Source organism: Lygodium microphyllum, chromosome 15, assembly GCF_053477565.2.
Source record: "Lygodium microphyllum isolate KBCC chromosome 15, Lygodium_microphyllum_v1.1.10, whole genome shotgun sequence".
Classification (NCBI taxonomy): domain Eukaryota; kingdom Viridiplantae; phylum Streptophyta; class Polypodiopsida; order Schizaeales; family Lygodiaceae; genus Lygodium; species Lygodium microphyllum.
Window position 1 is genome coordinate 95,181,195 of NC_141149.1, and position 72,089 is coordinate 95,253,283.

Consider the following 72,089-nt stretch of genomic DNA (forward strand, 5'->3'; position numbering starts at 1 on the left):
AAAGTCTCAAAGGAGTTGATCGATAATGGTGAAATCTCAAAAGAGCACGAGTTCATCAAACGATTAATAACATCCTACTGCAAGCCCCAAAGGCATGCTTCAACCATTGAGATTGAGGAGCTTACTCTCCTTGTTCCTACAAAAATGGGGTAACCTACGTCTCCAATGGGAGAAGCGAGGTTACAAAATAATGACTAATGCTGAGTAGCGACACTCCATCAAGACAACTGAGTATGACCCGACTTACGTATCACCAACCTTGTTTAGGTTTTTGGCCACCACTCCCTCCAAACACCTAGACGACCAGGTCTTGGCTCATCCTTACATTGATCATATCCTTACAAAAGAAGAGCTACATGTGGCTAGCCGCATCAACTCGAGTGACTTTCTAACCAATATCTTGACTTACATTACCCTAGTATGCATTAGCCCTTGTAATCTCGATCGTCATGCCTAATTGGAGTACAACCCTAATTTCTATAATTGGACGATGCCCAAGTAAATAGCACCCTACAATGATCAAATGTCTTGCCTCTCCCATGTCCAATCATAGGAGGATTCTTCTCATTCCCAAGGGGAGAGGGAGTAAACATGAAGAAAGGTGAAATCAAGGAGAAGTGTCATAAGATCTTGGAAATGATTAGAACTGGTCAAGGGAAATTTCTTTTTATTGCTTAAAGCATGTTCCTCTTGCCATAAAAATCATGATCAATTCATGTTTATTTCCCAACAAGAAAATGTCTTAGGAATACTAATGGTGAACCATGATATATGATAGGAACCTGAAATGGCAGGGCAAGATGAAGGCAGTAAGCTTCCATTCACAGAGGAAGAGCAAACTAAGTATGGCTTGACAGTAGAAACAAGAGGCTACAGTCAGTTCACATTCAAGCATGGCATGAACCTAGAGAACGTCATCATGGAAGAGCCACCCATAAAACAACTCGTGGACCAATGCAGCCTCTTGTGCAGAAGTACATAGAAAAAGTTGGGTAGGCGGTCAACTACAAAAAATGCGCAGAATTTCTGAGGATCTTCAATGCTGAAAGAAACTATGGCATGGTGAAAATTAGGAAAGTGAAAGAAGCCCACTAAGTAGAGGTTGAATTGAGCCATGAGGTGGTGGAGAAGGCCCTAGGCTTAACTAGCAAGACCGAGCGATGCCCAAAAAGGGACGTGTACAGCATGCTAGGGATGAACAAGGCTGTCGTACCCACAATGGATGGGGTAAGTTTAGCGGATATTCCAAATCCTGAGATCAAGCTGCAAGCAAAGATGGTTCATACTCTCTTCTCTAGTTAAAGGTACAATGCTCTTATGAATTGAATTGGGGTGCTCTTGTTGGAGAGCATCGCAACAGGATCCCTAGATGAAATAGATTGGAACAACTTCATGCACAAAATTATTGAAAGCTTAGCAAAATCTTTGACCACTAGTAGAATGGTAGCAAGAGGAGAATCATTGACCTCCACAGCAAGATTAATTTGAAAGAAGTCCTCCTCTAAAGCATCCACCATCAGGTTCTGTGGAATCCTAACGGTCATCATCCAAGAGGCCTTGAAGTACATAGAGGAAGGTTGAGAGGGAGTAGGGGAAACCCTTGATCAACTGCCTCACCATGAACAAGTGTAGTCAAGTGAAAGGACTATAAGTGATAACGAGGAGCAGGAGATGCAATTCGGCCAAAGAGACCCAAAGGCATAGACGAAGGGAACCCCATCAAAGCTGAAGAAGGAGGCAAAAGAAATGATGACAAGGGAGGAATGGTCTAAGTTGAGGAAGGCCCAAAAAGAGTCTAAGAGGGCCAAAGATGAGAGAAAGAGAAGAGCCTAGAGAGAGGAAAAAGAGCTGAAAATAAAGAAAGATGAAGACATGGTGGAGGCCATGCACATGTCTATAGAGGAGGCCTATGGTTCTAGAGGAATGGCCACCTTGAGCCCACAGCACGAAGGCAAATCAAGTGGCAGCACTGAAGTAGCCCCAATCGTTGTGGGCAAGGCCAAGGCCCCGTTGCACCCCCTCCCTTTGACTCTCATGCCTCAAACTACCACCATCACCTCCACCACATCGAAGCCAGCATCTTCTATGGATACCACAGTTCATGTCCATGATGCAATTCCTGGTCACAAAAGTATGCGAGATGACACTAGGGATAGGAGCCAAAAGGTTGTTAGTGGTGAACAGGGACCCAAAGTAGCAAAAGGTGGAAGCATCCACCATAGCACTGTCAACGATTCCCCAGGCCACGGACTATGATGCCTATGTGGCTGAACTCCTAGCCCAACTAGAGAGGGCCAAGGAAGAGAAGAAGGCCGCTGCTATGGAGCTGGAGGCCAAAAGAGAGGTTGCAATAGCCCTACAACTAGAGATGACACAACAAGCCTTTGAGCATCAGAAATAAATTCGGAACTTGAAAGAGCAACTCAATGCCCAAGAAAAGAAGGCTCAAGAAAATGAAGATCGCCTAAGACAAAGATTAGAGGATGAAGCCCAAGACTTGGTGGCGGAGCACTAGAGCCACAAGTGGCTCATCCAGCAATATGCTGAGCTCCAGCAGCAAATGGCATAGGTGGAAGCTATGCATGCAGAACTACAGGGAAGCGCGTAAGAAGGAGACTAGGCACCAAAAGAACAACACCAAGAATAGGAGGACGCCCTAGTATTCCAGCTGTGGATGGCAAGGGAAGAGCAAGGAAGGCTGGAGAGATAAATAGAAGCCATGTCATAAATAAGGGATGAGGCCATCGACAAAGCCACAGGAAGCCTACAAGATGACCTAAAGAACACCTGAGAGGAGGTGGAGGCACTAATGGCCATGGCCATGACCAAAAGGAAGCTACACCGGGCAGGGCTTGAAAGTTGTGCACAAACTATTAAATATCTATCAGAACAGATCGTGGAAGTCTATCAATAGTACTCTGTGGTGGTCGAGCAAGGTGTTGAGATATCGAGCTCTACTCGTGATATGCCAGGGTAACCGTTGTGCATTTATGTCACCGACTTGTCAGTTGCAGATGCGGTTGGTACACCGCCCATGAATAATAGCTAGATGACAGCTATCCTTATCTACTCTAGTTCATGGCTCAGTTAGTATGCCACCTTAGTTAGTTGAGTTTGGTTTGAGACCCATATATAGGGTTCTTCTATTTCTATGTACTTGAGTTCTTTTGGCTTACACAACTAAGAAGAGGAAAACTATTTTCAGCCTCCACCTTTGTGTGTATTCCCCCATTGTGCAAGCAAGAAAGCTACAAGTGAGAATCCTTCCTTCTCTCCCACAATCTTGACATGGTATCAGAGCCTTGTTCATGGTAAGGAGCTCAAGAAAGCAAACCAAGTTTGCGGTGTTCTGGTAAGAGGATCAATGTTGCTTTCATTTCTCTATTTTGGGAGCAAGTCTCTGCAGGTAGCACAGCCAGAAAGTGCAAGAGTGCATTGTCTCAAATTGAGAGGCCCTTTGCAGTGTAGCAAGAGGGCAGTATATGCTGCGGGAAAGGCCTTTAGCCCTTGGTATCTCTATTTTTTTAATGAGGAAATTTTGGGGCCTGTTTTGGAGGCGGACGTTTTCTGCACGCACTCAGGAAAAGGCCCTATTTTATGCTATGCGACCACTATTCTACAGATTGGTGAAAAGTTACCGTAGAAATTGCATTGTATGCCTATGCACAGAGACATTGGGAGGTACAAAATCATCCTTGTTGCCTGTTGATGAAAAATCATCACTAAGAAGTGGCTGTGTGGTCAAATACCACTTTCGTCAGTTTTGCATATTTGCCCTTGTGAGGCTGAAGCTGTGTTTTTTTGCAATGACAGAATTCTTTGCAATGTTCTGTAATGGCGTCTGATTCTCTTTCACAGATTGTCACTAAAAAGCTTGACAAGAACAACTTCCAAGCATGGAAGTTTAGAATGACGAATTTTCTTATGGGAAAAGGATATTGGGAATTCGTTGCAAGAAATGAAGAAGAACCAGTTCTTCCTGATGTTCCCAATCAATAGCAAATGCAGGCATTTAAAGGATGGCATGAGAGAGCCAGAAAAGTTATGTACCAGCTATCTATCAGTATTTCAGACTCTATGATTGTGCATATTCAGTATGCAAGTATGCCAAAGGAGGCATGGGATACTTTGTCAAAAATGTATAGCACAAATATGCAAGCCAGGAAAATGCAGCTCAAACAAAAGTTGCACAATGTGCAAAGAGAAAGTATGAGTATCAATGACTATCACATGAAGGTGAAGAATATCGTAGATGCACTTGCTTCCATTGGGTCCCCAATGGAAGATGATGATTTAGTTTTCGTGACCTTGAATGGTCTAGGAAAGGATTATGCACAGTTCCGAACATCCATTTCCGTCCATGAAAGATTTCCTGATTTTGAGGAGTTGATTGCTCTTCTAATTTCTGAGGAGCAGAGAAATGGTGGTGCATCTTCTTCAGGAGGAACTTCAAAAGAAACTGTCTTCTACTCAAATGCTAGAAGAGGTAGAGGCAGAGGTAGAGGAGACCAATCTGGAGGTCGTGGTAGAAATCAGAATATGCAGCAAACTCAAGAAAACCAGTCCTATGGAGGAGGACGTGGTAACTCTAGAGGCAGGGGGAGCCAAAGAGGTTGTGGTGGATGGCAAAGAGGCCAAAATGCAAATAGCAATGTTGAATGCTACTACTGTGGTAAAATGGGTCATATGGCTAAAGACTGCTATAAAAAGCAGAATGACATCATGAATGGAAAATTGCAACAAGGGAATTATGCATCTTCTAGTAGACAAGGTGATGACAGAAATGAGCATTTGTTTATGGTGCAGCACATGAACAATCCTGTGACAAGTGCAGAAGAAAGCAACGATGTATGGTATGTTGACTTAGGTTCATCAAACCACATGACATGTCATGCAGAATGGATGGAGGATGCAAGGAAAATGGAAAAACCAGGATTTGTGGAGACTGGTGATGATACTACACATCCTATTGTGCAGATTGGAAAAATTCCTTTGTCTATGCAGGATGGGAAAAAGAAATACCTATCAGATGTATTTCATGTCCCGAATATCACCAAGAACCTGGTTTCTGTAGGTCAAATGGTTGAGTAGGGCTTGCACATTAGGATTAATCCTCATGGATGCTTTGTTGAGGATATGAAAAATAAAGGTCGCTTGATAGCAAAAGGAAAGAAGAAGGGCAGAATGTTTACGTTGGATGCAGACATGTCTGAATTGAGTGCAGCAATGTTTGCATATGGGACCGGTGTAGTTGCAGATATTGATATCTGGCATAAACGCATTGGTCATGTTAATGTACAGCGACTTAAATCAATGCAGACCCAAAATATTGTTGCAGGATTGCCTAAATTCAAGGTTGCAGAAATGCATAAGGTATGTGAAGCCTGTCAGTTTGGAAAACAGGCAAGGAAACTAGTTCCTAGACATGTTCAAGAGAGTAAGAAGTCATTGGAATTAATCCACTCTGATGTGTGGACTACTAAAGCTGCATCTCTTGGAGGCTTTCATTATTTTATCACTTTTATTGATGACTATAGCAGAAAAGTTTGGGTATATTTTATGAAAAAGAAAAGTAAAGTTTTTGGGCATTTCAAAACTCTTAAAGCTATGGTTGAAAAAGAAACAGGCCTGCAAATAAAATGCCTAAGGTCAGATGGAGGGGGAGAGTACCTCTCAAATGAGTTTACAAGGTTCTTGCAGGAGCATGGCATAAAGCAGCAATATTCCTGCAGTCATACCCCACAACAAAATGGAATTGCAGAAAGGAAAAACATGCACATTGGAGAGGTATCTCGTGCCATGCTCAACGAAAAAGACTTGCCAGATTTTTACTAGGCTGAAGCAGTTGCTACAGCAGTCTATATAATGAACAGGACTCCTACTGCAACAATACATGGGATGACTCCAGAGGAGAGGTATACTGGTAGGAAACCAGATATTTCTCATTTGAAGATTTTTGGTTGCATTGCCTATGTTCATGTGCTAGATGAGGTGAGATCCAAGTTGGATCCAAAAGCTGAGAAGTGCATCTTTATTGGTTACTCTCTGCAGCAAAAAGGGTATAGATGCTATAACCCTTCTACTCGTAAGTTTACAGTGAGTAGAGATGTTGTTTTTTATGAGATGAGTAGCTGGTATAAACTAGTAAATGTGATTGATAATGTAGATGCACAAAATGGTAATGCTGCACAGAATTCACGGCAGCAGTCACAAGATATTAGTGGACCTGGAGTGTCCTCTAGCAGTGGTTCACATTCTTTGCCATGGACAAGCAGATTGAGATCAGGAGAATCTTCTCGAAGCAATGCAGATAGTGGTATACAGGTATCACGAAAAGGAAAAGAGAAGGTAGATCAGCCCATGTTTGATGTGAATGCAGGTCACTTTTATGTGGATGGTGAATCTAGTGGCTCAAAACAGAGCATTGATGATGAGTTGGGTATTCCTTCTGTTGTTACACCTAGAGTCAGGAAGACCAGGGCAATTCCTAGAGTCAATGACCTTATGGATAAACTGCAAGGTTCCGCCATATTTAGTAAAATAGACCTTAAATATGGTTATCATCAGGTGAGAGTAGATAAGTCTGACATGTTCAAGACTGCATTTAGGACACAATTTGGTCATTATGAATTTTTAGTGATGCCTTTCGGATTGACTAATGCACCTGCTACATTTAGTAGAATGATGAACCGTATATTTTTGAAATATCAGCATTGTGTTATTGTCTTCTTTGATGATATTTTGGTGTTTAGTCAAAATGAGAAAGAACATTATGAACATTTGTCATTGGTTTTCCAGTTATTGAAAGATAATCAACTGTATGCCAATCCGGAAAGGAGTGAGTTCTTTAAAACAGAAATTGAATATTTAGGTCATATTATATCATCTGATGGTATTAAGGTTGACCCTAAGAAAATAGATGCAATATTGAATTGGCCTATACCTAAAAATGTGCATGAGTTACGATCATTCCTAGGTCTTGCTAGTTTCTATAGGAAGTTTGTGCGTAATTTTTCATTACTTGCTTTGCCTTTGACTAAACTTTTGAAGAAAGGTATTGTTTATCATTGGTCCGATAATCAACCATTTTCTTTGTAAAAATGTCATTACCGTGTATTTTTTTATTATTTCAGGTTTTGAAACTTGTTGTGGATTTGTAAATCAGGCCCCATTTGATGCTCAGTCCACCTCCACATTTCCATCTTCAATCTACCTTCGGTTTAGAAGCAATCCGGTACCACGTCGGGACGAGCATTCATCAACCAGGCTTCATTCTTCTTCACACGCAGGAACTGCCCCTTGCAAGAGAGAAAGGGAGGAGAGAGAAAGGCTAAAAAATGAGATTTTTGAATCCTCCATTAAAATGGACAAGCTTGCAGCCGTCTTGTTCCTCTCCCTGCCCTAATTGAGAATCTCTCTCTCTCTCCAAATGGATTTGAATCGGAGAGCCAACGAGCAAAAAATGAGGAGGCGCATTGGCACTTCCCTCTGTTCAACAGTTTTTGCATTAGTTTCAAGGCTTTTATTAAGCCTAAGGTTTAAAACATTAAAATAACCGATTCATCTTTTTGTATTCACACTGTCCCACAAGTGGATTTTTCAATTTTGAAGGCCCAAATGAACTCCGATTTGCAATCTGATTGGACAGGAGGCTTCATGGCATCGAACTCCATCAACTTGGTCTCTCCCACACACTTTATGGCTTCCCAATCTAGTAGCTGTTTTATAACACTAAGCCTTGCGAGGATTAAATGGAGGGTCAAACAACCTCTGATTGACGAACCGAAACTTGTGTTGGATTCCTGATGTCGAAATGCAGCTAGGAAAACTCTAGCTCGGCCATCTGCGAGCATTTGAAATTTCATAAAAATTGGCTCTTTAACACCTCTCGAACACTTTCTGACTCCAAAAAGAGCTTCAACAGATCCAAATCGGGTCCTAAAATCTAGCTCTCATTGGTGACTGTAGGATAGCGCGACTCAACCCATCGAATCCCATGAACGAATTTGCACATAAACACAACCACAAAGAGCATCAAGCTAATACAAAATAGATACACAACAAAATACATCACATCTCTCACCCTACCCCCTTGTCAAAACCAAGGCATGAAATCCATGAGGAGTAGTCCTAGCATAATTTGACAGAAATTCAAAAGCTAGTCACTAACCAACTGTGCCAACACAACCAAGCTAACAAGAACCATCAAAGAGGTCATCCTCAGTGGTGGTTTAAACTACCTACAGAACTAAGGACAACTTAACTAGGAGCTCCTACTAGGTCAGGACTCCTATAGCCGGATCAACAAATATTATCTTTTAGCACATTGGGTCTTTAGCCTCTTATTTTCCATACTCGGGCGTGTAAAAAGGAGGGAGCTGAGCGTAATGACCCAAGGAGAGTAAGGCATCAGTCTTAGGTCCTATCTCGGTACCCAAGAACCTACCAAGCCCACGCAAGGTGACAATCATTTTCTAACACTCACTTTTATTTTCACTCCAACCTTCTTTTATTCTTATTTTTCTGCTAGAAGCCACCCCTAGGAAGACAAGGCATCGGCCTCGAGTCTTGTCTCGTCCCCACACACCTACTAGGCCTTCGCAAGGTGATAAACAATAGCTCAAAGATTTTTCTTTCTTTCCATTTCTATTTTTATAGGGGTTAAAACCCCTTTTTACACACCTCCGTATATTTGTATATTTTCTTTCAGATATTTAGGATTTTTTCTCTTTCCATCATTATTTTAGTAGGCTTCTCTAACTGCCTCACAGCTAACAGGAACTCCCAGAATGGCCGCCTAGTAGGTCAACAAAACAAGGTCATGAAAATTCCCATCTAAAACAGGTCTTATAATGCTTGACGATGCCTTGCAGGAGGAAATGACTACTCACAACTCCCCCAGACATACAAAGCCTAATCCTGGGACTTCATGCCTTGATTTTCGATCCCCACCAAACAAAAGAAAGTAACCCTTACACACACATATATCATTAATCGCTTAAGGAAAAGAACTCGAAAAGGGTACAAAACCACCTGGAATGGCCACAAGAAGCTCCTTCACAGCAAAGGCTCCCTCCATCGATTTCAGTAACCTATATGATGCAATCACTACAACAAAAACCCATTAACTGTACCTACACCAAATAAACAAATGGCCCTCTTGGCCTAAAGAAATAGCACATTTCACTGCAAACTAGCTGGCCCTCTTGGCCTAAAATGGATAGTTCATTGTAATCCATGCAATATATAATGTCCTTGGCATATAGAGCATATCCTATCAAACTAATTAGGATATCAAGGATAGCATAAAATAGGAGGATTAGCCTCATGCTACTCATGCGAGTCAGCTAAAAGCTTGATCTATGCTCTTTGTAGATCCACTAGCCCAAGCCTTTCTACTGATATCTCAATAATAATGGCCATCTCTTCTTGGGTACTATAAGCTGAATGAATGACATCATTAGGTTGATATATCTCATCCCCTTGGTCGTCATTCAAACGGATCGCTTGTCCCAACTTTCCATAACTCCTCCTAAAGAGAGAATCATGGATTTATGATCATTCAACTCTTCTCTAATTGGACCATTACATATGTCAATGATACGATCCAAATTATATAGAGATTCAAGCCTAGACCCATCACATAGATGCATCTTAGGGCGGTGGACCCTATTGTCAAATGTCACATTATGGCCTTAAGTTGCATCCTCTTGGGAATCCATCAAAGCATGTCCACATGCAATTCATGGCCCTGCATCTGACACACCAATAGTATTTTTAGGGATTTTGGGCCTCCAAACCCATCTCATATTCCTTTTCATATTCTTAGACTGCCTCATCTACCCACATTGGTCTAATGGACTCATTGTGGATTTATCACCATTACCAAATGGCCTCACAGCCTTATGGCTTCTATTTAGTACAGGTGGACCTTTGGCATGTCGCATCTTCTCTACACAAGATGTCTTTACTTGCCTTTTTCCACTCTACAATAACTGCTTAGCCATAGGAACCATGCTTTTACTAAAAGGAATAGCATCTACTCAAAAGCATGATTCATCTATAAATTGGAAAGGTCTCTCAATAGCCTTACTAGGAGCACAACTAGAACCACTCATAGAACACTCATCTAAGCTTATAGACCTAATGGTTCTATCAATTCCACCGTCACAATTACCTCTCATGGAAGTGTTGCAAGCCTTTACGGGACTTACTGGGCTTGGAATCTTTGTATCCCTAGGGGGTATATTATCCCTACTATTTCCATTTTCTGCTTGGAGATTTTGGCTACCAAGGTTCCTCTCATAGGCTGCCTTGGTATCAACAAGTGAGCTGTCTCCTTGTAGAAATGGTTGGAAGCTAGGATGCACTTGTACTGAGCAAGGAAATTTCCAAAAGTTTTCCGAACATCTTTGAATATGTCCCCCATAATCAATGGCATGCATCTTTGCTTCCCTTAAGGACTTAGGATTCCGCAGTCCCACTTGGATTTGCATGTTAATCTCTAAGCCACTCAAAAAGATCTCACATAGCACATCACCTAGCAATGCAGTAGCTCTTCTTGGCCAAAGCCTTAGAATATCATCAAAGGCTCTAGCATATTCTTTAACAGAAGGATAGGACTCTTGCCTAATCTGTATCAGCTGCCCTAAAACTTGGGTCATAGGCACCTTCTTCTCATATTCATCTAAAAATTGATCACTTAACTCCTCAAAGGATTTAATAGATCCCCTTGGAAGGCTCCAGTACCATTTTCTAGCCTCTCCCTTTAGGGTACTTGAGAATATGAGCAATCCGATGAATATCATTGAACCCACTTGCAAGGTAAGTTAGGTCGTATTCTCATAAATGCACCATCGGATCCTCATTAACTAGCCCATGAAACATTGGGAGATCCCTATGAGGAGGGCATTTAGTCCTTTCCTTCGAGATCAACACTGGGCCATTAAAATTGTCATAATCAAGACCTAACCCTAGTGTCTTAGGGTCTCCAACCTCTTCCATTTCCACCTTTACTGGTGTAGGGAGGTTAATATTATCCTTAATTTCCCTTTCTACCAACTCATAAAGTGGTCTAGGGAGACCTATAGTCATTCTAATCCTTTCTTAAAGGATCTTCCATATCTTTCCCCTTCCTAGGTAGTTCCATGATGGCTTTATCTAGGAGCTTCTGCCCCTCATCAAAAGCAAACTTATCCTTAGCACTTAGAACTTGGGGATCGTGTCTTTTAAGCAATGGTTTTCCCTTTACATCTAGGGCTTCTAACATCCTTGTGATACTTAAAATTTTGGCACGATGCCCCACCACATGGGATGTTTTAGCCATAACTGCACCCCATTGTCGAGTTTTTTCCATGGCACTACAGCTTTAGCATAATCACTTCTTAATGCCATGACCGCCATAGCTTCCAATATACTTATTCCATGCCCTCTAGGTTGATGGATGGTTATACATTATTTCTCTTGGGTAGAGACCACACCAAGGCAAACCTCGGCCCATGCCATTGCATTAGAGGATGGGGTGACCACTAACTGGTTACTCTTCTCATCACCTAAATTATATTATGTAGAGGACTCATGCTCTACATAACTAACTAAGTCCATCAGTAAGTTTTGTATAGGGAAAGCCAAGGTTCTCCATAGCCAAGTCAATCTCCTTGACTTTGATAGGCCCTTCTATGGGTTCATTCGCTTGTCCTTGCCTCTTGGCACCTAGCAATATCACTACTCTATCATCCTTCTTGAATTTTGTGAATCACTTTGGTAGATCTTGCAGTTTTTTCTACTCCTCAGCTTTTGACTCCCTAGATTGTCTCTTTCTCTCTTCCCTTGACTATCGATGATTAGGTGGGCTGGTAGGTCCCCCTTAGTGCATTTGGCCTCAAGTGGTTGAGGTATTTTAGGATCCCTATCTGAGATCACTTCTGACTTAGAATGAACTCTCCATCTTCTCTAGAAGAGGGAGTCTCTCTTGGTGGTCATCACAACTCTGAAGGTGATTCCATTCTAAATAGTAATGTGGCACTTGGTTGGGTGATCCCTGCTCGTTAGTGATCAATTGCCCCTAAGTGTTCCAACCACATGCGATCACACTCCGTTCACATGATTTCTCTCTCAATCTTAAAGGTATTTCCCTTCCACGGTTCAAAATCTACTCATATTTTCTCAATTACGTGTCCATTCAGTGTTATACTCTATTGTGTCAATCTCTTCTTCACTCTCTTCACTAAGGGAATGGTAGTATCTTCATAGTAGTCATCCAAATTGTCCTCTTCTAACTCTGCTCATCATCACCTAGGTTTCTATGATCCTCTTTTTTCCCATCAGTGACTAAGGCCCAATTGTACATTAGGTTCAAATTATGTACCTTGGTCCACTTCCACTTAGTTTTGTCCATGAGATCCTGGAGGGTATAAGGTTAACAGCTGGGTTGCCACCTAGCTTGTCCATAAGTACTCTAAGATCCTATGGAGCTCTAGCTTGTTGTTTAGGACATGGAATGTGACAAGGGTGGGCAGGCTACAAGACCTTCTGGCCATCATGCATAATGGTACTAAGGACTTATTCATGGGCTCATTGACTATCTTAATAACTTTTTTATATTCCTCATTGTTTGAGAATGGCAGATCGATGGTAGCTAGCACATGCATCGAGTCATCTCGCTCATCCTCAAGGCTAGGGATATATTTAGTTAGTCATCTATAAGATTTCCTAACTTGGGTGTCACCCTTCAGCATAATGGAGATGGCATTCAGGTTGACTAGTGTTATCTTCCAGGTGTCCATCTCCACTCTCATTGCTTCCATTTGGTTGCTTGGGAAGATCAAATAATTTCCCCTATCTTTTATAACTCAATAAGTCTACTGAAAATTGGACTCTTACAATCTTCAATGGCCAATTCTTAACCCTCTGAATGGCCTAACTTTCATCCCATTGGCTAATGTGACATTGAACCTAGCTTTCTCGACAAGCCAACTAAGTACATTGACTCTAGCTCATGTGTCCACAATCACAATCCCTTTCCTCGTAGTTTCTCCTAGTGCTAAGACTAGCAAGACTGCATGCATCTCTATCCCTTTCTAGAAAGCATTAACATGTAAGGTCTTAGGCATTGAATGGAATGTCAAGCTAGGTATTTGTGTCATAGCATCATGGTCATGTAAGTGAGCTGCCCCTTTCTCAATTGGTCCTTCCACCTACTGCTTCAACTCTTGCCACAATGTTGGGAGCTGCCTCACCAGGTCTCCTAAGTCCAAAGTCACAAGGGTCGTCACTAGTGTTGTGAGAAGGTTGTCAACTACTTGCTTCCCTCCTAATTCTATGCTTCTTCTTGGCCAATGGCCATGGCTAAGCTTTGTCTATGCGGTACTGCTCGAGGTGCAAATGTGTCTCTTGATTTCAGTTACGTAGGTGAAACTAGTGTGCTCACACTACAGAGCTCATCGATTCCACCTTCTAGGATGGGCTCAACATCCTTCAAGTGCTCTTGGGCTTCTCTCACCCACTCCTTGACCTTATCTATGGCTTCAAGTTGGTGCTTTGGGTTGTGGTACTCCCTAACCTTGGCACTCCCCTTTTTCACAGTCTTCAGAGTAGGGGATGCTTTTGCCTCTGTATTTTTGACTTTTTCCCCCTATGTTTAGTGTCATGGCACTCTCTGCATCTTAATTGTGACCTTCGCTTCAATTCTCTTCCTTCTTTTCCTACTATGACTCTTTTTTCCTATTGAGACTGCATCTAGGTTACTAGGCCCTGGCAGTGATACGCCAGCCCGCTTTGTCTATGCTCAAGTCATAGCATGCAAGAGATAGCCGTAGCCTCTCCATTGAGCGTTTTAACTCCAAACATCCCCAGTGGTATTGATGGCATGATCATCAATCTAGAGGGTGGATTTTGTCTAGAGAAATTGGCAAATAGGTGGGTAATTTCACACTCTAGACATCTAAGGTTTGCCTTCTCTTGATTGGCTTACTCCCTCTCAAGGAAGTGCACAAAAATATGCCTTGGGGTGACCACAAGTCCACCACCATGCAATTGGCTCTTGGGTTTGCCCTCCTAGGCTTCTACCCCTATCTCTGCCTAACGCCATCACCAGCATTAGTCGATAGTCCATGAGAATAGAACTACCCTCTTCGTCATACAAGAGTAAGGGTTTGCATATGCTTCCTCATCATTCGGCTCCTCCACATAGTGGACTAGGCATCGCTCGGTGGGTGGGCTACAAAAGGTCTAGGTGGCCTAAGTATGCCTATGGGATTGCTCTCTATTCAAGGGATGGCTAGTGTTACGTCATTAGGTACTAGAAGAAGGAATGGGATTCCCCTTTTGAAGAAGGTTGGTGGCCTATTCCCTGACTATGGCTAGTTGTATGGCTAGCCGTATGGAAGCCTCCTTGGTCATTTGCAATGCATGGCATCATGATCGAACCTATCGCAATTGGTGCAAGGTCGAGATTGGGGGTCCTCACATTCTGCTAGAGGGTGGTTTCTATTGCAATGCACACATTGGACATGTGGCCATGTGGGTCTCCTCACCATCTCTTGTAGCCTAGCTAGCTCCAACTTCATCTCTATTGCTAGCTCTAGCTCTCTGGTCAACACTTCTCCCTTTTTCTTGGGTGCTTGGCACTGATCGTTCACTAGATGTCATGGCTTTCTCTGAGGATCTAGAATTGGCATTATCTCGGTTTGAGCTCCTAGAACGTATCTCCTTGAGCTAGTCATCCACTCATATGGCCTCTTCAAAAACCCTAGCTAGTACATCTCTTTGCAAGCTTGAGTTGCTTGCTAAGGCCTTGTAGAGTTCCTTGCTATAAATTCTATTTATGAACACTATGGATACCACTCTTTTCGTTGGGTCATTTGTTAGATGGGATTCTCTTAAAGAGACTCCACATGTGGATAATGTAATCCTAATGTCCTTCCTATCCTTTTTCTTGACATTCATCAATCGCACTATGAGGTTGTCAAAATACCCAACCTCGGAGAACCTCTTAATGAAGAGATCCTTGAGGTTGTTGAAGTTATTCCATTCTTCCATGACTAAGCCGGTGTACCACGTGTGTCATCTAGGAAAAGGATGAAGGCTTGTGAGCATTGGGCAAGATCTGTGAGGCCGTTGGCCTCCAGACTTTCTTGAACTACTTTATGAAGTTGTACAGGTCATTACCCGAATAGTATTTTTATAACTGCTTTGTGACTACAAGGATTTTTGGCTAGCTCTTGGAGCCCTGGTTGATTCCTAACCCTGCAAGCAATGAGGTTGCTAGGGCTTTTGCACTCTGCACCAAGACTGTATTGTCTAGGAGCCACTTTGTGAGAAGCTCCCATAGCATCAAGTCCACCTCTAGTGCTCTCTCCCTTTCTACATTAGGTCCTGGTTTGATTCCTATTTGCTAGGGCTAATACATGTTGGAATTCTCGCATCTCTATATCTTGCTACAACTCCCTAGCCCATTGTTCATGATTGTATGCTGCAATGCATTGTCGTGCTTGATGTGTTAATCTCCTTTCCTCCTCAAAGTTTGCTATGATGTCCTCAACTAGTAGCCAACTAGGAAATCTCCCAAACCAAGCTAGTTCTTTTCGTAGTAGAGCTAGATCCTGACATGTCAGCGGCTTCTTGCTCCACTAGGCTATCAATCAAGCTTATTAAGTCTAGTAACTATACATCTCCAATGGTGTTGGTCTATCTATGCTCCTGAGCCTTGATTGTCTTGACTCTCTCTCTTGGTTCTACTAGTCAGGGTTCTTAGTAACATGTCTAAGTCTAAGGGTTGTCTCTTATTGGTGGGTTCGATTTTACTTATTATGTCTTGGTGTGTTCGTTCTTATTGCAACCAACCCTCAACTTATGTGCACTCAATGTGTGTGTGGTGCTCTTTTTCATGCTTGCATGGTGCGAAATCAGGCTTTCAGCTTCTAAGTGTACTTCAAGTGTCATATGAGGTGCAAATATTAGATGAAAAATATAGCTCTTGCTCTCCCCTCATTCTGGTTCCGGCCAAACATGGCTCTAAGCATGATTGGTGGCTACTTTCAAGAGTTGATTAGGGTCTCTATTGGGTCTCCTAGCTTGATCAAGGTGTAGGGTCACTAAGTGGAGGCAGACTAACAGGTTAGCTAGCAATCGCTTCTGGGTCGACTGTTCATTGTTTCTTCTATTTTTTGCATCTAGAAATCGTTTAACTCATCTATAAGGCTTCTCAGGGTTTGTCGAGCTTGGGTTTAGTTTTTTCATGGTCTAATGATACCAATTTTTCCTAAATTCACATTTGACCAAAGTGGTCCAAATTGTAGAGGTCCGAGTCCCAGACTTGACCTATCTATCGCCCCAACGCAAGGCCGAATGGACGAGTATAAATGGGCTGAATGACATGTGGCCGAGTGGGCCAAATTCTAGTGTCTGAGTGTCCAACTCGGACATGGGGTACCAATATGAGTGACAGAGTTAAAGTGGCCGAATGTTCTAATGACTGCAGCCGCATTTGAGTCCCAAACTCGGACAGGCTGAGTGTGGTGGCATTTTTCACCAAAAGAAACAAAACTCATGGATATGTTCATTTGATGCTTCCTAATCCTACAAACACTACCTGCTGGGACTGAGCTTCTACGCCCTGGGGACTAGTGTAACTCACTTGGAGTAAGGATGACAAAGACTCATAATGGTTGCAAGGATTTTTTTGGTCTCCCACACTTGTAAGAAAACCTAGCTCTCTCTCTCTCTCTCTCTCTCTCTCTCTCTCTCTCTCTCTCTCTCTCTCTCTCTCTCTCTCTATGCAAATGCAAATGAGTCTTCACCCCCCTTCCCTTGGGTCTTAAACCCCTGATTTAGTGGCCGAGTGTTACCCACTCATGCTCTTGCCTTGTCAATGAATTACAACTCCTTTTTTCCCTTATTTTTGCCTTGTTATGGGCATGTTTATAACAACAACCCTAAACTAATTTTCCTTGATTTATTGGTCCTATCCTACTCTAAATGTAAGAAAAATCACAACTCAAGTACTAAAATGAATTAGCCTACTTGCATAGTCATTAAAAACTCAAAATACTTACTTTCTTTGAAGATTAAACTCCCAAATCTTCTACCTATATCAAGCAGAAGTTTTGGAATGAAACCCTACTTTGATGCTCAATTTGAAGCACACAAGCACTCAAGCTTGAATCTGTTGGTCCTCATAATGAAACCAAAATGTAGGAGCTCTTGCTCAATCCCCAAGACCCACGGACCACTTATTGCTTCAAGTGTTTCAAGTTGAATGCTATGGCTACCTCTCACATAGCCATATGTGCTCTTAACCTTACAAGTGTAGTGAGCTTACCTTGATGTTGGATTGAGTAGCCTCATCCCTCAAGCACTTTGGTAGCTCCACGATCCGAGATGCGATCTCAAGCAAACTAAATCCTCTACCTCCAAGCTCCATCCTCCATAACCACACATGTGAGACAAGACAAGAGAAGGAAAATAAGAGAGGAGAAGATGGAGAGCTTCTCCACCACTGTCCCTCACCCTCATACACTCACTCCCTCACACTCTCAAACTCCCTCTCTCAAACACAAGCACAAGCACAAGCAAGGAGAAGAGAAGAAGAGAGCCCTTTTAGCCACACACTGAGAATGAGCTCTTCCATTCACTTTTTGGTTTTTATACATGCCATTATCCCTTTGGGCATCCATCCCCTTTTTACGTGACCAAGCATCTTGCCAAGGTCCTCTTTTCCTTCTATTTACATTATCCCTTCACCTATTCATGTCTACTCTTTACAATTTGCATAGGAGGGATTCTGGCGCTCTTTTACAAAATTTGCAAGTGCCTTTGCATTTTTTAAATGTGTATTTCCCCTTTGCCTTCTTTGAGGTTTCCTTTGCACATTTTGCTTTTTTTCCTCTTGTTTCCTCCATCGGGTCCACATTTCTGAAATTTCTTGGATTTATTTTTTCTTTTTTTCCTTGTCTTGTACTAGGGCTAACAAGTGGCAACTTTTTGGGATAGGATTCTCCATACAAAGGATTTTGTAGATATGTCAAAAGGATATCATGACAAAACTTGACTCAAAGAAAGAAGGCAAAGACAAGTGTGGTTGGAAACTTGGTATCTACAGGTCAACAACAAGGAGCTGACAAGGATTTTCATTACAACAACCTAGTCACTTCAAAAGACAATGCCCAAAGTTAAGAAAATTAATCCACCAAGGAAAATTTCATGGCTAGAATTGAGTAGTTCAACAAAGAAAGGAAACATTACTGGAATAATCTTCAAGGGAAGAGACAAAGGAATAGATAAAGGTGAAGACCCCACTTTAAAAGGGACATGGAAAGAGCAACAATACATGCTACTCTCAACAAGAAGAGCTCCAATCACCAATTCTCAATTATCCAAATTCCCATAATCTATCAAGGTAAAGACTTTAAGATTTTGATGGACTATAGAAGGACCCACTCATTTATCTCATCAAAGTGTGAAAAATGGCTAGAAATAGACACCACACTTGCATCTAAATTGTTAGCAAAATTAGCAAATGGGAAGGAGGAAATTTATGCTCAATAGACTAGAAGAGTGAAAATTAACTTAGGAGACAATCTTTCCAATATGAGATTCAGAGTTATGAATCTAGGATCTTACAAGTATTTGCCAGGGATGGACTGGCCAATCCCAATGACTCTCATATTCATTACAGAAAGGGCCAAATCACGTTCCAAGATAAAGAATGAGAGTTAGTAACCACAGGGAGAAATAAAAAATCCTAGGATCCAACTGGCAAAAGATTCTAGAAACATGAAGGGGCTGTCTATCTACCTAATTAAACTTAATAAGACTAAGTAAGGAAAGGAAGCTGAAGAAGAATCATCTTGGTTAAAGGAATGAATAGATATATTTTTGGAAGAGCTCACATGGAACTTCTCCCACCAAGAGAAGTTGATCATGAGATTAAGCTAACACTAGGAGTTGTCCGAGTAGCAAAGCAACCCTATCATATATTTATTCCAAAAGCCATTGAGTTGAAAGAACGACTCAAGAAACTCTTAGACCAAGGATATGTCAAGCCAATTAATTTACCATGGGGAGCCCCAATGCTATTCCAAAAGAAGGATGGAACCCTCCATCTCTGCATCGACTATCGTGGACTAAACCAGATGATGATCAAAAACAAGTATTCAATTCCAAGAATAGATGATTACTTAACCATCTTCAAGGACTAAAGATCTTCTCAAAAATTGATTTAAGATGAGGTTATTATCAGATAAGGATTAAAGAAGAAGATATTTCAAAAAGTGCATTTAACACAAGATATGGCCATTACGAATTCATCATAATGTCTTTTGGATTAACCAATCACTTGCAACCTTTAACAAGATAATGCAAGATATTTTTTGGCCCTATCTTGATGACTTTATCCTTGTCTTCCTCGATGACATCTTACCCTACTCAAAGAAAGCTAAGGAGCATGAGCCACAACTCCAATTTGTCCTTGAAACAATGAGGATGCACAAGCTTTATACCAAGAAGAAGAAATGCACCTTCTTTAAGAAGTAGATTGAGTATCTTGGATTTATAGTCTCTAACAAAGGGATTGCGATAAATCTTGTCAAGCTTAAAGATGTGCAAGAGTATTCACCCCCAACAATGGTTAAGGAAGTCTTAAGTTTTTTGGATTTGACAGGATGGTAGATTTGTAGTAAGGATTGTGCCTTTATTGCCACACCCTTAACTGATTTACTCGAGAACCAGGTTGTTATTGTGTGGACTCCCGCTGAAAAGTATAGCTTTGATAACCTTTAATAAGGTTTGATCATAGCACTTATCTTGAAATTTCCTAACTTGAGACAAAAATTTGAAGTTGTCAACACTGATGTAAGCTCTCTTGCATTAGGTTATGTACTCATGCAAGAAGGCTAACCATTAGCATTTTTTTCTAGGAAGTTGAAAACTCATGAGAAGAATTATGCTATCCATAATCTAGAGATACTTGCTATAATTCATGCTCTCAAATTATAAAGACACTATTTTCTTGGCAACAAGTTCACTTTAGTTATTGACCATAAGAGTTTCAAATGGATCTTCACTCAACTAGACCTAAATATGAGGCAACGATGATATATAGAAGTCTTGCAAGAGTATGACTTTGAGATCAAGTATAGGCCAAGTAAGGAGAATACTATTGCAAATGCCCTAAGGTGCAAAGCTTTTCTCAATACCCTTGTCTCAAAGGAACCCTCTAAGGTAAGATCTCTAGTAGCAATTGTGTTAATACCCAATAGTCAAATCATAGAAATGGCCAATGAAGAAGCAAGTAAAGATCCAAGGTATCAAGATGATAAAAGAGGTCCTATCCAAGGAGATACATCCCAAGCACAAACTCAAGGATCTAAACTTCTCTACAGAGGGAGTACTTGTCTACTTCAAGACAAGACTATGCATCCCAAGGAGTCAAGATCACAAGAAGAAGATACTTTGGGAAGCCCATGATTTTCGTTTCGCAAGACATCTAGGCTATGCAAAGACTCTCAACACTGTAAGAAGAAGATTTCATTGGGAAATATTCAAAGGAGATGTGCTTAGATATATTATTAAATATCTAAACTACCAACAGGTAAAGGCTAAGTGTGTTAAGATAATAGAAAAGCTCCAATCACTTGAAATTTTGCAAGAGGTGAAAATTTATTGGCGTGGACTTTATAGTTGGATTACCCTATGTCCAAGGAGGATACAATTCAATTCACGTGATTGTGGACATGCTATAACTAAGATTGTTGATCTTATGCCAGTTAAAACTAACTACAAGGATTTAGATATTGCAAGGATCTTTTTGATATGGATCTTTAGGCCACATGGTCTACCTAAATGAATAATTAGTGATCGTGACTCTATTTTTGCTTCTCACTTTTGGAAGAGCTTATTTGAGACCATTGGTACCCAACTTTGTTTCAAAACCGCCTATCATCCACAAACTAATGGGAAATTAGACTGGGTCAACCAAGTCATCAAAGACATACTTAGAGCTTACTATTGCAAGGAACCTAAGCAATGGATACAATACCTACCTTTGATGGAGTTTGCCTACAATACATCCTATCATCAAAGCATTCAGATGACACCATTCCAAGCTTAGTATAGGCAAGAATGTCTAACCCCATTGAACTGTTTTGACCCTATCTTAAAGGTAGAAGCTTCCAAGAAGATGTTGGACAAGATGGATGAATAAGTTAAGGCTATCAGGTAAGATATCGAGGCTACTAAGGATCAATAGAAAGCATATCCTAGTCTAGGAAGACAAGAATGGATCTTCAAGGAAGGAGACATGGTTTTTGTTCGTGTCCACCCTTAAAAGAGTTCTTCAACCTTAGGGCAAAACAAGAACCTAAGCCTAAGATATTGTGGGCTATACAAGATTCTTAAGTGTTTGGGACTCAATTCTTGCAAGTTACAACTTCCTAAACACTTGAAAGTTCACAATTTATTTCATGTTAGCCTACTAAAAGGTTATGTACCCAATCCTGATCATGTTCTTGATGATTAGCAAGTTGTAATACCAAGGCAAGGAGTCCTTGAGCTTCAACCTAATAGAATAACTGATGTAAGAGAACATAGTCCTAAAAGCAAAACCATTAAGGAATATTTCATCCAGTGGAAAGACTATCCTAAAGAGGATGCCACTTAGATGGACAAATATATCCTATGTAAGAAACATCCCTAATATCTTTCATGATGAGGGACTAAAACCCACTAAAATCTTTGATAGCCATTGCAAATCCTAAAAATCTCTTCATGAAATGTAATAAGATTTATATTTGTAATGATATCTTATTATTTCCATAATAGTTGCGATATGATATGATGCAATGTGTCCTTGATTTTATATTGGAGTTTGGATACTTGTCTATGATCAACATAGCACACTAGGAGCATGGTGGGCCCTAATCCACAAGCTCTATAATCCCACTTATACTAGAACCAATAACTAGTAAGTTTTTCCAAGATGAGGACATCTTGATTCCTCTAAGGCAAAGATGATGTAATGTTTCTCTCCCTCCCCCTCATGAACTCCGGCTTAGGAGGGTGTGGACTTTAAGATTTTTACCTTCTTAAAAAAAAGCATAGAAAAAGAAAAAGAACCATTCAATAGATGAACAAATGTCACCATCCTCACCTTGATCTCATTGCCACCTCTATCTCAAGAAAATAAAATTCTCTACTAATCACTCAACAATTGCACAATTAGTAGTAGCCTCAATGATATCGAGTAGTGAGAAGGAAAATAAAGAGCACCTTTGATCCGATTGGAAGCCTTGATAAGGTTATAAAGCCTTACCCAAAGGCTTAAGCATAGGTTAGTTTTTTCTTTAATCACTCTCATGGCCACTAGTTGCTACTATCAATGTGTGTGTGTGTGTGTGTGTGTGTGTGTGTGTGTGTGTGTGTGTGTGTGTGTGTGTGTGTGTGTGTGTGTGTGTGTGTGTGTGTGTGTGTGTGTGTGTGTGTGTGTGTGTGTGTGTGTGTGTGTGTGTGTGTGTGTGTGTGTGTGTGTGTGTGTGTGTGTGTGTGTGTGTGTGTGTGTGTGTGTGTGTGTGTGTGTGTGTGTGTGTGTGTGTGTGTGTGTGTGTGTGTGTGTGTGTGAAGGAGAAGGTAGGAGAAAAGAGGGGGAGTGAGAGGAAGAGAAGAAGAAGGAGAAGGTAGGAGGAAAGAGGAAGAAGAGTAAGGGAGGAGAATAGTAGAAAAAGAAGAGAAGGAGAAGGAGATAGGAAAGAGTGATAAGAAGAGATGGGGGGAGGAGAAAGGGAAGGATAACAGAGGGAAGAAAATAGGAGAAGAAGAAATATAGAAGAGGAAGAGAAGGGCAAGAAGAGACCATAATCACCAACAACCACTATATAAAGGAACACCCCTTCCAGCTTGCACAAACTCTATCCACCCAATTGCCTCTAGCATCCGTGGAATGACTCCTTCTCTCTAGATTTCAAAGGGGACTTAGAAAAATCCAAAGGGAAACTAGAAGAAATCAAATAAGGAGATGAGGCCAAGTTGGAAAGCATTGCAGCTAAGTTAAAATCTTACTTTAATTATCTCCTTGTTTGTGTAGAAATATTGTTTAAAAAGATTTGCTTGTGATTGTAAATTGGTGCATATAAGTTCACTTGATGCACCTAGGAAGTTTAATTGAACTAAGTCAAAACACCTAATGTACCAATTTACAACAAGATAAAAGGAATATGTACTAGACCTCCCCTAAGGCTAGTTGTGAATCCCTTCACCAAGAGGGATTGGTTTTACTGCCTTGGAGAGTGGACTAATCCCAATGGTGAGAGGTTACTCCATAGGGGAATCCCTAGGGAGGGGGAGTTGAGGGTGCCAAGGGGGCTCTAGCTAATAAACTCTTAGGCTCCTAGAAACCATCCAAACCCCTATGTGACTTGGGATGAACTTCTTAAGGGTCTTATTACTAGTTAGAGGTGAAATATCAGTAAAATTAAGGCCTTCAAGTTATTCTTCCATATGGGAAAAAGGTGAATACTTGTATAAGACTCTCTAATAAATAAGAAAGTTTTATTTCAAAGGATAATTTTCATTGTTTATGTGTTGTGACTTAAGTTGCGTGAACAAACACTATGACTAAAAGGACTAATTAAGGAAGTTGATTTTATTTGTGCAATTTAAATATGTTAGGTAAGTAATTAACCAAAAATATCCAATGAAAGGAAGCTAGAGGGTGAGATTTGTGACGAATCCACAGTAAGGCAAGGTGGTCTCGATAAGCTAAGAGCTTATCTATATTTCAGTGTGTCATAGTATAGGGAATATTGGCCACTAGAATCAGTTAGTACTTTGACTGCGTATCATTTTAGAGGAATGGAGTGAGACTTTGCCATAGGGGCAAAGAGACCGATGTACTCATACTGCCCCTCGTTTCTCACTCTCCTTGAACCAAGTGTGATTGGGAAATCTAGCACAAGAAGCAAATGCTTGAAGAACAATGCTAGTTAATCTAAATAGGTGACCTTCGTTTACTTAGAACCCAAAATTCAAGTAAATTCTTGTGGGAAAGACTAAGACTTTCCATTGCAAAGTGGACTAGAGAGATTTTAGGCACCAAACCTTGTGTTATTCAAAAGAGTACCAAGCAGTGTCACCTAGAAAATCATCTTGATGGACCATTAAATTGTGCTATTGAGGATGTCTCAAAGTGGGCACAATTAAACCAAATAATAAAAAACACCAGGTCTCCATAAGAGATAAAAGAAACTTCTAGACATTGTTTAACTAAAGGTGGGAAGTGGCACTATCAAAAAATGCATATATGCAATCAAGTAAGCAAGACTTCATGCTTCTTGCTTCTTTTTTTGCATGATATGGGATTATAATATATACTCTATGATATATTTTTATTTTTATGGAACATGTCTTTGTTGCACCTTGATCAAAATGGTTATAGCATGTTTGACTCGATTGGAGCATCTAATGTTTGTCTTCTTGTAAATTATCAAGAGGTGGACGCAATAATGAAAAAAAGAAAGTTGAGGAATATTACCAAAAAAGACGTACAAATATTCATTCTTAAAAATATATTGGATTGAAAATATGTCTAGGAGATTCTTGATTAGGTGAGTATCTCACATAAAGACTATTATACAAAGGTTTCTATACAATGTATAAGACTTTTTAGGCAAAGATGAAGCAAGCAAGTGTAAAGGACTCTTGTTGTAAAATTCCACATCTATTACCGAGCATATTAAGTTGACAAAGAAATTTTGCAAGTAGTAGGATGACCATTCCATATTGAAGATACATATACCTCAAAGTGCAAGAGATTTGTTTGTAGTCAATATAACAATATATTTTATAATTTGGAAGCTTTGTAATCCCCCACATTTCAATTGTTTTCAAGTCACCCCTTATCCTTCCACTAGGAAAGATGATCCTAAGTGTTTTAGTGTACAATGTGATCATAACTTATTCTCTATGGGATCATTTGAGGTATGTCTAAGCTTGTCATCTACTATGGGAAGAAAGTGAACGTTCATTTTGCACAATATAGCTTTTTAAAAGATACCATGCATTTTAGGTTACCACAAAGAACTTTGATGTTTCACATTGGATCTTTCATAATACCTAAGATCATCAGTAGTAGCAAAGAAACGAAAAATTGCTACATGTTCAAGGCATGGGGACTATAACATGGAATGGCATATGGCAAGTAAATCATCCATCATTAACAAAAGAGTGTTTAATTTTATCCAATTTTATACAAATGCAATTGTATACCCAAAAGTCATGCCATGCTATGGTGTTTGGAGATGTAATCTCAAGACCTTGAAGTGTATGTATAATGTGTCAAAGGATTCAATTCTAAAATTCCATGTATATATTGTATATGCTTTACAAATGTTCTCAACAAGAGGTACTCGAAGAAAGCTCCAAAAAAGTACATGAAGAACCCTAACTTTAGAGTAATACTTAACATTCCATTGTGCAAGGTTCACATTTATATAATGTATGGTCTATGCAAAATCATTAAGAAGCTACGATTTCTATTCATATTGTAGAGGCAACACTCAACCGCCAAGACCCACGAACTGCTTATTCTTTCAAGTGTTTCAAGCGAGCACCTATGGCTATCTCTCACCTAGCCAACTCACCTTCAATCCTACTGGGGTGTAGTGATCTTACCTTGATGCCCAAATGAATTTCTTCCTCTCTCAAGCACTCTGGTTGCTCCACAATTCATGATGCAAGCTCAATCATCCTCAAGCCTCTTCCTCCAAGCTCCATCCTCCATAGCCATGCTCGAGACAAGACAAGAGAAGAGAAGAGAAGAAGAAGAAGAAGAGAGGAGATGATGTAAGGCTTTACCTCCAAGATCCCTCACCCTCACACACTTACTCCCTCACCCACTCATACTCCCTCCCCCCCTCAAGCACTCACAAGCAAGCAAGAGAAGAGAAGGAGAGAATAAGAAGAGTCCACTTTTTCCACACACCCAAGAATGAGCTATTCATTCACTTTTTAACTTTATATACAAAAACCTAAATCACTTTTGGATGGTCATCTCCTTATCCCCTTTTTTTACATGACCAGCCATCGTGGCAAGGTCCTTTTTCCATTTCCTTCTATGTGCCTTCTATTTGCCTTCTTTCTTACCTATGCCTACCTACCTTTTACAATTTCCAAGGGAGGGAGCCTGGTGCTCTTTTACAACAGTTTTAGGGATGCCTTGTGTTTAAAAATGTGATTTTGTCTTTGACTTGATTTTAGAGGCCACCCTTGCACTTTTAGTCATTCTTCATCCTGCCTCTTCCATTGCATCTAATTCCCTCCTAGGCCACCTCGTTTAGGTGACCCAACTTGCATTTTTTCACTTTTTCTGTTTTCTTCTTGTGATGAGGTTAACATTACCCCCCTCTTAGTTTAGTGCCAATCCCATGGCACTGATGTGTAGTGGTTGGAAGGTGGGATGGGTGTAGTAGATGGCTTTTTTTGAGTTTGTATATAAGCCCTTGTGGGGGATGGTGTTGGCCAGATCTGTCTTTGAAATTTAATATCGTGTTGGACGGATCTGTCTTTGAAATTCACAATGGTGTTGGATGGATCTATCTTCTTGCCCTCCACGGTTGCTACAACACGATATTAAGATAGCTTTTTCCCATTCCCGTCAAGTTGCCTTATTCCTTCATCTATGTCCGTGTAGAGTTCACCACTTTACACAAGAGAAAACATGTGTGCCTTATAAAATGAATTACATTGTGCCTCACACTTTCCTTGCAAGAGCGTTCAAAGGTTTTCCCTCATCCTTGAGAGAGCCTTGCTATAATATCCAATGTGTACCTCCATCCTAAGGAGAGCATCTTTCATCCTTGACAGGACCTCCCTCATCCTTGAGAGGACCTTGCCAAAGTAGTTGGAGCTCCCTTTATCTCTGAGCTTGCCTTCTCTTGCACTGTTTCAAATGAACTTCTTTATTCACTTTTTGACTAGGGCTACCTCAGTTTGCCTTTGCATTGTTTCATCTTCATGGTGACATTGTCACATAATATGATCCCTCTCCTAGACGAGTGCTAGTTCCAAGACACTTGCGATTTTGAGTTGATGAAGGTTCAATGATTTAAAAGGACAGACAAATTCCCTTGAGATAAATTCATCTATTTCTTTCTCTTCCTCATTCATTTTCTTTTATTTTCTTCTTCTTCTTCTTCTCTCTTTTTTTTAAAATTACATAGGCAGGAGGAGAGCTAAGCTTTGTTGTTTGAGTGGGGTGGAGAAGGGGGCCTAAGAGACTTATTCAAGAATTTCCAGCTCTGGAAGTACCCTTTGAGGTTTAGGCGGACTTACAGAGTGGTGGTAGAGAGAAATGGATGATTGCAACATGTAAAGCGGCTATCATTCATATCTTCTAGAAGGGATTTGAAAAAACAAAGGGAGAAGAGCAACGTGTATTATCAATCGAAGCCATGGTGCATCTATTTATGGTGTTGGGATCATAGGGGTGGAAGGTTGCATTCTTCTGGAGTGGGATTTGGCCTAAGCAGTATTCTAAGTAGCCTAACGTAATTATAGGTAGTAATGAATGTAGGGTCGGGGCACGATGAGAATTCATCTACAAAACGGACTATAGAATCATATAGATTTTCTAGGGTGAATATGAGGGCCTCCTTCGACGCTTAGCATAGTTCGCGTTGTAGATCACGAGGAAGTCATATATCGGCCGTGGACATTGGGATAAAAATCCACTCCCATTCTTTGGGGATATGGCATGAATGTCGGGTTCTTGCATTCAAATATGGAACGGTGTTGCAGAAAGCCACCCAAGTGTCCATGTTTACATCACAGAGATGCCTTCTTCATGTAGGCTGGCACTCATAGCTTGGCACTAATCTTGGGACCTCAAAACCCTTATTTTGCTAAAATTTTTCATTCTCTGTGCCCCAAAGGGTGGGGTTTTGTTCTCTCTCCACAAGCTTATTTTCCCCAAGCATGCTTCCAATATTGATTACTTCTTCCACCACCTTGATCGTAGAACCCTGCGCAAATTAGTTGGGAACTAGAAGTTCAGGTTGAAGGTTTTTATGAAAGTTTCATGTTGTTCCTGGATCACCAAATCAGTGTGGAAGCTTGCTGGGAAAGTATCCTAGCTTGGTAGAATCGGCACGAGTGACACTTGTACACCGGCTGGCATTAACCTTCTCCTTGCTTCCTCCACCATCTATTTTATTTTTTCCTTAAGTGAGGCCCTTCTTTCTTTGGATGATGTGTTTGCTTGTTTTTTGTCTTTTGGTCATGGTGGGGAAGGAGGCTCTAGGGCTATCTCTTCTTCATGGAGCCCCAACTTAAAGCTTGGGCCAGTCTTATTCCTTGCTAGATTTCCTATTGGACTACTTCCACAAATCCGATTGCATCTATTTTCTGTGGGATCAGGCCTACCAATGGTAGGTATCTTTGTTGCTCTTCCAGGGTTAAGCTGACTCCTCCCACAGGTTGTGGTGGCATTTGTAGGCCTGCTCTCAAGGCCCTGCATGCAATCTATAGCTTTTTCTTAACAATTTCAATAGCCTCCCTTTCCTTTGTTTGGGTGACATTAAGTAGTGCATTGAGGAAGGCACATTGTTGGGTTTTAAAGCCCACTTGGGCAGCCTCTGCTCGGCTTTCAGCTAGTACCTTATCTTTTTCAACCTAAGCCAGATGGCATGCCAAGACTTTGACTCATCTTTCATTATGCGATGCCCATTCATCTACCTTTTTTTTCATCTCCTCAAGGCTTTCCCCTTACCTTTGGGCTAGCATTGTCAACCTCTATTCTTGCTCTTTCATTTCTCTTTTCATTCTATGTTGAGGCTGCCTCTTGTGTCAATTTCTCCACTTGTTTTTTCGTATATGCATGCTCTTTCCTCCCTCAATGCCTCTAGTTCCTCCGTGGCTTTAGTGATCTTCTCCATTTATGCTTGCAAGTGCTCATACAACCCTACAATCTCTTCATTGTGTCTTCACAAGAAAACTATGGCTTCGGTTTCTTCGTCCAGTCTTGCCTGCCATTCGGCTTCTACTTCGCCTTTAGCTTGCCAACTATTCTTTGAGCTCACCGATCTCCCTTTGCGCCATGGCTATTTGGCAGGTTTTCTCCAACTGAAATCCAGCCATGGCCTCCTTTTCTACTTCTAGCTCTGCCACTTCTTCCTTGGATTTCTCTAGTTGAGAGAGAAGCTCCTTGCCATTTTCATCGTACTCTGCAGGTGGCATCTATGTTGCGGGGATGGAGGTTGTAGAGGTTGCCACCTTTGGCTTATTCAGGTCTTGTCTAGACTCGACATCTACTATTGGATGTCAGGTCTTTTGGTCCCTTCTGCCAAAGAGTCCCTTCTCTTGTCCTTGGCTCATTTCCTTATCCACAAAGTATTGGATTGAGGCCATTAGGTTGTTGGTATCCACCCAGGTCATAGAACTAGGTGTGGACATGGTGGTGGTGGTGGTAGTGGCGGGTTCCAGCAGAGTAGGAATGGGGATGATTAGGGACTTTACATTGCCTTCTTACATTGCAAATGGTACGAGTTCTGACACATGGGCACTTGAGCTCAACCCTTCATCTCTAAGTGGGCTCATGGGCTCTGACTCGTCCTGCCTGGACCGCTGCTCAATGGATCTGCATGTTGCAAGGGCTATGTCTTCCTCCTCCTTTCTTCTCAACTCCTCCTCCTCCTCTTCATGATTTCTCTTTCTTTCCTCCTCGGCCTTTTTGGAATCCCTGTAAGTCTGCTTTTTCTTTTTTCCTCCTCTCCTCTTCTTGCTTTTCTTGTGTAATTTTCTTTTTCATCTTCTTAGCGTCTCCATGGCTAGACTGCTCTTCCTATTCCATGTCCTCTTTATCCTCACTCATCATCCTTTCATTGGATTGTGCCTCTTGTTCATGGTGAGGTGGCGACCTACTTGGTGTCTCATCAACTCCTTCTCCTCCTCCCTACTCTTGCCCCAAGGCTTCTCTGATGATGGTGGTAAGGACCCCACTGAATCCAATGGTTGAGGCCTTTGAAGATGAAGCTTTCATTTTAGCCTTGGTGGCAGGGGACTCTCCTATTGCGGGTTGTCCTCCTACAAAGCCTTTGTTGAGGTCTTAATGGTCTTTCTCACAAAACCGTTGAGGTTCACCTCATTCAATGACCATGCTGCAATGCTCTCTAGCAAGGGAACATTAATGCAGCTCATGATTTTGTTATACATTTGACTAGAGAACAATGCATGCACCATCTTGGCTTGGTGTTGGATTTCGAGATCCGACATATCCACCAAGCTAATGCCATCATTGGTGTGGACCTTTACCTTATCCATCCCCAGCATCCGCCAAGCTAATGCCATCGTTGGTGTGGACCTTTACCTTGTCCATCCCCAGCATGGCATATACATCTCTCTTTGGCTTTCTCTCCACTTTATTTGCTAGGCCCACTGCTCTCTCTAGCAACTCTGGGGTCAATTCAATCTGCACTCAACGAGTTTCTTCTCCCTCTCGCATGGTCATGGTGCCACGGTTCCTGTGAAAAGTTTGTAAGAACTCTGTGCAATGGATGTAATCCACCCCTTGGCCCACTGCTTCCATGTATTTCTACAGATTTCACTACTCAATAATCTGCTTCACAGCCCGTTCTTTGATGGCTACATCCTCTAGGTTGAAGATATGCTTGAATTTAAACTAATTGAAAGCCCTCGTCTCCACCAAGAGGTTGTATTTCACATGTTCCTCGAAAGGCAATCTGCTAGTCTTTTCTTGGCATGCCATGACGGTTTCCTGTCTCGAAGCCATATTTACCATTAGTTCTTTTCAAAAGAATTACTCGCAAAAGAAAAGACTTCATGCTTTTTTTACTTGAGATGCTTAAGCACATTAGTAGACTTTACCTTCAAGCAATCCCTTCATTCCAAGATTTCATGACATTTCTTCTCAATTTACAAATTAATTTTTCATCTATTTTGGGCATTGATTGAGGCTTTTAAGTTTTCCTTGCGTGCTTTATTCACATTACTTATTTAATTTTACATTTTGATTTCACCTTACCCCCTCCCCCCTTGAGAATGAGAATGATCCTTCCTAGGATTAGAGGTTAAAGGGTTAAGGGCATTCAGTGCTTGTCCATGGTGCTTCACTTTTGCATGAGCCAAGCATAGAAGTTTGGATTATATTCCATTTTAGCATAGTGGTCCATGTCAATAGGGCGAATGCCTACGTGAGTGATGTAGGTAAGGACATCCATTCGAAAGTCACTGGAGTCAATTTGGCTAGCAATGTGTAACTCCTCCTCAGTTAGGATATGATCTAAAGACAAATGGGTCAGGAGGTGCTCTTCTGGGGGTTTGTTACGAATTGTTGTCAAAACCATGTAGGAGGTTGGAGCTATCTAAGTGGGGTCATACTCTGAGGTTTTGATAGCATGTCTCTGTTCAACATTAGTCATGATTTGATAGCCCTCAAACTCCCATTGAAGTTTGAGAGTGTACCATTTCCTCAAGAAGAAGAGGCATTGTCAACAAGCTGCTTCATCTCTTCAATTTCTTGGTTAATAGCATAGGCAGTGCACTTGTCATATGACGTGATGAGGTGTCATTTCTGTGCTTGCTCACGGAAAATCTTGGTGGTGATTAACTCCTCAGCTGCTTCAGCAACCTTAACAAATACAAATTTGGATTCTTCCCATGAGCAAGGTAGCATATGCACCGCTCAAGGCTCTTCCAAAAGGTCTAAGTCCAAGTGGTCATAGCTTTTAGCAAGCAACCAAAAGGTGGCATCTAAGCGTCTAAGGTAAGCAACCAAGTCATCCCCCGTGTTCTCAACAAAGTCCATAGCCAAGGTTAGAATTGATCTCCACTCATGAGAGGATCTAAGGCATGCATGTGGCTGGGGCTTGACTGAACTAGAGAGTTCATCACAGCTAATTGTTGTGGCTCTAGTTGCTTCTGCAATTGTGGCTTGGTCTCTTGTTCAATAGGTTGGGCTGCGGCTACTAATGGTATTTTTGAGGGTTGAGGGACACCAATAGGCCCAAGTTGAGACAATTTGTTAGTAGTGGGCTACGATTTTGGCCTATAGATTGCCTTAGATTTTGCAAGGCTAGGCTTCAGAGGTTCCCTGGATTTAGCAGATTGAGTCTCTTGTGGCCTGAGTGCCTAATCTGTTTTAATGGTTCATGTAATCAAGCTTGAGGGTGGCATTTGAGTAGGGCCTTTGGCCATTTTGGCTTTACCTATCCAAATCCAAGCATTGCCCTCATAGTAGCCTTGGGCTTGCAAGAAGGTCTTGCGGACCCACTCATGGCTTGACCATACATCGATCTTTATGGTTGTGTCTTGGCCTCCTAGGCATCGACTATGGACTCTAGCTTTGTGGGCCAATGATGTGTGCTCCTAGATGGCGGATTTTGATGTTTAGGTATCCATTGAAACCTTGGTTCAAGGGTCATAGTTTTGGCTCCAGCAATTTGCATGTCTTTAGGGTTGGCAGGTAGTGGCGAGTCACAACCCCCTCCTTAGACTTGGTGGTGGGTTTCGCTACCGGTGGCTTTGCAAAATTCGTTGGAGTCGTGCAACCCTTGCTGAAAGCAGTAACTATACGTACATTGGAGATGGTTTTCGCTATCGATGGCTTTGCAAACTTCACTGGAGTCACGCAACCCTTGCTGAAAGTGGTAACTATAGGTACGTTGCCTATGGTGAGGTGAATATGCTAGGACTCATAGTCGACGTTGCAATGAGCTTGCTTTTTAAATGTGCATCCTAATTGTGATTCCGTACATGTATCCTTGGTGTTTGGCAACACATAAAATATCATTGGCATGCTTTTAGACTCAATAGAGACTACAACCTTGTACTTTCCCAAGAGTGCATATGATCAGCCCCCATATGGGCTGAGTTTGGCATTGGTGGGTGCCAATTGCGGCCTGCCAATGTGAGTCCAATGATCATGAGTTAAGACATTAAAGTCAGCTCCCTCATCAATCAATGCATTGAAGGTGTGTGTTTGCTTGGCAGTGATCGTTATGCTTAGGTGGACTAGTTCTACTACCTCCTCATCCTCATCATCAATCTCTGTGATAGTGGCCACTCACACATTGACAAGGGATTCCCACATTGGTGACTCGTACATTGGATGTGTGGGAGGATAGTACTTCTTTATGTGGCTAGCATTGAAAAATCCTATGCCCTCACCCTCTAGGGTTCCAAGTTCCACATTGCGAGTTTGACTGATGGTGTGAACTCAAAAAGGCCCTAGCCCTCTAAACTTCATCTTTTTACTGAGTATAGCAGTACCAAGTCTCCCTGTTCGAAATTGCACTACTTGACATACTTGTCAAACCAGCTTTTGTGTCTTTCCTTCTCGCATATTAGCATGTGGGTGGCTAGAAGTTGAGTTTTTGATAGGCATTCTAGCTCAACTAGGCACTCTATCCATGCCTCCTTTCCATCCCATCTCTCTTGATGAGCAATTCTCAGGCTAGGAACAAAGAACTCTACAAGTAGAATTTCTTCAGTCCCGTAGGTCAACCTAAAGAGAGTATGTCCCATTGCAATTTTGTAAGCTATGTGGTAGACCCATAAGGCAACCATGAGTTTTTCATCCCATTCACTGCGTGAAGCAGAGACTATCTTGCTCATGACATTTACTAGTATGAAGTTGATTCTCCATTTCTACTTCAATTCTTCTACGGGATTGATTAGCCCAATGAAGTTGATTCTCCATTTCTCGAATGATTTCCTTTGCAATGATTGGACTCAACTCCATTTTGTCCTTGCATACTAATACCTTGGTCCTCTGGCACTCATCACAGTGCTTTACGAATCGTACTGCATCTCAAAAATGAGTAGGCCATCATAGCTGAGACTACAACACCTTATGGGCTTTGTTGTGCCTTTACTGAAATGCCCTCCTACTATTCTGTCATATGCCTCTGCAAGCACATCGTGCATTTCATGCTTGCATACACATCTACGCAGCAATCCGTGTTGCCCTAGCTGATAGAGTTGGCTTGCTATCAACTGATAAGGTTGGACTTTGAGAATGGTTCGCCTAAATTGGGCTTTTTCTATTGGTCATTCAGGGAGTCCGTGCTCAAGAACCTAGACTATGTCATCTGCACAATAAGGTGTCAAATCAACTCTAAACAAATATTTTGCGATGGACAAGCTAAGTAGATGGGCATCAAGTGGTTTGTCTACAATGCCTTGTCCATCGGCTTCTCTCGTGGGGATGAGAGACATATGGTTAGCCATATAATGCTACTTTCCTTTATGCACAACCATAGAGAAGTCAAATTCTAAAAGCATAAGTAACCATCGGGCTATGCATCCTGTAGTGCACGGTTTATTAACAAGGTAAAGCAGGGCTTGATGGGTGGTCAACCAAGAAGTTAAAAGGCATAGCCAAAAGATAATGCTGAAACTTCTTTACAGCAAACACCATGGATAAATCTTCTCTCTCCATTGTCAAATAATTCATTTTCATATATGTGAGTTGTCTGCTAGCAAAGCTCACAGGATAGTCTAAGTTGTGTTTACCAAGCTATCGCAACACCACTCCTACAGCAAACTTAGAAACGTCAATGTGAACATGAAAAGTGATTGTCCAGTCTGTGTTGAGATATCGAGCTCCACTCGTGATATGCTAGGGTGACCATTGTGCATTTATGTCACCGACGTGTCAGTTGCAGATGCGGTTGGTACACCGCCCATGAATAATAGCTACATGATAGCTACCCTTATCTATTCTAGTTCGTGGCTCAGTTAGTATGCCACCTTAGTTAGTTGAGTTTGGTTTGAGACCCATATATAGGGTTCTTCTATTTCCTTGTACTTGAGTTCTTTTTGGCTTACATAACTAAGAAGAGGAAAACTGTTTTCAGCCTCCACCTCTGTGTGTATTCCCCCATTGTGAAAGCAAGAAAGCTACAAGTGAGACTCCTTCCTTCTCTCCCACAATCTTGACATGGTATCAGAGCCTTGTTCGTGGTAAGGAGCTCAAGAAAGCAAGCCAAGCTCGCGGTGTTTTGGTAAGAGGAGCAGTGTTGCTTTCATTTTCTGTTTTGGGAGCAGATCTCTGCAGAGGTAGCACAGCCGGAAATTGCAAGAGTGCATTGTCTCAGGTTGAGACGCCCTTCGCGGTGAAGCAAGAGGGCAGTATATGCTGGGGAGAGGGCTTTAGCCCATGGCGAACCTGTTTTTTTTATTTGAGGCCATTTCGGGGCCTGTTTTGGAGGCGGAAGTTTTCGGCATGCACTCAAGAAAAGGCCCAATTTTATGCTGTGCGACCACTGTTCTACAAGTCAGTGAAAAGTTACTGTAGAAATTGCATCGTATACCTGTGCGCAGAGACATTGGGAGTTATAGAATCATCCCTATTGCCTATTGATGCAAAATCGTCACTAGGAAGTGACTGTGTGGTTAAATACCACTTTCGTCAGTTTTGCAGATTTGCCCTTGTGAGGCTGAAGCTGTGTTCTTTGCAATGACAGAATTTCTTGCAGTGTTCTGTAATGGCATATTATTCTCTTTCACAGATTGTCACTGAAAAGCTTGACAAGAACAACTTCCAAGCATGGAAGTTTAGAATGACGAATTTCCTTATGGGAAAAGGATATTGGAAATTTGTTGCAAGAAATGAAGAAGAACCAGTTCTTCCTGATGTTCCCAATCAACAGCAAACGCAAGCATTTAAAGCATGGTATGAGAGAGCCAGAAAAGTTATGTACCGGCTGTCTATCAGTATTTCAGACTCTATGATTGTGCATATTCAGGATGCAAGTACGCCAAAGGAGGCATGGGATACTTTGTCAAAAATGTATAGCACAAATACTCAAGCCAGGAAAATGCAGCTCAAGCAAGAGTTGCATAATGTGCAAAGAGAAAATATGAGCATCAATGACTACCGCATGAAGGTGAAGAAGATTGCAGATGCACTTGCTTCCATTGGGTCGCCAGTGGAAGATGATGATTTAGTTTCTATGACCTTGAATGGTCTAGGAAAGGATTATGCACAGTTTCGGACATCCATTTCAGTTCGTGAAAGATTTCCTGATTTTGAGGAGTTGTTTGCTCTTCTAATTTTTGAGGAGCAGAGAAATGGTGGTGCATCTTCTTCAGGAGGAACTTCAAAAGAAGCTGTCTTCTACTTAAATGCTGGAAGAGGTAGAGGCAGAGGTAGAGGAGGCCGATTTGGAGGCCGTGGTAGAAATCAGAATATGCAGCAAACTCAAGAAAACCAATCCTATGGAGGAGGACGTGGTAACTCTAGAGGCAGGGGGAGCCAAAGAGGTTGTGGTGGATGGCAAAGAGGCCAAAATGCAAACAGTAATGTTGAATGCTACTACTGTGGTAAAATGGGTCATATGGCTAAAGACTGCTATAAAAAGCAGAATGACATCATGAATGGAAAACTGCAACAAGGGAATTATGCATCTTCTAGTAGACAGGGTGATGACAGAAATGAGCATTTGTTTATGGTGCAGCACATAAACAATTCTATGATAAGTGCAGAAGAAAGCAATGATGTATGGTATGTTGACTCAGGTGCATCAAACCACATGACAGGTCATGCAGAATGGATGGAGGATGCAAGGAAAATGGAAAAATCAGGATTTGTGGAGACTGGTGATGATACTGCACATCCTATTGTGCAGATTGGAAAAATTCCTTTGTCTATGCAGGATGGGAAAAAGAAATACCTGTCCGATGTATTTCATGTCCCGAATATCACCAAGAATCTGGTTTCTGTTGGTCAAATGGTTGAGCAGGGCTTGCAGATCAGATTTAATCCTCATGGATGCTTTGTTGAGGATATGAAAAATAAATGTCGCTTGATAGCAAAAGGAAAGAAGAAGGACAAAATGTTTACATTGGATGGAGACATGCCTGAATTAAGTGCAACAATGTTTGCACATGGGACCGGTGTAGTTGCAGATATTGATATCTGGCATAAACTCATTGGTCATGTTAATGTACAGCAACTTAAATCAATGCAGGCCCAAAATATTGTTGCAAGATTGCCTAAATTCAAGGTTGTAGAAATGCATAAGGTATGTGAAGCCTATCAGTTTGGAAAGCAGGCAAGGAAACCATTTCCTAGACATGTTCAAGAGAGTAAGAAGCCATTGGAATTAATCCACTCTGATGTGTGGACTACTAAAGCTGCATCTCTTGGAGCCTATCATTATTTTGTCAGTTTTATTGATGATTATAGCAGAAAAGTTTGGGTGTATTTTATGAAAAAGAAAAGTGAAGTTTTTGGGCATTTCAAAACTCTTAAAGCTATGGTTGAAAAAGAAACAGGCCTACAAATAAAATGCCTAAGGTCAGATGGAGGGGGAGAGTACCTCTCAAATGAGTTTGCAAGGTTCCTGCAGGAGCATGGCATAAAGTAGCAATATTCATGCAGTCATATCCCACAACAAAATGGAATTGCAAAAAGGAAAAACAGGCATATTGGAGAGGTATCTCATGCCATGCTCAACGAAAAAGACTTGCCAGATTTTTACTGGGCTGAAGCAGTTGCTACAGCAGTCTATATAATGAACAAGACTCCCACTGCAGCAATACATGGGATGACTCCAGAGGAGAGGTATACTGGTAGAAAACCAGATATTTCTCATTTGAAATTTTTTGGTTGCATTGCCTATGTACATGTGCCAGATGAGTTGAGATCCAAGTTGGATCCAAAAGCTGAGAAGTGCATCTTTATTGGTTACTCTCTACAGCAAAAAGGGTATAGATGCTATAACCCTTCTACTCGTAAGTCTACAGTGAGCAGAGATGTTGTTTTTTATGAGATGAGTAGCTGGTATAAACCAGTAAATGTGATTGATGATGTAGATGCACAAAATGGTAATGCTGCACAGAATTCACAGCAGCAGTCACAAAATATTAGTGGACCTGGAGCGTCCTCTAGCAGTGGTTCACATTCTTCGCCATGGACAGGCAGATTGAGATCAAGAGAATCTTCTCAAAGCAATGTAGATAGTGGTATGCACGTATTGTCAAGATTGTGGGAGAGAAGGAAGGAGTCTCGCTTGAAGCTTTCTTGCTTGCACAATGGGGGAAGACACACAAGGGTGGAGGCTGAAAACAGTTTTCCTCTTCTTAGTTGTGTAAGCCAAAAGAACTCTAGTACAAAGAAATAGAAGAACCCTATATATGGGTCTCAAACCAAACTCAACTAACTAAGGTGGCATACTAACTGAGCCACGAACTAGAGTAGATAAGGATAGCTATCATGTAGCTATTATTCATGGGCGGTGTACCAACCGCGTCTGCAACTAACAAGTCGGTGACATAAATATACAACGGTCACCCTGGCGTATCACGAGTGGAGCTCGATATCTCAACACTCCCCCTCGAGCTCAATCCCAATTCCTGCACACCAAGCAGGTCTCTGAACTTGCGCAGCTTCTCTGCGCCCAATTCCTTCGTGAATATGTCAGCTACCTGATCCTCTGTGCTGACATAAACTAGATCAATAAGACCTAGTAAAACCCTCTCTCGCACATAGTGATAATGCACCTCAATGTGCTTTGTTCTAGCATGATAGACTGGGTTATTTGCCAAGTGTATACTACTCATGTTGTCACAATAAATGACAACTGGCCCATCTGTAGACTGATGCATATCATAAAGTAGCTTATGCAACCAAGCTACCTCACATGCAGCCATTGCTGCACCCCTGTACTCAGCCTCTGTGCTCGACAAGGCAACTGTAGGCTGTTTCTTGCTGCTCCAAGTGACTGCAGCACTCCCAAAAGAGAATACATATCCACTGGTAGATCGTCTATCAGAAATACTACCAGCCCAATCAGCATCAGTGTATCCATGCAACTGTATCTGAACCCCAGTCTCATAAAATAGTCCATACTGCAATGTGGACTTCACATACCTAAGTATGCGTCTAGCCGCATCCAAATGTGGTTTCCTTGGAGCCTGCATAAACTAACTTACCAATCCAACAGCATAGCTCAAATCTGGCCTGGTAATAGTCATATAAATCAAACTTCCTACTATGCGTCTGTACATAGTAGGGTCTTCTAGAAGCTCACCGGCATCTGTGCTCAACTTCACATTCTGCTCCAAAGGAACTGAAATAGGCTTACAGCCTGTCATCCCATATTTGGACAACATGTCCAATCCATACTGCCTCTGCAAGAGCTGTATCCCACTTGGTGATCTAATCACCTCAATGCCCAAGAAATAACGCAGCTCTCCCAAATCCTTCATCTCAAACTTCTGCTTCAATAGCATTTTCACATGAAGGATATCTTCATCACTGTCACCTGTCATAATCAAATCATCAACATAAATGACAAGCAGCATAATACCTTTCTCTGTTTTTCTCACATAAAGTGAGAAATCTGCCTTGGAAATCTGAAAGCCAATAGTGACAAGATACTATCCTATCTTGTCAGACCATGCTCTAGGTGCTTGCTTCAAACCATACAAAGATTTCTTCAACCTGCAAACAAACTCAGGATGAACAGCATGCACATAACCTGGTGGCTGCTCCATATAGACCTCTTCTTGCAAATCACCATGCAAGAAGGCATTCTTTACATCCATCTGATGTAAAGACCATCCCTTTGATGCAGCCATAGCAATGACTGCTCTTACGGTTGCCATCCTTGCAACCGGACTGAATGTTTCTTCATAGTCAATTCCATATGTTTGTGCATACCCCTTGACTACTAATCTTGCCTTGTATCGGTTCACAGAACCATCTGCATTGTGTTTCACCTTATAAACCCACTTACAGCCAATTGCATTTTTACCTTTAGGCAAAGGTACCAATTCCCATGTAGCATTTGCTTCCAAGGCATCCATTTCTTCATCCATGGCTTTCTCCCATTTTTCTTTTCCCATGGCTTGCTCAAAAGATGTGGGTTCTGGTTCCTGTATCACTTTGACCATATATGCATAGTGAATGGCTGTAAATCCATCATATTTCAGCCTATCCACAAGATACCTAGCTCTTGTAGACCTGCGCAAAGTAGGTTCACTCCCAGGTGCTCTCAAAACATCCCTGGTCTTCCTTACTCCAGGTGTAACAATAGAAGGAATACCCAACTCATCATCAATGCTCTGTTCTGAGCCACTGGATTCACCATCCACATAAGAGTGACCTGCATTCACATCAAACATGGGCTGATCAACCTTCTCTTTTCCTTTTCGTGATACCTGCATACCACTATCTGCATTGCTTTGAGAAGATTCTCCTGATCTCAATCTGCCTGTCCATGGCGAAGAATGTGAACCACTGCTAGAGGACGCTCCAGGTCCACTAATATTTTGTGACTGCTGCTGTGAATTCTGTGTAGCATTACCATTTTGTGCATCTTCATCATCAATCACATTTACTGGTTTATACCAGCTACTCATCTCATCAAAAACAACATCTCTGCTCACTATAAACTTACGAGTAGAAGGGTTATAGCATCTATACCCTTTTTGCTGCAGAGAGTAACCAATAAAGATGCACTTCTCAGCTTTTGGATCCAACTTGGATCTCAGCTCATCTGGCACATGTACATAGGCAATGCAACCAAAAATTTTCAAATGAGAAATATCTGGTTTCCTACCAGTATACCTCTCCTCTGGAGTCATTCCATGTATTGCTGCAGTGGGAGTCCTGTTCATTATGTAGACTGCTGTAGCAACTGCTTCAGCCCAATAAAAATCTGGCAAGTCTTTTTCATTGAGCATGGCACGAGATACCTCTCCAATATGCCTGTTTTTCCTTTCTGCAATTCCATTTTGTTGTGGGGTATAACTGCATGAATATTGCTGCTTTATGCCATGCTCCTGCAAGAACTTTGCAAACTCATTTGAGAGGTACTCTCCCCCTCCATCTGACCTTAGGCATTTTATCTGCAAGCCTGTTTCTTTTTCAACCATAGCTTTAAGAGTTTTGAAATGCCCAAAAACTTCACTTTTCTTTTTCATAAAATACACCCAAACTTTTCTGCTATAGTCATCAATAAAACTGACAAAATAATGACAGCCTCCAAGAGATGCAGCTTTAGTTGTCCACACATCAGAGTGAATTAATTCCAATGGCTTCTCACTCTCTTGAACATGTCTAGGAAATGGTTTCCTTGCCTGTTTTCCAAACTGACAGGCTTCACATACCTTATGCATTTCTGCAACCTTGAATTTGGGCAATCCTACAACAATATTTTGGGCCTGCATTGATTTAAGTCGCTGTACATTAACATGACCAATGCGTTTATGCCAGATATCAATATCTGCAACTACACCGGTCCCATGTGCAAACATTGCTGCACTCAATTCAGACATGTCTGCATCCAATGTAAACATTCTGCCCTTCTTCTTTCCTTTTGCTATCAAGCGACCTTTATTTTTCATATCCTCAACAAAGCATCCATGAGGATTAAATCTGACCTGCAAGCCCTGTTCAACCATTTGACCAACTAAAACCAGATTCTTGGTAATATTCGGGACATGAAATACATCGGACAGGTATTTCTTTTTCCCACCCTGCATAGACAAGGGAATTTTTCCAATCTGCACAATAGGATGTGCAGTATCATCACCAGTCTCCACAAATCCTGGTTTTTCCATTTTCCTTGCATCCTCCATCCATTCTGCATGACCTGTCATGTGGTTTGATGCACCTGAGTCAACATACCATACATCATTGCTTTCTTCTGCACTTGTCATAGAATTGTTCATGTGCTGCACCAAGAACAAATGCTCATTTCTGTCATCACCCTGTCTACTAGAAGATGCATAATTCCCTTGTTGCAGTTTTCCATTCATGATGTCATTCTGCTTTTTATAGCAGTCTTTAGCCATATGACCCATTTTACCACAGTAGTAGCATTCAACATTACTGTTTGCATTTTGGCCTCTTTGCCATCCACCACGACCTCTTTGGCTCCCCCTGCCTCTAGAGTTACCACGTCCTCCTCCATAGGACTGGTTTTCTTGAGTTTGCTGCATATTCTGATTTCTACCACGGCCTCCAAATCGGCCTCCTCTACCTCTGCCTCTACCTCTTCCAGCATTTGAGTAGAAGACAGCTTCTTTTGAAGTTCCTCCTGAAGAAGATGCACCACCATTTCTTTGCTCCTCAGAAATTAGAAGAGCAATCAGCTCCTCAAAATCAGGAAATCTTTCACGAACTGAAATGGATGTCCGAAACTGTGCATAATCCTTTCCTAGACCATTCAAGGTCACAGAAACTAAATCATCATCTTCCACTGGCGACCCAATGGAAGCAAGTGCATCTGCAATCTTCTTCACCTTCATGTGGTAGTCGTTGATGCTCATACTTTCTCTTTGCACATTATGCAACTCTTGCTTGAGCTGCATTTTCCTGGCTTGCGTATTTGTGCTGTACATTTTTGACAAAGTATCCCATGCCTCCTTTGGCGTACTTGCATCCTGAATATGCACAATCATAGAGTCTGAAATGCTGATTGACAGCCAGTACATAACTTTCCTGGCTCTCTCATGCCATGCTTTGAATGCCTGCATTTGCTGTTGATTGGGAACATCAGGAAGAACTGGTTCTTCTTCATTTCCTGCAACAAATTCCCAATATCCTTTTCCCATAAGGAAATTCGTCATTCTAAACTTCCATGCCTGGAAGTTGTTCTTGTCAAGCTTTTCAGTTACAATCTGTGAAAGAGAGTCAGACGCCATTACAGAACGCTGCAAAAAATTCTGTCACTACAAAAACTCAGCTTCACCCTCACAAGGGCAAATCTGCAAAACTGGCGAAAGTGGTATTTGACCACACAATCACTTCCTAGTGACGATTTTGCATAAACAGGAACCAAGGATAATTCTGAAACTCCCAATGTCTCTGCGCACAAGCATACGATGCAATTTCTACAGTAACTTTTCACCGACCTGTAGAACAGTGGCTGCACAGCATAAACCTGAGCCTTTTCCTGAGTGCGTGCAGAAAACTTCCGTCTGCAAAACAGGCCCCGAAATGGCCTCAAATCAAAAAAACAAGGTCGCCAGGGGCTAAAGCCCTCTCCCACAGCATATACTGCCCTCTTGCTTCACCGCGAAGGGCGTCTCAACCTGAGACAATGCACTCCTGCAATTTCCAGATGTGCTACCTGCAGAGATCTGCTCCCAAAACAGGAAATGAAAGCAACACTGCTCCTCTTACCAGACCACCGCGAGCTTGGCTTGCTTTCTTGAGCTCCTTACCACGAACAAGGCTCTGATACCATGTCAAGATTGTGGGAGAGAAGGAAGGAGTCTCGCTTGAAGCTTTCTTGCTTGCACAACGGGGGAAGACACACAAGGGTGGAGGCTGAAAACAGTTTTCCTCTTCTTAGTTGTGTAAGCCAAAAGAACTCTAGTACAAAGAAATAGAAGAACCCTATATATGGGTCTCAAACCAAACTCAACTAACTAAGGTGGCATACTAACTGAGCCACGAACTAGAGTAGATAAGGATAGCTATCATGTAGCTATTATTCATGGGCGGTGTACCAACCGCGTCTGCAACTGACAAGTCGGTGACATAAATATACAACGGTCACCCTGGCGTATCACGAGTGGAGCTCGATATCTCAACACGTATCACGAAAAGGAAAAGAGAAGGTTGATCAGCCCATGTTTGATGTGAATGCAGGTCACTCTTATGTGGATGGTGAATCCAGTGGCTCAGAACAGAGCATTGATGATGAGTTGGGTATTCCTTCTATTGTTACACCTGGAGTAAGGAAGACCAGGGATGTTTTCAGAGCACCTGGGAGTGAACCTATTTTGCGCAGGTCTACGAGAGCTAGGTATCCTGTGGATAGGCTAAAATATGATGGATTTACAGCCATTCACTATGCATATATGGTCAAAGTGATATAGGAACCAGAACCCACTTCTTTTGAGCAAGCCATGGGAAAAGAAAAATGGGAGGAAGCCATGGATGAAGAAATGGATGCCTTGGAAGCAAATGCTACATGGGAATTGGTACCTTTGCCTAAAGATAAGAATGCAATTGGCTGTAAGTGGGTTTATAAGGTGAAGCACAATGCAGATGGTTCTGTGAACAGATACAAGGCAAGATTAGTAGTCAAGGGGTATGCACAAACATATGGCATTGACTATGAAGAAACATTCAGTCCGGTTGCAAGGATGGCAACCGTAAGAGCAGTCATTGCTATGGCTGCATCAAAGGGATGGTCTTTACATCAGATGGATGTAAAGAATGCCTTCTTGCATGGTGATTTGCAAGAAGAGGTCTATATGGAGCAGCCACCAGGTTATGTGCATGCTGTTCATCCTGAGTTTGTTTGCAGGTTGAAGAAAGCCTTGTATGGCTTGAAGCAATTCCTAGAGCATGGTTTGACAAGATAGGACAGTATCTTGTCACTATTGGCTTTCAGATTTCCAAGGCAAATTTCTCACTTTATGTGAGAAAAACAGAGAAAGGTATTATGTTACTTGTCATTTATGTTGATGATTTGATTATGACAGGTGACAGTGATGAAGATATCCTTCATGTGAAAATGCTATTGAAGCAGAAGTTTGAGATGAAGGATTTGGGAGAGCTGCGTTATTTCTTGGGCATTGAGGTGATTAGATCACCAAGTGGGATACAGCTGTCCAAATATGGGATGATAGGCTGTAAGCCTATTTCAGTTCCTTTGGAGCAGAATGTGAAGCTGAGCGCAGATGCAGGTGAGCTTCTAGAAGACCCCACTATGTACAGACGCATAGTAGGAAGCTTGATTTATAAGACTATTACCAGGCCAGATTTGAGCTATGCTGTTGGATTGGTAAGTCAGTTTATGCAGGCTCCAAGGAAACCGCATTTGGATGCGGCTAGATGCATACTCAGGTATGTGAAGTCCACATTGCAGTATGGACTATTTTATGAGACTGGGTTCAGATACAGTTGCATGGATACACTGATGCTGATTGGGCTGGTAGCATTTCTGATAGACGATCTACCAGTGGATATGTGTTCTCTTTTGGGAGTGCTGCAGTCACTTGGAGCAGCAAGAAACAGCCTACAATTGCCTTATCCGGCACAGAGGCTGAGTACAGGGGCGCAGCAATGGCTGCATGTGAGGTAGCTTGGTTGCATAAGCTACTTTATGATATGCATCAGCCTACAGATGGGTCAGTTGTCATTTATTGTGACAACATGAGTAGTATATACTTGGCAAATAACCCAGTCTATCATGCTAGAACAAAGCACATTGAGGTGCATTATCACTATGTGCGGGAGAGGGTTTTACTAGGTCTTATTGATCTAGTTTATGTCAGAACAGAGGATCAGGTAGCTGACATATTCATGAAGACATTGAGCGCAGAGAAGCTGCGCAAGTTCAGAGACCTGCTTGGTGTGCAGGAATTGGGATTGAGCTCGAGGGGGAGTGTTGAGATATCGAGCTCCACTCGTGATATGCCAGGGTGACCGTTGTGCATTTATGTCACCGACGTGTCAGTTGCAGATGCGGTTGGTACACCGCCCATGAATAATAGCTACATGATAGCTACCCTTATCTATTCTAGTTCGTGGCTCAGTTAGTATGCCACCTTAGTTAGTTGAGTTTGGTTTGAGACCCATATATAGGGTTCTTCTATTTCCTTGTACTTGAGTTCTTTTTGGCTTACATAACTAAGAAGAGGAAAATTGTTTTTAGCCTTCACCTCTGTGTGTATTCCCCCATTGTGCAAGCAAGAAAGCTACAAGTGAGACTCATTCCTTCTCTCCCACAATCTTGACAGTCTGGGGCTCATAGAATTGGTGTAGTTAGAGCCTTTTTTAACTCCTCATACACGCATTGGCATTCCTCGATCCATTCGAATATAATCAACTTGTATAGAGATCTAACAATCAATGTGTAGTTCAACACAAACTATTGATAATACCCCGTATGGCCTAGGAAGCAATGCACTCCCTTATAATTAGTTGGTGATGGAAGGTCAATGATAATCCAAACTTTTGAGAAGTCGCTGGCAATGCCGTTCTTTGACACCACATGCCCTAGGATGCATCCATGCTTTACCTAGAATTGGCACTTTAAGGGGTTTAGTGAGAGATTATATAATCGACACCATTCAAAGACAACTCAAAGTGTATCTACATGCTTCTTCCAAGTGGAATGAACACACAAATCATTGACAAAAACCTCTAACTCTTTCCTAAGCGTATCCTTGAATATAACACACATGAGCCTCTGGAAGGTAGTTGGCACGTTAGCCAACCCAAAGGACATGACTATATAGGCAAAGACTCCCCACCCAGTTGCAAAGGCGATCTTGTGCATGTTGTCAAGGTGCACTTGCACCTAATTATACCCTAAGAAGCCATCCAAGAAACTATAGGCCTCTTTACCGGTCACTCTCTCGAGCATGTGCTTGGTGTACAACAATGGATAACTATCTCTCTTCAACATTTACCTTTTATAGTTGACACACACTCTGATCTTCTTGTTCTTCTTTAGTATGATGACTATGGGTGAGACCTAGTTTGTATACTAAATCTTGTAGATGAATCATACTCTCATTAGCTTATCAATTTCTTCATTTACAATGTGGGCATGCTTTGGATTCATGGGATATGGTCTCCGGCATTGCATTGGGTGTCATGGGTATATTATGAGTCACTACACTCAGATCTACCCTTTGAGTTTCTCCAGGGACCAAGCAAAGACGTCTATATACTCTTGCAAGAGAGCAATGAGACTTGCTTTCTCTTCCTTGGTCAGGTCATCGGCTATAAAGATAGTTCAAGATGTCTCCCCCTCCCTAGCCAAATTGACCTCCTTGACCTTGGTGGGTCCTTCTATTGGTTCGCTTGCTTGCCCCTGGCATTTGACTCCCCAACAAGATCACTACCCTATCGCCTTTCTTGAGCTTGGTGAATCTCCTTGGTAGGTCTTACGGTGTCCTTAGATTGCTTCCTTCTTCCCGCCTTTAGTCTATGACGCTTGAGGTGGACGGGTAAGTCCCCCTTGGTGCATCTAGTCTTGGAGGTCAAGGTATCTCAGGATCACAATCTGAGCTTACTTCCTATTCAGAATCAAAATCTTTGTCTTTACTAGAAGAGGGATTTTCTCCCAACGGTCATAGCTCCAATGGTGAATCCATCTTAAGCAATGGTGTAGCACTTGGTTGTGGGCTAGGCCTACTTGCTCAAAGTCTATTGCACCTACATGCTCCAACCAGGTGTGACTACAATCCATGTGCATGACTCCTCTTTCTATTCTAAAGGCATTTCCCTTGTGTGGTTTGGAGTCTGCTTGTATTTTCTTTATCACATATCTCTCATTTTCGTATTCTATCATATCAATTTCCCCTTCACTTGCGTTGTTGAAGGAACAATAGTCCTCATATTCATTGTTAGAGCTATCCTTGTTCGACTGCTCATCATTTTCTAAGTCTTAATATGTCTCATCCTTCTCATCGATGACTAAGGCCCAATTGTACGTCAAGTTTAATTCATGCACTTTGGCCCATTGCCACTTAGGTTTTTTTTAAGAGATCTTCAATTGGTTTAAGGTTTGCTGATGGATTGCTAGCTAACTTATCGGTTAGGTGCTCTAAGATCTCATGGAGCTCTCGCTTGTTGTCCAAAACTTGGAATATGATAGGATTGGGTCTTTTTTGCTCACTCTGAGCCATCATGCAGATTGGCTCCTCAGGTCTTTGGTGCACAGATCGGTCACTGTATGCGCGCGTAGTGAGCGTCAGAAGGTCCCCAATAACAAAAGAACTCTACTTTTTGCACACAAATCAATGTAGAAAGCTTGCACGGTATGAACAAGAGATCAATTGGGTGCAATCTCCCCCCATGCCTTTTGTGAGTGCTCCACAAAGCATATATTTCATATATTATTCATCTTCAAGCTCAAATAATAGCCAAATTACAAAATAGCATGCTTTAGCTTTTGAGTTTGCTTTTGTGCTAATAAAGAATTAAATCTAATGGGCGCCCAAGAAGTCAAGCGGTACCCAAATACAATGTCCAATAAAAATATTTAAATCGTGCGTCCATGAGCATACAAAAATAATAAATAAATATCAAGTGCTTTGATAAATAATCACGACAAAATATAGGCGCCATGCCTAAGATACGAGCCCATCAAAAATATTGACGATAACTTGAATACACGCTATCCTCCAATGCTTCCTAATGCCACCATTGCTTGCTCTACACATCAACTGAAGCATTCACAATTGTTAGAAAAATAATACAATTAAACCGACAAAAGTGAATACCTAGCAGTCTTCAACTACATAAATAAATTGGTTAGAAATCAATCCTAATCTTAATTTATCACGAGTGCGCACTCTAAACTCATAAACATTTATTAATTTAAATATGTATTTTGCAGAATCACCCGCTATGGAATCACCCATGTACACACAAAATTAACAAAATGCCCGAAAAGGATAGGCGTCCCCATTGACTTCTCGCACAAAGAATCCACTTTGTGTATGAGCCCTGGTAATAAAATTTTATGGAATCCACCGCAAAACCTCACGGAATCCACCGTGGAATATGCCTCCTAGCATCATACCCCCGGGGTGGGATAACAATTGTTCTCAATTGCTATTAGCTCAATGTGGAGCTAACAAAGTGGGGAAAGCATTTAAGTCTCTAGCGTACATCCATTGGGCCTCTTCAACAGGATGGTTTTTAAACTTGACCAAATATCTAGAATATCTATGGCCAATCTAGTGGTCATAAAGTCAGTATCTACAATAGTTTCAGGATCAAGGATTTCAGTTTCATCATCTAGCAAAGGAGGGTTTTCATAGACAGCGTGTACAGGTGATTGGCCTCTAAAAGGTCGTAATAAACTGATATGGAAGGTGTTGTGGATTTTCCAATGTTGTGGTAGTTCTAGTTTAAATGCATTGTCATTGATTTTGTGTATGATCTTGAATAGTCCATAAAATCTAGGTGCTAATTTCACAACTGGATGTTTACCTACACTTTGTAATCTACGTTTTTCTATGCGTAACCAAACATAATCATCAACTTTAAAATTCATATCTTATCTTTTCTTATTTGCTTGTTTTGTGTATGATTGCTGGGCTTTAGCATTCATATCTTTAACTTCATCAAAAATAGTGACATGCATGTTAGCAATATCATCAGTAGTCTGAATTTTGTTTGATAATGATGCAATAGGTGTAGGCAATCTATATTCATAAATAACTTCAAATGGTGCTTTCTTTGTAGATGTATGTGGTGTATTATTATATGCAAACTGAAGTAAATGTAGATGTGTATCCCATGTGTGTGGTTTTGAAATGGTGTAAGCACGCAAAAGATCTAAAATAGTACTGTTAGTAGCTTCTATTTGACCATTTGTTTCAGGATGAAATGCAAATGAAAAATCAATCTTTGTTCCTAAGTTAGCAAAAAAAGTAATCCAAAAATTATTACAGAATCTAGAATCACGATCAAAAATAATAACTTTTGGTAAACCATGATTAGTGAAAACAGTTTTCAAAAACAATTGAGCAGCTTGAGATGCTGTTAAAGTTTTCTTGCATGGAATAAAATATGCTTGTTTACTAAACCTGTCTACAACAGTCCAAATCATATCATGGTTAGCTTTAGTGTTAGGTAAACCAGTGATAAAATCCATTGAAATCTATTCCCATGGTCGTGATGGAATAGATAATGGCATTAGTAAACCATATTGTTTACCATGGTGTCTTTTAATTCATTGACAAACTAAACATTCAGATACAAAGTTAGATACATCAGTGTCCATATGTGGCCAATAAAAATCTTCAGTCAATGTGCGCAAAGTAGATATAATTCCTCTATGACCTTGATATGGAGGACAATGAATTTCATGCAAAACAAATGATCGAAATGGAACTGTCGCACACACAATCTTTTTTCATAAAACATGAATCCATTATTGTAAGACAATGAATCAATAGGAATCCAATTATTTGCAACTAGTTTATTCCAATCAGCTTGAAAAGTAAGATCTTGATGATAAGTATCTTTCATAGGGATAAGGAAATCAAACGATATGACACAAATATTATGAATTGTCAGTCTTCTACTTAAAGCATCAACTACAACATTCTCTTTTCCTGGTTGATATTGTATAAGGGGATGAAAACTTTCAATAAAAGCAGCCCATTTAATGTGTCAGTCAGATATTTGTGGTTGACGAAGGAGATGTCTAATGCTTTGTTGGTCAGTTTTGATCATAAATTCAGATCCCATTAAATAATGTTTCCATGACGTAGGCTTGTACTACAGCTAGCAATTCCTTATCATATGTAGAATATTTAAGTTCAAATGGTTTGAGTTTACAGGCTAGAGTAGGCTATGGGATGATTATCTTGCATAAGGACAACTCCTATTCCAGATCCACTAGAGTTAGTAACTACTAAAAAGAATGGTCTATTGAAATCAGGTAGTTGTAATACAAGAGCATGAGTTAAAGCATGTTTCAATAAATCAAAGGATTTTTGTTGGTTGTCAGACCAGTTATACACAATACCCTTCTTTAAAAGTTTTGTCAAAGGTAATGCAAGTAATGAGAAACTCCTCACAAACTTTCTGTAAAAACTAGCAAGACCTAGAAAAGAACGTAACTCATGCACATTTTTGGGTATGGGCCAATTTAAAATTGCTTCTATCTTTTTAGGGTCAACTTTAATACCTTCTGATGAAACAATATGTCCTAGATATTCAATTTTTGTTTGGAAGAATTCACTCTTTTCTAGATTAGCATATAATTGATTGTCTTTTAACAACTTAAAAACTAAAGACAAATGTTCATAATGCTCATTTTCATTTTTACTGAATACTAATATATCATCAAAGAATACTATGACACAATGCTAATGTTTCAAAAATATGTGATTCATCATACGACTAAATGTAGCTAGTGCATTAGTTAAACCGAAAGGCATAACTAGAAATTTATAATGTCCAAATTGTGTTCTAAATGCAGTTTTGAATATATCAGATTTATCCAATATTACTTGATGATAACCAGATTTAAGATCTATCTTACTAAATATGGCAGATCCTTGTAGTTTATCCATAAGATCATTTACCCTAGGAATTGGATATCTATTCTTAACAGTAATTTTATTTAGGGCACGATAATCAATGCACATGTGATAAGTATTATTTTTCTTATTTGCTAATAAGACAAGTGCACCAAATGGAGAACTACTAGGTCTAATTAATCCTCTGTTAAGCAATTCTTCTATTTGATTTTGAATTTCTTTCTGTTCAATTTGGTTATGTCTATATGGTGCTTTACATGGTGGTTGTGTTCCAGGAATTAAATCTATTTTGTGATCTTCAAGTCGTGAAGGTGGTAGTCCAGGTGATAAATCAGTAGCAAAACAATCTTGAAATTGGGCAAGAAATTGTGTATGCCTAAGATGCATTTGTTTTTCTTTAGCTTGAAGTTCATTCACCCATATTAAATAAGATTTGCTACTTTTATGTAATGCACGTTTAGCTTGAGTATGAGTAAGTAGTGGAAAATTATTAGAAGCATGCATACCATGCAATGTTATTTGTTTTCCTTGAAAATAAATTTTAATTGAATGCGTAGAATAATCTATGTTAGGATTATATTGATGACGCCAAGGCATTCCTAAGATAATGTCACTAGACTACAAAGGTACAACTAGAAAATTTCTTTGTTCAATATATTCACCAATTTTAATTTCTAAATTATGCACCTCTTGTGTTCCATTATATCTCGTTCCTAGGAATGCAGCTTTAATGTGATAATGTGTAGAAACAGTTTGTAAATTCAATTCTTTGACTAACTTTGCAGAAATAAAGTCATGTGTGCTCCCATCATCATGCGAAATAGTCTTTTCTTTACCATGCACAAAACATTTCATTGTTAACAAAGAATTGGGAGTTGGCATACCTGGCAAAGTATTTGAAGTAGTACCAATGTCGTCATCATCTTCCGTAAAGTCAGGCATTTCCTCACATTCTTCTTCTTCTATTGCGCCAAGATAATTGATATGGACAGGTGGCTTTTTCGATTGACAATTGGATGCTAGATGTCCAGATTGATGGCATTTGTAAGCAAACTATGGGTTTCGCTTTAGATACATTATTGGTAATGGTAGGAAGTTTAGGAATGTCGGGATTTGACTGTGAGGATGGCTTAGGGTTTGGATTGGTGTTTGATGGCAAAGCAGGTAGTCGTGTCCAAGACTTACGGAATGAAGATGGAAGAAAACGACTTTGATTCAATCTTCAAAAATTTGAATTGAATTGTTTGAAACCATAGTTACTATTAGTTGAAAATTGTTGTGGTCGCTTGTCTCTTCCTCGAATTTTGTCTTCATTGTCATGAGCCAAGGAAATTGCATCTTCAAGGGTTGTTGGTTTGAGCATATTGACTTCAGCATAGAAATGTCCAAGTAGGCCAGACATAAACTTGTGTTTGTGAGTCGCTTCAGGTACATCGTCGAGCATGCGTAGTTGCAATAGGGCATTCCAGAAACATTCAGTGTATTGGAAAATAGGTTCACAATCTCTTTGTTGTAGAAGATCCCATTGCTTGATGGCTTTTTCATGGAATTGAGGAGGAACGAAATTTTGCAAAAATTTCTTTTGGAAAGACTCCCATGTAGTAGGGCAATCAACGCTCTTGCGGACCACAGTCCACCATATAGATGCTCGATCAACTAAATGGTTAGTGACACGTTTAATTTTGTCTTTCTCAGCATATGTTTCTTCATGGAAGTAATCATCAAATTGACTGATAAATGCAAGTACAGTCTTTCCATCGCGTGATCCATTGAAAGTACAAAATTTAAAGTTTCTTTTACTTATCTTTATTTCTTTGCGAATGGATTGGGCTTCAAGTGTTGCATCGATGGTACATCGTATAAGATCTTCGAGTTGCAATCCATCTTGGTCGGTGGTAGATCGTTGCAGATTGGCCAATTGAACTTGTAAAGCTTGTCGAGCTCTTTGTTCTTCTTCGAGCTGCATCATAATCAAATCCAACTTTTGCTCCATCGTTGGTTCGAGTAAATCACCTTCAGCCATAAGATCGTCCATGTGTTGTTCAGTCATCCCATAAAATCCAAAAGACCTCACACTCTCAAAATATTATTAGCGGGATGAGCGTACCTCTTTGGCTCCCCCTACCTCTAGAGTTACCACGCCCTCCTCCATAGGACTGATTTTCTTGAGTTTGTTGCATATTCTGATTTCTATCACAGCCTCCAGATCGACCTCCTCTACCTTTGCCTCTACCTCTTCCAGTATTTGAGTAGAAGACAGCTTCTTTTGAATTTCCTCCTGAAGAAGATGCGCCACCATTTCTCTGCTCCTTAGAAATTAGAAGAGCAATCAACTCCTCAAAATTAGGAAATCTTTCATGGACGGAAATGGATGTTCGGAATTGTACATAATCCTTTCCTAGACCATTCAAGGTCACAGAAACTAAATCATCATCTTCCACTGGCGACCCAATGGAACAAGTGCATCTGCAATCTTTTTCACCTTCATGTGGTAGTCATCGATGCTCATACTTTCTCTTTGCACATTGTGCAACTCTTGCTTGAGCTGCATTTTCCTGTCTTGTGTATTTGTGCTATACGTTTTTTACAACGTATCACATGCCTCCTTTGGCGTGCTTGCATCTTGAATATGCACAATCATATAGTCTGAAATACTGATAGACAGCCAGTACATAACTTTTCTGGCTCTCTCATGCCATCCTTTAAATGCCTGCATTTGTTGTTGATTGGGAACATCATGAAGAATTGGTTCTTCTTCGTTTCCTGTAACGAATTCTCAATATCCTTTTCCCATAAGGAAATTCGTCATTCTAAACTTCCATGCTTGGAAGTTGTTCTTGTCAAGCTTTTCAGTGACAATCTGTGAAAGAGAATCAGATGCCATTACAGAACACTACAAAAAATTTTGTCACTACAAAAAACATAGCTTCAGCCTCACAAGGGAAAATTTGCAAAATTGACAAAAGTGGTATTTGACCACACAATCACTTCCTAGTGACAATTTTGCATCAATAGGCAACAAGGATGATTCTGTAACTTCCTATATCTCTGTGCATAGGCATACGATGCAATTTCTATGGTAACTTTTCACCGACCTGTAGAACAGTGGTCACAAAGCAAAAAACAAGGCCTTTTCTTGAGTGCGTGCGAAAAACTTTGGCCTCCAAAACAGGCCCCGAAATGGCCTCAAATCAAAAAAACAGGGCAACCAAGGGCCAAAGCCCTTTCCCCCCAGCATACACTGCCCTCTTGCTACACCACAAAGGGCGTCTCAATTCGAGACAATGCACTCTTGCACTTTCCGGCTGTGCTACCTACAGAGACTTGCTCCCAAACTCGAAAAATGAAAGCAACACTGGTCCTCTTACTAGAACGCTGCAAACTTGGTTTGCTTTCTTGGGCTCCTTACCATGAACCAGGCTCTAATACCATGTCAAGATTGTGGGAGAGAAGGAAGGAGTCTCACTTGTAGCTTTCTCACTTGCACAATGGGGGAATACATACAAAGGTGGAGGCTGAAAACAGTTTTCCTCTTCTTAGTTGTGTAAGCCAAAAAGAACTCTAGTACAAAGAAATAGAAGAACCCTATATATGGGTCTCAAACCAAACTCAACTAACTAAGGTGGCATACTAACTGAGCCACGAACTAGAGTAGATAAGGATAGCTGTCATCTAGCTATTATTCATGGGCAGTGTACCAATCGCATCTGCAACTAATAAGTTGGTGACATAAATGCACAACGGTCACCCTAGCATATCACTAGTGGAGCTCGATATCTCAACATAAGATACGCGCCCATCAAAAATATTGACGATAACTTGAATATACACTATCCTCGAATGCTTCCCAATGCCACCACTGCTTGCTCTACACATCAACTGAAGCATTCACAATTGTTAGAAAAATAATACAATTAAATCGATAAAAGTGAATACCTAGCAGTATTCAGCTACATAAATAAATTGGTTAGAAATCAATCCTAATCTTAATTTATCACGAGTGCACACTCTAAACTCATAAACGTTTATTAATTTAAATATGTATTTTGCGGAATCACCCATGTACACACAAAATTAACAAAACACCCGAAAAGGATAGGCGTCCCCATCGACTTCTCACACAAAGAATCTACTTTGTGTATGAGCCCCGGTAATAAAATTTTATAGAATCCACCGCAAAACCTCACGGAATCCACCGTGGAATATGCCTTGTGGAATCAGTCTTGCCAACTGCCCTAGCAGCTTGCTATCATTCTTCATTGTCCAAGAATAGCAAGTCAATTATAGCAAGGATATGCATCCAGTCCCGCTCGTCCTCAGGACAAGGGATATATTAGTCAATTGCCCATAAGATTATTTATTATGCCCATCACCCTTCAGCATAGTGGCAATGGCATCTAGGTCGACTGGTGCGGTCTTCCAAGTGTCCATCTCTACTCTCCCAGCTTCCTTCAATTGCCTAGGAAGATCAGACCATTGCCTCAATCTTCTAAAACTCTTGCATTGTGCATCCAATGTCAACCTCGCAAGATGTCATAGTCTACTCCCTTCATGACTATAAAATCAACCAAGAATTGGACTCCTACAACCTTGACTGGCCAGTTCTTTAACATACCAAATGGCTTCACTTTCATTCCATTAGCCAGTGTGATGTTAAACCTGGCTGTCTTGATCGGTGGGTTACCCCAAGTCTGGAGCACTTTTATAGTCATGAAGGGAGTGAGCTTATGACATCTTGCGAGGTTGACATTGGATGCACAATGCAAGAGTTTTAGAAGATTGAGGCAATGGTCTGATCTTCCTAGGCAATTGAAGGAAGTTGGGAGAGTAGAGATCAACACTAGAAACCGCGCCAGTTGCAACACCCCTAAATACCGTGCAGCTGAGGAAGCTTGCTCCATTGTCCCTTCAACCCACTGTTTCAACTCTTGCCACAGCAGCAAATACTGCCTAAATAGATCTCCTCTGGTTAGTGTCATGGGGGTGGTCATGAGTGAGATGAGGAGATTGCTAGTTGCTTTCCACTGTCCTCTCCTTGCGCTTTTTGGCCAATGGCCGTGGCTAATTCGATGGCCTGTAGCGTTTAGGATTTGTTTATGATGCACTGCTTGTGGCGCAATCGCATCTCTCGATTTTAGTCGCGGAGGCGATACTCGCATGCTTATGCTTGAGAGATCATCAATCTTGTCCTCCAATATGGGCTCAGCATCTTTTAGGTGTTCCTGGGCTTCTTTCACACACTCCTTCAAGTTTTTGACGGCTTCAAGTTGGCGGTTTGGGTTGGGGTACTCCCTGGCGCTTTGGGTTGGGGTAGTCCCTGACCTTTGCACTTCCCTTCTCAGCCATCCTTAGGGCTGATGTTTTTGCTTTTGCATCTGTCATTTTCTTTTCCGCAGGCAGCATTGTAGCACTATCTATTTTTAGCATGACCTTTGCGTATGGTTTCTTCTTTCTTATCCTATAGCTCCTCTTCCCGATTGAGGCTATGTCTAAGTTTCTAGGCCCTAGCAATGATATGTTAGCCTGCTTTGTCTATGCACATGTCATAACTTGCAACGGAATAGGCATGGCCTCCCCATTGAATGTCTCGACACCAAACAACCCCAATGGGGCTAATGGATCATTTGTGGAGTTAGAGGATGGCTTTTGTCTAGGGAAATCAACAAAGAGATGTGTGATTCTGCATTTAGCACATCTCTCATTATCCTTGTCTCAATTTGTCTGCTCCCTTTCAAGGTAGCATTGGAGCGCAGATCAGACGCTGTACGCTCGCGTAGTGAATGCCGGAAGGTCCCCAAGAACAATAGAACTCTACTTTTTGCACAAATTACAAGGTAAAAAGCATGAACGACAAGAGCAAGAGACCATTTGGGTGCAATCTCCCCCCATGCCTTGTGTGAGCACTCCACAAAGCATGTATTTTATGTATTATTCATCTTCAAGCTCAAATAATAGCCCAAATTACAAAATAGCAAGCTTTTAGCTTTTGAGTTTGCTTTAACACAAAATAAGAATAAAGCTAATGGACGGTGCCCAAAGAGTCTGGCATGCCCAATACAATGTCCAAATAGTAATAACATAATCGTGCGCCCATGCGCATACAAAATAATAATAAATAACCTACTCCTCAATAAATAGGCGTGACAAAATATAGGCGTCATGCCTAAGGTATGCGCCCATCAAAATATAATCCATAAATCGATCCTCCAATGCTTTCCTCCGCCACTGCTGCTATCTCTACACATCAACTAAAGCATTCACAATTGTTAGTAAAATAATACAATTAAACCGACAAAAGTAAATACCTAGCAGTCTTCAACTACATAAATAAGTCAACTGGTTAGAAATAAATCCTAACCTTAATTTATTACGAGTGCACACTCTAAACTCATAAACGTTTATTAATTTAATATGCATTTTGCGAAATCACCCACTATGGAATCACCCATGTACACACTAAATTAATGAAACACCCGAAAAGGACAGCCGTCCCCATCAACTTCTCACACAAAGAATCCACTTTGTGTATGAGCCTCGATCATCAAAGTTTATGGAATCCACCGTAAAACCTCACGGAATCCACCGTGGCATGGAGTCCACCATGAAATATGCCTCTTGGCATCATACCCCCAGGGTGGGATAGCAATTGACCTCAATTGCTATTAGCTCAATGTGGAGCTAACAGAGTGGGAAAAACATTTAAGTCTCTAGCGTGCATCCATTGTGCTTCCTCTACAGGATGGTTCTTAAATTTAACTAGATATCTAGAATATCTTCGGCCAGTTCTAGTGGTCATAAAGTCAGTGTCTATGATAGCTTCTAGTTCAAGTATTTCAGTCTCTTCCTCTAACAAAGGTGGGTTTTCATAAACAAGGTGTACAGGTTATTGGCCTCTAAATGGTCTCAATAAACTAATGTGAAATGTGTTGTGAATTTTCCAATGAGGTGGTAATTCTAACTTGAATGCATTGTCATTAATTTTATGAATGATCCTAAATGGTCCATAGAATCTAGGGGCTAATTTCACAATTGGGTGTCTATCTACACTTTGTAGTCTACGTTTTTCTATTCTCAACCAAACATAGTCATCAACTTTGAAATTCATTGCTTGTCTTTTCTTATTGGCTTGTTTAGTATATGATTGCTGGGCTTTAGCAATCATGTCTTTAACCTCATCAAAAATAGTATTATGCATACTAGCAATATCATCAGCACTCTGAATTCTATTTGACAAAGATGCAACAGGTGTAGATAATCTATAACCATAAATCACTTCAAACTGTGCTTTCTTTGTAGATGTGTGTGGTGTATTGCTATATGCAAACTGTAATAAATGCAATTGTGTGTCCCATGTATGAGGTTTAGAAATAGTATATGCACGTAAGAGATCTAGAATAGTGCTATTAGTGGCTTCTGTTTGTCCATTAGTTTCAGGATGAAATGCAGATGAGAAATCAATCTTTGTGCCTAGGTTAGCAAACAGAGTAATCCAAAAGTTGTTACAAAATCTAGAATCATGATCTGAAATAATAACTTTTGGCAATCCATGGTTAGTGAAAACAATTTTCAAGAACAATTGTGCTGGCTGTGATGCTATTAAAGTTTTCTTACATGGAATGAAATATGCTTGTTTACTAAATCTATCTACTACTATCCAAATCATATCATGGTTAGATTTAGTATTAGGTAAATCAGTAATAAAATCCATAGAAATTTGTTCCCAAGGTTTAGATGGAATAGACAAAGGCATAAGTAATCCATACTGTTTACCATGATGTCTCTTAACTCTTTGACAAATCAAACATTCAAAAACAAAGTTAGATACATCAGTGTCCATATGCGGCCAATAAAAATCTTCAGTTAATGTACGTAAAGTAGATATGATACCTCTATGACCTTGATATGGGGGACAATGAATCTCTTTTCATAAAACATAAATCCATCATTATATGACAATGAATCAATAGGAATCAAGTTATTTTGAACTAATTTATTCCAATCAGCATGAAAAGTAATATCCTGATGATAAGTATCTTTCATAGCAATCAAAGAATCAAAAGATATAACAGAAATGTTATGAATGGCAGGTCTTCTACTTAATGCATCAGCCACTACATTTTCTTTTCCGGGTTGGTATTTAATGATGGGATGAAAACTTTGAATAAAGGATGCCCATTTGATATGTCCGGTCAGAGATTTGGGATTGGCTAAGTAAATGTCTAATACTTTGCTGATCGGTCTTAATCATAAATTTTGAACCCATTAAGTAGTGTTTCCACTATCTTAATGCTTGTACAACAGCTAATAATTCTTTGTCATATGTGGAATATTTCAGTTCAGACGGTTTCATCTTACAACTAGAATAGGCTATGGGATGATTATCCTGCATAAGTACAGCTCCTATTCATGATCCACTAGCATCAGTCACTACTAGAAAGAATGGTCTATTAAAATCAGGCAACTGTAAGATAGGGGCATGGGTTAATGCATGTTTCAATAAGTCAAAGGATTTCTGTTGATGTTCGGACCAATGATATGCAATTCCTTTCTTCAGAAGTTTGGTTAATGGTAAAGCAAGTAATAAAAAATTACGTACAAACTTCCTATAGAAACTAGCAAGACCAAGGAATGAGCGTAACTCATGCACGTTTTTAGGTACAGGCCAATTCAATATTGCATCTATTTTCTTAGGGTCAACTTTAATTCCATCATATGATACAATATGACCTAAATACTCAATTTCTATTTTAAAGAATTCACTCTTTTTAGGATCTACATACAGTTGATTATCTTTTAATAACTGGAAAACCAATGACAAATGCTCATAATGTTCTTTCTCATTTTGACTAAACATCAAAATATCATCAAAGAAGACAATTACACAATACTGATATTTCAGAAATATACGGTTCATCATTCTACTAAACATAGCAGGTGCATTAGTCAATCCAAATGGCATCACTAGAAATTCGTAATGACCAAACTGTGTTCTAAATGCGGTTTTGAATATGTCTGACGTATCTAGTCTCACCTGATGATAACCAGACTTAAGGTCTACTTTACTAAATATAGTAGATCCTTGTAGTTTGTCCATAAGGTCATCAACTCTAGGAATGGGATACCTATCCTTTACAATGATCTTATTTAAAGCTCGATAGTTAATGCACATACGATAAGTATTATTCTTTTTCTTGACTAACAGAACAGGTGCACTGAATGGAGAACTACTAGGTCTAATCAATCCTCTATTTAGTAATTTCTTAACTTGACTCTGAATTTCTTTTTGCTCTATCTGGTTATGCCTATATGGTGCTTTGCAAGGTGGTTGTGTACCAGGAATCAAATCTATCTTATGGTCTTTTGGACATGAAGGAGGTAAACCAGGCGTAGTGGAAAAACATTAGATGCATGCATACCATATAATGTAATAGATTTTCCTTGAAAATTAATATGCATTGAATGTGTGGAACAATCTATATCGGGGTTATGCTGATGACGCCAAGGCATACCTAAAATAATGTCACTCGACTGTAATGGAACAACTAGAAAATTTCTTCTTTCAGTGTATTGACCAATTTGAATCTCTAAGTCATGCACTTCCTATGTACCATCATACCTAGTGCCTAAGAATGCTGCTTTGATGCGATAATGCATAGGTACAGTCTGTAACTTCAATTCCTTTACTAGCTTTGCTGAAATAAAATCATGAGTGCTACCGTCATCATGCAAAATAATATTTTCCTTTCCAAGCACCAAACATTTCATAGTCAATAAAGAATGTGGAGTTGGCATACCTAGTAAAGTATCCGAAGGAGTAGTAGTGTCATCCTCATCTTCTATGAAATCAGGCATAACTTCATGTTCGTCATCGTCCATTGCTCCAAGGTAGTTGATATGGGTAGGTGGCTTCTTTGAATGGCAATTTGCTGCTAGATATCCAGGCTGGTGGCATTTATAGCATACTATAGGTTTGGCTTTGGTTACATTGTTTGCAATAGCAAGAAGTCTAGGGACATTAGGATTTGGTTGTGGAATAGGCTTGGAATTTTGATTGACATTGGATGGTAATGCAAGTGGTTTTGCCCAATTTTTACGGAAAGATGATGAAGAGAAACGACCTAGATTAAATCTTCTAAAGTTGGAATTGAATTGTTTAGATCCATAGTTACCATTGGCTTGGAATTGCTGTGGACGTCTGTCTCTACCTCGCAACTTGTCTTCAGTGTCGTGAGCTAGTGAAATGGCATCTTCAAGAGTAGCAGGCTTGAACATGTTAACTTCAACGTAGTAATGTCCAAGGAGTCCAGACATATACTTGCGCTTGTGTGTCGCTTCAGGTACGTCTTCAAGCATGCGTACTGGAGTAGTGCATTCCAAAAATGCTCTATGTACTGAGGAATAGGCTCACGATCCCATTGCTGAAGAAGATCCCATTATTTAATAGCTTTCTCATGAAATTGTGGAGGAAGGAAATTCTGCATGAACTTCTTCTTGAAATTCTCCCAAGTAGCGGGACAATCTATACTCTTGCGTACAACAGTCCACCAAAGAGATGCTCTGTCCACTAAATGATTAGTGACACACTTGATTTTATCTTTTTCTGCATAGGTTTCCTCATGGAAATAGTCGTCAAACTGACTAATGAATGCTAGAACAGTTTTTCCTTCTCGTATGTCATTGAAAGTATGGAATTTGAAACTTCTTTTACTTATCTTTGATTCCTTGCGGATGGTTTGAGCTTTGAGAGTCGCGTTGATGGTACGTCGGATAAGATCTTCAACTTGAGGTTCTTCTTTGTCAGTAGACAATCTCTTTAAATTTTCCAATTGAACTTGCAATGCTTGCCTAGCCCTTCATTCTTCGTCCAATTGCATCATGATTAAGTCCAGCTTTTGCTCCATCGTAGGTTCAGGTAGGTCGCCTTTAGCCATAAGATCATCCATATGTGGTTCTATCATCCTGCAAAACTCAAAAGACCTTTCTCACTCAAAATCAAGTTAGCGGGATGAGCGTAGCTCAAGTTCGGGAATACAAGGCTTATGTGTTTTTGGGTGTGGCTTTCACAATCTTTGGAAAATCTGCGTTTTATCCTTCTTCGTATGCTGAAAATGCTTCAGCAAACCTGGGTATGGGTAGAGTACCTTCCAATGAACAACTTTGCAATTCGGAGTTTCTGCGCAGGAATAGCCCTTCTATGAGTTTTAGACAGAAGTCATTTTTTACTCCAATTGACTTGTCTGACTTGCAAAGTTGCAAACTTATGTGACTTGAAGAGTATGAATACTTGCAGAACTTAGTTGATTTATCTGACTTGTAGGATTTAGACTTGAGAGACTTGCTGAACTTGATTGGTTGGGTGTGACCTGAAGTTTGTGAGGACTTGTTTGATTAAGGAGCTTATGTGATTAAGCTTAGTAGCTTGAGGCTACTGTCAATGGCGAAATTCGTGGGTTGGGGGGGAGGGGGCATTTTTTGTCAGCACAAAAAATTCAGCAACGTCTTCTAATACCTCACGGAAAAAAATTGGAAGCTTTAAGCTTCTTAAAGCTTAAGCTAAGCTTCTTAAGCTTTAAAGTTTAAAGCTTGAAGATATGGAGATTTATAAATTATCTCTGTGTAACCACGACTTGATGAAGAAGATGTAAGAGTGGTCCTCCACCTCTACAGACCGGTCCTTTGCGATCCGATGATGGAAACAGGGGTTCTTGATCGCCAAAAATCTGCTTGTATCGACGGTTCGCGACGAGATTGACCGTAGAGCTCGATCGTTCAAGGAGCTCTACCTTCGCACGAGATGGATAGCGATTGGAAGCTCTTGATCTCAGCTTCGCTCTGATACCACTGGAGCATATATCGAACGTTGTACACTCGCGTAGTGAATGCCGAAAGGTCCCCAAGAACAATAGAACTCTATTTTTTGCACAAATTACAAGGTAAAAAGCATGAACGACAAGAGCAAGAGACCAATTGGGTGCAATCTCCCCCCATGCCTTGTGTGAGCGCTCCACAAAGCATGTATTTTATGTATTATTCATCTTCAAGCTCAAATAATAGCCCAAATTACAAAATAGCAAGCTTTTAGCTTTTGAGTTTGCTTTAATACAAAATAGGAATAAAGCTAATGGACGGTGCCCAAAGAGTCTGGCACGCCCAATACAATGTCCAAATAGTAATAACATAATCGTGTGCCCATGCGCATACAAAATAGTAATAAATAACTGACGCCTCAATAAATAGGCGTGACAAAATATAGGCGTCATGCCTAAGGTATGTGCCCATCAAAATATAATCCATAAATCGAATACTCACTATCCTCCAATGCTTTCCTCCGCCATTGCTGCTATCTCTACACATCAACTGAAGCATTCACAATCGTTAGTAAAATAATACAATTAAACCGACAAAAGTGAATACCTAGCAGTCTTCAGCTACATAAATAAATCAACTGGTTAGAAATAAATCCTAACCTTAATTTATTACGAGTGTGCACTCTAAACTCATAAACGTTTATTAATTTAATATGCATTTTGCAGAATCACCCGCTATGGAATCACCCATGTACACACTAAATTAATGAAACGCCCGAAAAGGACAGGCATCCCCATCAACTTCTCGCACAAAGAATCCACTTTGTGTATGAGCCCCGATCATCAAAGTTTACGGAATCCACCGTGGCACGGAATCCACCGTGGCACGGAATCCACCATGAAATATGCCTCCTGGCATCAAGCATGAAGAAATATATCCTAGGTGACCCCAAGTTCAACATGTGATTGGCTCTTGGGTTAGCACTCCTAAGCCTCTACCTCTTTCCTTCATCATTCGACTCCTCCAGATAGTGGACTAGAGCATCACTTGGTGGATGAGTCACAGGGTCCATGTGGTCTAGGTATGCCCATAGGGTTTATCTCCATCCTAGGAATGTCTAGCCTAGCGTCATTGGGTGCCAGGAGAGCCAATGGGGCTCCCCTTCTGAAGAATTTTGGCAGTCTATTTGCTAGGTATGGTTGATAATATGGTTGCAAGTACGGGAGTCTCCTATGGTTGATTATATGGTTGCAAGTATGGAAGTCTCCTTGACAGTCTGCAATGCATGGCATCGTCACCAAACCTACCACAATTGGCACAAGGTCAGGACCGAGGGTCCTGACACTCAGCTTGCAGGTGGTTTTTTCCACAATACACGCATTGGACGTGAGGGCATGTTGGTCATCTCATCATCTCTTGTAATTTAGCTAACTCCATCTTCATCTCTGCTAACTCCTGGCTTAAGTCAATGCCCTTTCCTTTATCTTGAGTACTTGGGCTTCATCTTTTGCTTGTCGTTGAAGCTCTCTCATAATTCCTAGAGGTAGTCTCTTCTCGATTCGAACTCCTAGAGTTTCTCTCCTTGAGCTGGTCGTCCACTCTAATGGCCTCTTCAAAGACCCTCGTTAGCGCATCTTGTTGTGATCTTGAGTTGCTGGCCAAGGCCTTCTAGAGCTCTTCACTTCGCATTCCATTAATGAATACTGTAGACACTACTCCCTCGGTTGGTCACTCCCTCAGTTGGGATTCTCTCAAAGAGACTCCTCACATGGGTCACGTAATCCCAGATATCTTCCTTATCCCTCTACTTGACATTCATCATCCACACTAGTGAGTACCTAGCCTCTGAGAATCTCTTAATGAAGAGATTCTTGAGGTCATTGAAGTCATTGCACTCTACAGCATCTAAACTAGTGTACCAAGTCCTTCCCTTGTTGCCTAAGCATAAGCCAAAGGCTTGCGATTGCTGAGCAAGATCAATGAGACCGTTGGCTTCACATACTTGCTTGAACTGCTCCACAAAGCTGTAAGGTTCATTATCTGGCTGGTATTTATCTAACTACTTTGTGGCTATAGGGATTTTAGAGTGCCTCTTGGAGCCTTGAGTAACCCCTAATCCTGCAAGCAATGAGGTTGCCATTGCAATTGCACTAGGCTCGGTGGAAGTGTTGTCTAACAGTCGCTTCATAAGAAGCTCACTCAGCATAAGATCTCCTTCTAGCACTCTTTCCCTCTTAACATTAGGGCATGTCCTATTCCTATTTGCTAGCACTAGCACCCGCTAAAATTCACACACTTCCATGTTCTACCGCAAGCTCCTGGCTTGATGCGCCTAGTTGTAGGTTGCTAGGCTTTGCAAGGCCTCTGATGCTAGTCTCCTCTCTCTCTTAGGCCTGCTATATGACATCCTTGGAAGTCCTATCGTGGTGGTCTGCTATCCGGGCCTATAGATTGTAATTAGTGAACAATCTCCGCTAGATTTCTATTGGGAGACCGCCTAGATCAAGGTCCTTGTCCCATCCATGGTTAGTGCTTGTCTTTGCCATGTTCACGGTCTCGTGCTCCACCAAGTTTCCAATGAGATTGATTAGGTTGAGTAGATCCACTTCTCTAATGGAGTCTGTCCTTGCTGCACCTAGCTTCTCTATCATGTTTTTAGTTGAGTCCTACGCTTGGGGTTTCAATCACCCAGCTATGTCTCAAGGTATTCTCCTAATGTGGGTTCCTTCAAGGTATGTGTTTGAGTGAGTTCCTTGTTAATCATAGGCAATTCTCAATTTACAATCACTCTGTGTGTGTGTGTGTGTGTGTGTGTGTGTGTGTGTGTGTGTGTGTGTGTGTGTGTGTGTGTGTGTGTGTGTGTGTGTGTGTGTGTGTGTGTGTGTGTGTGTGTGTGTACTATTTTTCATGCATTGTGTGCAATCAAGCTTTTAGCTTTTATTAAGTGTACTTCAAGTGTTGGAAAACACTACGAGTGCGAAGACAAGATGACTATTCAGCTTCTACACTCCCACTTGTGTTCGTGTCCTAATGGGGCTCTAAGCTCAGTTCCTAGCCTTTCTTGCTGCTTGCTAGGATCTTCATCATGTCGTTCAATTTTTTCAGGGTCAGTTTGGGATATGTTGGTCAACCGCTTATAGTTCTAAGCATGTCAAATTTGTTATTAAGTGTGTTAGCACTATTCCCGGCACTATTCCCGGCCATTTGACTATGATTTCTAGGTCTAGAACTGCATATAAGGCATTTGGTGGATTATCTTCATGTGGCTTGCACTCTTCATCATCCAGGATGTGTTAGGTTTCCAAATTTGTTAGTCCAAGTGTGTTTGATTGTATAGGGTCTGATTCTATAAATCGGATGTTTGATTTACCAATGGTCCGATTTAGTCTGGGTTCGATTCAGGTATATCCGATTGTAAAAAATGGACAGGTGGTATCCAATTTTCAAAATCAGACAGGTGGTGTCCGATTATCAAAATCGGACAGGGATGGCTGATGTGTCCAATCGGACGGGGTGGCTAGTCCAATTTGGATGTGTCCGATCTCAGGGATCTGACAGGTTGAGCATCCGATCGAGCATCTGATCGGCCAGGTAGTGAGTCCAAATCTCACCTATCTGATTCTCAGAATCGGACAGGGGGGAGACAAGGTGGTTCGAGTGATGACATGGCAAGGTTCGATTTTAGTAGTTTGATTTTCAAAATCATCATCGAAAAGATGGCAAGGGGAGCAAGAAGGTGATGATGATGAGGAAGAAAGAGATGACATGGATGATGACCAAGGGGAGGAAGAACTCATTGAAGTGGAGGAAGATGGAGTAGATCCCGATGAAGAAGGAGAAGTTGACAATGATGTCGACGAGGGGGAGGCCACGTGACCTACCACCCCTCAATCCACCTCGCCATTTTCCACCATGATCAATGACAAGTGGTGGTGCTGGTATGTTTGAAGCATAAACAGCATATAAGGTTCAAGCATTTTCCACCATGATTGATGACAAGTGAAGGTATGTTTTCATCACGTTGAAGGTATATGTTGCAACTTGCATGCCCAATGGACTGCATGGTAAGCAACCTAGTCTAAAAGAAGTTCATTTTTGAAAGTCTAGATCTTTGCCCAAGCTCTTGCTAATATCATGAACTGTTAGTTCATTGGAACCTTGATGATGTGCATAGTTAGTACAAACAATGATCATAAGTATTAAAACTAAAATGCCTCGATATCCGTCTGATAACTACTATGTTTATCAATCCAATTCGGGATTAGGCTAGATACAAACAATAATTCCAGGCCGCAAAGGCAAGTGGAGAGCCCAAGGATTAGGAAAACCTAAGTTAAAGGGAAGAGTGATACTTTTATACTTGTTGGGAAGAAGGTTGGGTTGTTGATCAATGTAAGTAATCAATAGAACTCACATGTTGTATAGTTTATGAGACCTTAACATATACCTTAGCTGAAGGAAAGGAGTATTAAGTAAAATTTGTATAATATTGCCCTTAGATCCCAAGGGGTTGAGAGCGAATATACGGATGAACATGTTATCGCATCTATTCTTACATTGTTTGGAAAAATACAATTGGTTTTGTTGGTTGATCAAACAACAACCTAAATGCTTTTACATTCAACTGATTGTTGGATTGCTGTTTAGATTATTATTCCAAGTGCTTGTGATTGATGGTAAATTCATGGCAAGGGTTTGTGATAAAAAATTGCCATGGAAATAAAGGAATGTTTTCTTGGAAGATGATATTAGGGCTGATCGCCTTGATCGTGCTTGATTCTTAAATGACTTAATTAAGGAAAGGTTCTTTGCACGGGTGGATCACCTCCAAGATCACACCGCGGATCAACCCTGAAAGGGCACTACTCGATTCATGGGCCAAAGGTCAAGTGGTGAAAAGGCCAACCACAGAAATAGTGTTTCACTCCTAGGCAGCTTGTGGGTCAAGTGGAGCTCTAGACACCCCTTGCCAAGTCCGGAATGGAGTTGAGGACCTCCATTGCCCCAACATCTATGGCATTGGAAGATCCTATTCTAGATAAAGGATGGAAATTATAGTGCCATGTGAACTTGACCAATTTCTTTTGCAAGACATTAGGGACATGTAATTTCTCCTGTATGGGCACGAGACAAAGATTAACTTGAAGATAAGTTACAGATGTTGTTTGTCAAAAGGACTGCTTGCTCTCTTTTCGTGTCGGTGCTATAAATTACGTGAACAAACCCTATTCCCTAAAAGGCTTAATTAAGGAAGTTGATTTTAAATGTCACTCATAAATGTGATAAGACCTAATTAAAGAACTAAAGAATGCCTATTGGGAAAGTGGGTGGGCGGAACCCTCGATGGGTCTATCCTATGGCAGGGTGGTCCCAGAGAACTAGGAGGCTTCTCACAAGGTTTTACCAACATCTGACCCCTAGGATTCGTTAGGATAGAACCTTGATTCATGCAGTTTTAGGGGACCCCAGAATAGGACTATGCCCTACAGGTAGAGAGGTTGAGCAGCGCATCCCTCTCATTTCCCATTCTCTTTGAACCAAGTGCAACATGGATTTGTTCTGGCTTGGGTATCCTACGTAATGTAGGATGCCCAGGACTTGACACTAGAATGCTGTTAGGAGACCTTGACCATTAGGAATCCAAGTTTCAAGCCGATCCCAGTGGGTTCAACCACTAACATTCCGTTGTGAGGCGGACCCAAGAAACCCTAGGCAAAAAACCCTGTAACATTCCATGGGAGCGTCGAGCAACGTCACTTAGATTCATCTCTCGATGGACCACTAAAAACGTGCGTGGACAACCGATAGGTGAGCATGTTACAATTGTAATCAAAGCAAAATTTTTTAATGATATGTGATTGATTAATGTATGGTTCGTAGCCATATCCTAAACAGAATAACCTAAGTGGTATGGCTTGATTGTCAGGCACCTTCTGCACCCACGAATACTGATGTGCAAGAAAATAAATTCCTTCTCAAGCAAATTAAGGCACCCAAGTTTGGTGGAAAAGGAATAGAGGTCACAACGGAGGTAGAAAAATGGATTGAGTCTATGAATGATTATTTATCTGCTTCAGGAACTACTTCTACCAATCAAGTAATGATAGCCAAACTTAAGTTAGTTGTTCAAACTCAGATATATTAAATACAATAAGTTGTTGTTTTAAAAGACCGCATGCTTATGAGTGGTCAGGGTGTTGCAACGAATGTGTTATGGGTCCTACCCCACAAGTTCCAAAATGAAACCCCCAATTTTCTTCCGAGATGAGGATATCTTGCATTCTCTAAGGGGGAGAGGATGTAATATTCCCCCCTCCCCCCCATGTAGGAACCCCCTTATGATTTTTTTTCATAAAAATCATTTGAAATTTTTTAATCCCCCTGTCATTGTCAAACAGGTGGCGAGGGAAGGAAGAAGACGATGATGACAAGGAAGGACACGATGTGGATGATGATGAAGGGGAGGAAGAAGTTGTTGAAGTGGAGGAAGAAGGAGTAGATGACAATGAAGAATGGGAAGTTGGCAATGATGTCGATGAGGGGAAGGCCACATGGCCTACCACCCCCCAGGCAACCTCACCAATCCACAAGCCGCCACCATGATCAATGACAAGTGGTGGGTGATGGCACCACCACTATTCCACTTTCTCCCCACCTCTCCCACTATAAAATCCCCCTATCAAAGAAGAGGAAAGGCACCTCGACGCTACACGGGCAGAGAGAGAGACAGACAGACAGACAAACAAACAAACAGAGAGAGAACCTTCTAAAAGGTTCTCCTCTTTTTCCCCTCCTTGGAGGGTTTCCACACATGCTCTTCCCTTTTCCCTTTAATCTGCAAACTTATTCCCTATCTCATGAGGCGATTTTTCCCAATTCCCCCCCCCCCTCTTGAGCAAGAGGCTGCTGAAGTCCCTGCAGGGGTCACACTTAAAGCAAGGAAGATCGAGAATGGCCCCCAAGTGAAGAATATCGAGTGTGGGTAGCAATCCCACAATCCGCAATGAAGCCTCGGGCAAGGGTATCACTGCCAATACGACACTAGTACCAAATGTAAATAATACATTCCTAAGTTGTTACCTACTTGCTTTGATTTCCGCATGGGACACATCAGGGTTGTACTATGCCGCATGAGAATAGGTCATTGAAAAGGATAGATTTCATCTCAAATATTTGAAAGATTGAATGCATGTATCAAGAGGATTTAGTTACACCTAGTTGCTATGCGATAAATTCATACATAGCATAAACAGCATATAAGGTTTCAAGTCTCGTCCTCACAGTAGAAGGTATGTTTTCATCACATTGAAGGTATATGTTGCAACTTCCACACCCGATGGATTGCATGGCAAGCAACCTACTCCAAAAGAAATTCATTTTCAAATCTAGATCTTTGCCCAATTGCAGTTGAAGGGATTGGGAAGGTTTTGGACACAAGTGGTTGATTGCCCATTGCCATGCAAGTACACTACTAAAGCTATGGAGGCCTTGCAAATGACTATGGAGGAGTTTCTCATCAACCAATTTGATGATACTCAAATGGTAGCCATCCATGCAAAGCATATCACAATCACCAATAAAGATATGAATAGACTACCTCCATAGACATCAAATCCCCTATTTCCATTAACATCTATGTGTGTTATTTGTGCCTCTTTAAAATTTCTTCATAGAATCAAGCACCTTAATACCATCGACATCTTTGTATATCTATCTATGCCTCTATAGTCTACCTCCATAGACATCAACCCATTAACTCTCTATGTGTCCTTCTATCATAGCCAAAGCATGAAAGGCAAACATTTAGAGGTCTTTGGATGTAATGTTCAATTTTTTTTATCAGTAGACATTGATAGTGATAGATCACATAATCTTTGAAACATCACTCAAAGAATTTAAGAATTTAATGATTGATGCTTGGAGAGACCAATTTTTAACTAATTGTATGGTCATGCAATGGCCTTGGTGCAAAAATAACTCACTATATTACATATGAAGGTTGGTAAATTCTATACATAATGGATATTGTATTTTGTAGCATATTATCTACACACATGCTCAAAAAGTTCACTCTTTGTAAAGGAGACACATCACCTGTGAACAAAGAATTTTGGAACCCCTATCTATGGCTCACATAAGAGTCATTTGGCCCCCCTTTTTACACTTAATATGATATCTCAAAAAAGTTTACTGCATATACCCTTTTTAGATATAACATTTTATATTCTATTAAGTTTCTCATACTAATTAAGCTTAAAAGACTAGAACATTTTGAGCACAAGAATTGCACGTTGCACTTTAAAGGCAATATGTTGTCATGTAACTCCAGAGTATTTCATGATAGTGCATTATCTTGAATACCAAAAATATAGTATTTCAAAAATTCAACAAATAAATTATTTTTCCCCTACTCCCTCCCCCCCTTTTATGATTAGAGGGGCCTATCCTAATGTATACACTTATGCATTTTTTGAAGAAAAAAACCCCTACTACACTTACATGATTCCATAAGTTATCCATGGCAAACTCCCTAAGCACACATGCTCCATGGTTTGCGAAGGAATATGATGGTCTCTCAATATGCTCAACCCAAGAAATAGAGAAAATATCAAGCATAGGTGGACTACTTCAAACATACAAGGCATAGTAATAGTCATCCATATCAAGATAATATGTAAAAATAGTTATAAAATAGTCATCTATAGTTATGTAATAGTCATCCATATCAAGATATTGTGTAAACATAGTTATGTAATAGTCATCCCTTAAGTTGAAGACAATTTAGATGTCAAAGAAGAGGGTGTAGTCTTGATCATTATGTCCAATTGTGTTGCCTCCTTTCCCTTCCCTACACATGATCTACCTCTTTCACTATATCTCGAAGTTCATCCTCCTCTCCAATAGTTTCTAATGATGTCTCAATGCCTTTGTTCTCCTTAGCCTTGTGATCCTCCCTCCTTTTATAAGTAACATGTAAGTAATAAAGAAGTGTATTATGGTATTCCACTACTTCGCATGTAGAATTTTGATGCACACATTGAGTCTTGATATGTGCATTCTTTGCGTTAATTTCTATAATCCCTTCTTCAATAATTTCTTTTGTAACTATGTAAATGTAGCTCAAAGAACTAACACCTAGACAAAATGTCTATCCTTAAGTGAGATCACAATTGGAAGAGGAATTCCAATGAATTTTTGCTCTCCCCCTAATAATGGCTTCAATTTATAAGAAAACCTCAAAGATTTATGCTCATTTAAGAAAGTGTAAGAGATTTGTGGGTATACCTAAC